This window comes from Gossypium hirsutum, chromosome A04 (genome assembly GCF_007990345.1).
Source record: "Gossypium hirsutum isolate 1008001.06 chromosome A04, Gossypium_hirsutum_v2.1, whole genome shotgun sequence".
NCBI classification, from domain to species: domain Eukaryota; kingdom Viridiplantae; phylum Streptophyta; class Magnoliopsida; order Malvales; family Malvaceae; genus Gossypium; species Gossypium hirsutum.
Window position 1 is genome coordinate 69,068,721 of NC_053427.1, and position 54,711 is coordinate 69,123,431.

The 54,711-nt window shown below is 36.2% G+C and overlaps 2 non-coding genes and 1 pseudogene across 2 annotated transcripts; 1 reads left to right on the forward strand and 2 right to left on the reverse strand.

The window, feature by feature from the left end:
* Window positions 1–19,727: 19,727 nt before the first annotated feature.
* On the reverse strand, window positions 19,728–19,834 carry LOC121228717 (small nucleolar RNA R71). Its single transcript, XR_005926292.1, has one exon. It is a non-coding gene; the product is annotated as a small nucleolar RNA R71 (small nucleolar RNA).
* Window positions 19,835–20,755: 921 nt separating this feature from the next.
* Window positions 20,756–21,574, forward strand: LOC121228078 (uncharacterized; annotated as a pseudogene).
* Window positions 21,575–35,276: 13,702 nt separating this feature from the next.
* Window positions 35,277–35,383, reverse strand: LOC121228722 (small nucleolar RNA R71). Its single transcript, XR_005926297.1, has one exon. It is a non-coding gene; the product is annotated as a small nucleolar RNA R71 (small nucleolar RNA).
* Between the last annotated feature and the right edge of the window lie 19,328 nt (window positions 35,384–54,711).

The following is a 54,711-nucleotide window of genomic DNA, read 5'->3' on the forward strand; positions in this document are numbered from 1 at the left end:
TGGTAAGTCTAATTTCATATCACATGGACTTCTTAAGCTTAATTGTTTACTTTTTTTCTGTGTCTTATAGTGTTTCAGAAGCTTACTCGGATTGGAAGTTTTCGGAGATCGCATCACACTATCAAGCGTCATTTTTGTACTTATGACATTATATTTCGAGTTAAATGGCATGTATAAGTCTTTTTGGCTAATGGTAGCCTTTATGTTTTATTGTGTATTTAGCCAATTGATTTGGCTTGATTTTGGTATATTTTGTTATATAATTATGTAAATGGCCTTATTGTATTTGATGTATGGTTGTCATGTAATGCCTTGTTTGTGAATTGGTATTAGGGTACCAAATGGTTGAAGTTGAAATGTGATATGCATGTTAAATTTAGCACAAGATCTCATAGGTGAGGTTAACCATTTAGGTATACTTTAGAAGTATATTTGGTAAGTTTTAAAGTGATCATTTGAATGTGTTTATGGGTATCATGTTGTATGTGTGGGAATACATGTTATAAACTTGATATTAGTTGGTTTTGAGTGCCTATTTATGCCATGGTTATATGCAAATTGATGTGTATAGGTTGGTACCAATATGGGTGAGGAATATGACTTGAAAAATGATCTATTTTTGTCCACACAGGCAGAGACACGGACGTGTGTCTTAGCCGTGTATGACACACGGCCAGGTGATACGGCCGTGTATCCCCTGATACTTTTATAGAATTCAAGTTAGTAGTTTCAAACGGCCTAGCACACGGGCTTGTGGCTTGGTCGTGTGTCACAAGTCAGTACACCCTTCAGTTTTCACACGGCCTAGCAGATGGCCTGACACATAAGCGTGTGAGGTCATTTCAAAGGGTACACGACCTATCACACAAGCGTGCAGTCTGGTCGTGTGACCCAAGTCAGTGAGTTAGACGGGGTAGGACACAGGCTGAGACAGGGTCGTGTGTCCTCATTTCAAATGTCCACACGGCCTAAAACACAGGCGTGTCACTTGGCCATGTGAGACACACGACTTAGCCACACAGGCATGTGTCCCCTAAACTTTGAAAATTTTCCATGTTTTTCTAAAAATTTCTTAAGTACTCGGTTTAGTCTCAAACCACTCTTAATGTGTATTTTGGGCCTCGAGGGCTCGTTTTATGGATTATATGATTGAATTTGAATGGTTTTTGTTTACATTGAGAAATGAACATGAATTGTATGATTGTATGAGTTATAAGTCTGGTAATGCTCCATAACCCTGTTTCGATTTCGGATACGAGTTAGGGGTGTTACAGATGTGTGGTGTACCACATGTACCTCATGTTGACATAGTAAACACCACGTGTAACACCCCTATCCCACATCCGTTGCCGGTATAGAGTTTTGAAGCATTACCGATCAAACAGACATAATTTCAAAACATTTCATATCATATAATATTCAAGTCAAAACCAATCAAACACATCCAAAACATGTCATAACAATTATCCTAGGTGCCTAACCAATGTACCCTCATAGGTACCACAATTATATCAATAAAATATATCAATAGAATGACATTCAAATCCAACTTGTAAACATGCCAAATTTAATCTATTTTACCTAAATCATGTTCATTTTAGCATTAACTTAAAATATGCCATAATATGACCTCAAACATAAACACGTATTATATGTATATAACCAACCACTATTAAACTTATAATCCCATTTACTTTACAATCAAACTACAAAATAATTATTATTTAGACACCTTAGGTACATGCTGACACAAGAAAGGATAAAACATCACCACGTTTGAGTTCGGGACTGTTATTGGATGCTGAATCCGCGATCAAAATTTATTACCTAACCCACGCACGTAAAAAAAAATCGTACGTTGAGTAAAACTCAGTGGTATTTCTATAATCAGAATATTTAAAGATAAAACAATTTAATATGTATAATAAAATTTTAAGCACAATTGAACATTTTAAAACCATACAATATTCAATTTTCAATTACTTGCTATAGAAATAGCTTTTCACAATTTAAATAACATTTCATTTATGCAATTGCTTTATCCATACCATAATCAATTTACTATTTCACTTCATTTCTCATTTCATTCCATTTCAGTATCAATTATAAGGCTTTATTATTCATTTATCCCTATTAACACGACTCGGGCTCGGAGGATACACGGATCTAACCAAAACACACCAGTTTGGCACCCACTGCCTCATCGGATAATTCAAAGTAATAATTTGACACCCAATGTCTCATCGACTAAACCGAAGTAAATTGGCACCCAGTGCCTCATCAAATTAATTCAAAGTAGTAAATTGACACCCAGTGTCTCATCAACTCGAAGTCGAAGAAATCCCTGAACTCTTCCAATCCTATAGCATGTCATCTATATCTAACTTAGCCCGATACAGTTAATAGGGTTCCAATTCACTTTTCAAATACAACCAATAGTCATTTCAATTCAAATAATCAATATATATATACCAATTCAATCGATATAATTTCAATAAATTCACCACATACTAAATCAATCCATTTCAATTGCAAAACACAATAATTCTCACCTCAACACTTACCATAAACATTAAATTGAATTATAACAATTAACAACTAAATTCGAATTATAGAAATACAAATCGGAAATTCCGAGCTATTCCTCGTCGACTTTATCTTTTCCCTTTTTAATCGAGGGTTCCGGTACGACGTTAGCTACGAAATTAAAACAATTAAAATTCATCAATACAACACAATTCAATCTCATATTTAATATTTTAATTTTTTACTTAATATTTACTTAAATTCCAATTTAGTCCCTAAACCGAGACTAACTTTATTTCTTTACAATTAATCTTATATTTTCATACAAATTCCTTTAAACTAAATTGAACTCCCTAATTTCACTTAAATACCTAAATTTTGAATTTTCACAATTTAGTCCTTATTACTCAAAATTTACAATTTATTCTACAATTCAATCCTTTTTCATTTCTAACTTAAAAATCTATCAATTTAATCCCTAATACTAAAATTATTCAACATAATCAACACTTAAAAACTCAAAAATTGCTAAAATTTTGACATGGGTCGGGTAGTATTTAATATCGAGATTCTAAAAACATAAAAATTACAAAAAAAGAGACTAAATTAACTAACCGATTGAGCTTTGAACAATTGAAAACCCTAAGCCTTCGTCTCTTTCGTTCTTTCTTTCTTTCTTTCTTTCTTTCTTTTTTTCTTTCTTTCCCTTTCTGTTTTGTTTTTGCTTTTGTTTCTTTCTATTTCTATTTCTTTCTTTCTTTATTATGATATAATATAATATAATATATATAATATAATATAATAATATATATTCTTAACACTAAAGTTTTAATATTATAATATTATAATATATATTTTTTAACTTTAAAATTTTATAATAATATACTTATGCTGCCTCATTTATGAGAAATGATATAATTGTTTCTTTAGTCCTTTTAATTTTTTTAATTTATAGTTTAACTTTCACCCTTTATACAATTTAGTCCTTTTACCTAATTACTCTTAATTCATGCAAATTCACCTAACCAAAATCTAATTAACCACACAACTATTGAGTCTAATTTACGAAAACAGAGTCTCGAAAATACATTTTTTGACACTAGTGACTATCGGGTTATTACACCATGTTAGCAAATATTAAGAAATCTTAAAAATAAATAAAATTTTCTAACAATTATTTTAAAAACCATGCCTAGGATGAATATGGAAATTTATTTAGAACTTATAGAAAATTATTTAGAAATTATAAGAAATTATAAAAAAGTATTACAAATTATTAAAAATAACGTTTAGATTGAACGTGAACAAATGGTTGTTAAGATTCAATTAAGTTTGGACAACCATTTGTTTAGGTTCATTCTCAAGTGATTTATTAAATAATTATAAAACAACATATAGAATTGTAAAAAAAATTAAAAATGTTAAGAAATTATAAATAATTATTAAAATTATCAAAATTAATAATAAAAAGTTATTATGTAAGGTTGTTATTGCATATATTTGTGTATATATATATTTGAATTATCAAAAATTATTAAAAACTATAAGAAATTAATAAAATGACTTATTCACTTGATTAACTACAAATATCAACTCGGTTAAGAAGATACATATGTATGTGTGTGTATATATATGTATTTGAATTATTTAAATATGCTTGTGTGTATAGTTTTAATAATTTTAATAATTTTTAAATAATATCCTTTAATTTATAATTATTTAAGAAACCACCCTAGAAGGATTGAATAACCATTTATCTAGGTTCAATTGTTTTTTTAAAAATAATTTTCACTAATTTATAATAATTCTTAATAATTTTTAAATATTTTTATAATTTTTTATGATTATTTGAAAATTCTGTCCTAAATGAACATAGACAAATGGTTGCCTAAGTTTTCCATATTCAAATGAACTTGGACAACCATTTGTTTAAGTTCATCTTGAATTTGTTTTTTAAATAATTATAAAAATTATTTATTTATTTATACGATTTTTTTAATATTACAATGTTACCATGAGGCACACATTGCATGCCACATGTCATTGTCTAGTTTCTCTATCAGCCATGTCAACACTTAATAGTAGAAATGGAGGTAAAAATAATATGGAGGCCCTTGTACTAGTTGTTATATTGCATTTTGCTCCATCTACTAAAAAAGGGCAAATTAGTCATTGTACATTAGATCAAAGAGCAAACTGGTCATTTCTGTTAAAAATTTCATCCAATTCTATTGTAAAAAATTGGCATGACTGACAAAATAACCAAATAGTGACATGTGGAGTGCTACATGTACCTCATGGTAACGTACATAGACCAGTTTTTAACAATCGAAGTGGATGGAATTTTTAATAGAAGGACCAATTTACTTTTAATCTAATGCTTAGCGACTGATTTACCTTTTTTTCGAGTAAAAGAGGGCAAAATGCAATCTTGTTCCTAGCATAAAGGTCTCCATGGTTCTTTTACCTAGAAATGGATAGAATTTTTAATAGAATGACCAATTTTCTATTTGATCTAAAATGCATAGACTAATTTGTCCACTTTTTTGTAACACCCTAAAAGTTTTGAAACTACATTTGGTACTATTCCGAGATTATGCCCAGTGAATTTTGAGGAAATTCATAAATGAATCAAATAGAAAGGATTCATAAAGAATTAAATTTCCATTAGAGCTGGAAACCAATTTAAAAATTGTGAATGTGAAAATGTGGATAAGGGACCAAATCGTAATATTCAAAGTTAGAGAACTAAAATACAATTCACCCAAATTGAGGATATATGAGTTAATGATGATTTCCTTACACGAGAATGATTGGGAATATGTATAGCCATGATGAAGATCACTTTTGGGTCTAAATTGGAAAAAGATGGGAAAGTATAAGGGCTAAATCGTAATTTTTCATTTTATTGAGAAAGGTCATAAAACAAATTTTAGTTAGTGTGAATAATAAATTATTACGAGTGATAAGTGTGAATTATGGGAAATTCGATGTATTAAGTGTTGGGATCTAGTACCCTCAGTGTAGTAATATGGTCTAAGTACTTGTAATTTTTGGAACAATGTAGTTACTAAAACTTCATCATTATCATTAAATATCTTTCATATAAAGTCCTCAAATAGTTTTTGCATGCAAAAAAAAATTAAATATTAGATCATTAATTATATAATGTTTAACTAACACTAAGTTGTATTATGCAGTTGGATCATAATGCAAGAAGAAAATTTGTATTAATAGATAATCTAAATGGTCCATAGTCTAATCAAAATTGAGCAAGTCGATTAAAAGACTACCATGTTGTCTATTAAGTCTAAATAGGGATATACCTTGTCTTGAGTATCAGAGCAGATGACTCCTAAAAGATAGAGGTATAAGTGTGACTATCTGGACTAAGAATACATCGGACTAGACCCAAGAAGAATAAATCCTAAATTTGTTTATGAATATGTTCACTTGAAACGTTCATAGTGTGACTTATCTTGGGATACAAACTATGTGTGTATGAATCGTTTACTTTGATATATTAAAAGCTTCAGTTCAATTGGTAATAGAGCCAAAACCTAGTAGTTGGGCATACAACTTCTGTATGACATAGCTTCACTTATAATAATGGAATTCATAGCCTAATAAAGAGTAAATGATATTCTCTAATTGTCATTTACATGATAGACGTAAAAGTAACATGGCTTCAGGTTATTTGTTTAAAAACAAATGATTTAACTACTATGTGTTAGTAATTGACTTTTTAATGAAAGATATAATGGTTACCATGAGATAAAATAAGATCATATTGGGAGAATGAGTTTTATCCTAAAGAGATTAAGGATAGATATCCTATGAGGGTAACATACATATGATAAGGTCATTGGATGAGAACTTGGAATGTAGCTTTCATAATGTTATATAATGAGGAGAGCTCAGTCATGGTACTTTAGTGGAATAACTCCATAACTAAATAATGTTGTAATTAATAGACGAAGAGTCAGAACTTAATTAGAAATTATTTGAACCCTTACTATATATGTTCAATCATTCTCTCTATTAGCTCGATACAATTTATGATATGCATTCGAATCATTGACATGAAATTGTGAAAACAACAAATTAGAGAAATAACTCACATGTATAGCTATCTACAGTGAATGAATTTTCTCGCTATGAGCAAGAGATGACTTAGTAATTAAATTAATATATTCATATTATTATTATATAATTAAAGTTTTAAGTGAAAATTAACTTTAGTTATGTCATCATAGTTTAATGAGAACAAGTTAATTAAATATATTTACTCATAAATTCTATTATAGTAAAGTTATCATGACTTTAACAGAATTAGAATTTAGTTGAGAAAATAATTTAATTAATTAGGTAAATAAATAATATTTTACGCCTGCAAAAAAAAATTATTGGGTTGGAAAAATTATATGAGTTGGTTTAGAGATTGGATAGCACATATAATTGAATTCGATACATGAAAAGGGTCGATATACCCAAATTTATTCTATAGGAAAAATGTTTATAGGAAGGGGTAGCAACCTAGTTCTTAGATAATATCCAAATTTATTCCATACATAAAATATCTTATATAAACAATATTTTTACCATAAAATTCTTGAGAATTGATCAAAGTGCCATTTTAAGGTCAAATTACTTTTTTGCCCTTTTATGCCTCAACGCACAATTTCTTCATAAAAAATGATTATCAATCAACCCAATTTCCATAACTCTCATTTAATACTCAATTAAAATCATCGGGTATTGAGAATTATACTTTCACCCCTTTTTTTTGGTAAAATTGGTAATTTTTCAAATTTGTCCCTGTATTATCAAATCTTTCTAATTTGGTCCTAAAAATGATTTTTAACACGCTAACATGTGATCCAAATTATTCTTATCCAAATTAGTCATTGATAGCTCATGTTTCCCATTTTGTTCATATTTACACTTTAGTCCTTGAATGTTTCAAAATCTACGATTCGGTCCTTTCATCTCATTTTCACTTCTAAAATTCTTTTCATAAATCCCTATATCTAAAATTAATTTATTTTCATAAGAATTCATTTAATTGAATCATTTTCCAATTTTCTCAAAAAATTACTATATCCAATATTGGAATATTGCCATTGTATTTAATTAGAAATTTTGAGATATTACAACTCCCCTAGGAAAAATTTGTCCTTAAAATTTCTCTTAGAAAGTTACCAACTCTCTTGATGTACTGATTCTCTTTCCTTAACTTTCTTTCAACTTAGGGCATTAATTCTTAATTCGTTTAATATCACCATGGTTTCATTTTAGACTAAAATTAACTCGCGTCAGACTTTAACTGAACCAACAATGGTTTATCATCCATCTTTCTCAAGGTATTGACTTGTGGTAAATCTCAAGAATCCTTGGCGAATGGAAATGAGTTCCACTGTAGATCTTATGTTATGAACAATTGTGCATGGAAAAAGAATAATAATGCAGGAGGAGAACGTAGTTGATAGATTTAGAGAAAGGAAAAATATTCCAAGGTTTTTACATTCCTTTTCATAATTGATGACACCATTATTTATAGTCTATTAACCATTCAGAACAAGAAAAAACCCATTAGCACTTTAGGTAGTCTCCTTTCTAGAATTCCTCTGCGTTCAGCTGCTGGTGCAATGCTACTGTAACACCCCTTACCCGTGTCCAAAACCGGGATAGGATACGAGGCATTATTAACTTATTGATAAGCGTACAAACTTTCCCGAGTCATAAAAATGCGAACAAATTAAAAACCTTTCAAAATTTCACCTTTACAACTCTAATGTGGGTCTACAAGGCCCAAAATATACTTAGAAACCAATTCAGTATCAATCCAGATCTCTTAAAGAGCTTTGGAAATTTTCACTAAAGACAGGGGCACACGTTCGTGTGGAAGGTGACACGCCCGTGTGATCGGCTTGACATGGCCGTGTTGGTGACCCGTGTGGCTCACACGGCCTGGTGTCTATCGGGACACACCCGTGTCCCTAGCCTGTGTGAAATTTAATTTTTAGCTCAAGGTGCAGTGGTTTTCACACGGCTTGGCACACGCCCGTCTGCCTGGCCCGTGTTTTCGTACACGGCCTCTACACGCGCCATGTCCAAAAACTGGGGCACTCTGTTTCTAACGTCATCATAACCAAAAAGTCACACGACCGAAGCACACGCCCTTGGGGCTGGCCGTGTGTGACACACGCCTGTGTATCTGCCACTGTAGACAATATAAGACTATTTTCCAAACCTCATTGCCACCCTTGTTCACCTATCTTCATGCTATAACCAACCAGTACCAAAACAAGCAAAATTTCCATAATCAATTCGAGCACAATAGACATTCATGCATCCATGATGATGCATCTTCTATAAACTCAAAAAGGAATGTTAGCAATCATTCAAGGCTTAATACAAAGTGTGAGATTTACCCCAAGCCAATTCATTTGGTAAATGCTCAAGACACAAAATGATAAAGTCTAGAACCTACACATGCCATAATTCAAAAATATAAATCCAACTATACCGAGTGTTTCGGATGATAGTATGATCGATATCTCTGACGTCCGATGATCCTTAGGCTAAATAGGCAGCACTATAAGAAAAATGGAAAGGAAGAGGGAGTAAGCATAAAAGCTTAGTAAGTTGCATATAAATGAATATACAACAACAATTTCATCAATGATCAACATATTCATGACCCAGATATAGGCATAGATGTAACTTACTCATTACCAACCATACAATTCACATATTATAATATGTATATTGAGCTCATATCACATACATACCAATTAGGTACCTGTAACACTCACAACACGGTTATACTTTCCTCATTAACTCAAAACATAACGTCCACTGTTGAACCATTCGGAGTATCACCAGATATTCATTAAACCCCGAATATGGGTAAGGTGCCGATGCCATGTTCCAGACATGGTCTTACAATGGCTCATATCTCAAGCCGATGCCATGTTCCAGACATGGTCTTACATTGACTATCATCTCGTAGCCGATGCACACGACTAATCGGTTTGCTTGGCTTTCCCCTAGTCAAGATTTGGATTTGACAACTCTTGATCTATAATAGTAAAATGCACTCATTTCGTCACTAATCATAATTAGACAGTCAAAAATTCACATCCTTGGTAAAATGACCATTTTGCCCCTAGACCTTGGCAAAATGACCATTTTGCCCATAGGCTCGAAAATTGATTTTTATAAAATTTCTTCGCATCTTAAGCCTAGCCAAACCCTTTTTACTCTTATAGCAACTTCAAAATCTCACCCTTTCACATATTTATCCCTTAGTTCACAACTTATGCAAAATAGTCCCTTTGGGTGTTTTTATGCTAACACTTCTCACAAAAGTTGTTTAGGACTCTTCTAAGACTCATATTCTTCCATAAAATTTTAGAAAATAACATGAACATTCACATAGTGAAACCCTTTACTTACTACCATTTTGCAAAATAGTCCTCTCATTTGAAAGCCCATGACACAAGCATGCCAAAAATGTAAAAATCATTAAGAAAATCATCAAGATCACTTGCATTATGAGAGGAATAAGTTTCTGCAAATTTTTAGTTTTTAAACCTCCATATTTGCTGATATTTTTGGTGGAGAGAAGAGATGGAGAAGAAGAAAAATGCTAGAAAGGCTTTAGGCATTATTTTATCACCAAATCATGACATCACTTACCTAAACTTTGACTATTTGTTTAAAATTCATCTCATGGCCGGCCAAGCTACTCCCTAAGGGTATATTTTCCCTTTAAAGACCCTAAATTTAATTCTTCTAGCTAATTGACACATTTGGGCACTAGTTTGCAACTTTTTCCTTTTATGTGATTTAGTCCTTTTTCGCAATTGAGCAAGCCATCGCTAAAATTAATTCACCAAATTTTCCATACACTAATATTAAAATGCTATGACCATAAAATAATAATAAAATAATTTATTCAAATTTAGATTTGTGGTCTCGAGACCACTATTTAAACTAAGCCCTAAGACGGGCTGTTACATTTCTCCCCTCTTAGGGATTTTTATCCCTGAAATCTTACCAGTAAATAGATTTAGGTACTGGTCTCTCATAGTCTCCTCGGTTTCCCATGTGGCTTCCTCGACTCCATGTATATGCCACAAAACCTTCACGAGTGCTATACTATTATTTCTCAACTTTTGGATTTCTCGAGCCAAAATCTTGACCGATTCTTCTCCATGGTCATGTCCGGATGAATCTCAACCTCTGTTGGCTCAATCACATTCGAAGGGTCTAGTCTATATCGACGTAACATGGACACATGAAACACATCGTGAATTTTTTCTAACTCTAGTGGCGAAACCAAACGGTAGGCAATCGGTCCTACTCTCTCGATAACCTCATAAGGTCCTATGAAACGATGACTCAACTTGCCTCTTTTACCAAATTTGAGGACTTTCCTCAACGGAAAAACTTTCAAAAATACCTTATCACTGACTTGAAACTCAATTTCCTTTCGTTTTGAGTCCACAAAGGATTTTTGTCTATCTGAGGTGGCCTTCAAGCAGTCACGAATTACTTTAACTTTCTCTTCGGTCTCTCTGACTAAATCAACCATATGGATCTGTTTTTCTCTCAACTCAGTCCAATACAAAGGCATTCGACACCTTCGCCCATACAGAGCCTCAAAAGGTGCCATCTTCTAACTTGTTTGATAACTGTTATTATAAGCGAATTCAACCAATGGCAAGTATTTTTCCCAACTTCCCTGAAATTTGAGAATACAACACCTCAACATTTCTTCTAAAATCTGAATCACTCTTTCCGACTGACCGTCGATTTGCGGGTGAAATGCCGTGCTAAAGCTCAACTTGGTTCCCAAAGCCTCTTGTAACTTTTTCCAAAATCTCGAGGTAAACCTCGAGTCTCTATCTGAAACAATCAACCATGGTACTCCGTGAAGCCTCACAATCTTGAAAATATATAACTCGGCTAGCCTCTCAAAGGAGTAGTCGATACGTACTGGTATGAAATGAGCTGAATTTGTTAGCTGATCAACAACAACCTATACTGCATCTTTCTTTTTCAGGGTTACCGACAAACCTGTCACAAAATCCATAGTGATACAATCCTGTTTCTACTCAGGGACCATAATAGGCTGAAGTAGACTCGAAGGTACTTGATGTTCAGCCTTTACTTGCTGACATATAAGGCACTTGGAGACAAACTCAGAAATGTCTCTTTTCATACCCGACCACCAATACATTTTCTTAAGGTCATTGTACAGTTTCACACTACCCGGGTGGACGAACAAACAACCACTATGTGCTTGTCTCAAAATTCATTGAATAAGCTCATCGTTATTGGGTACACAAACTCTATCTTTAAACATTATACATCTATTGGCATTAATGCAAAAATCTGACTCAACACCTAACTCGCACTGAGTTTCTTGGCTTGCAACTCACTGTCGTTCTTCTGAGCTTTACAAATCTCTTGTAGGAACATTGGTTTAGCCCTCAACTCTGTTAAAACTGAACCGTCATCCGATAAAGCCAAATGGGCTTTCATAGCTCTCAATACAAAGAAGGATTTTCTACTCAAAGCATTGGCAATCACGTTCGCCTTTCCCGGATGGTAATCTATCATCAGTTCGTAATCCTATATTAGCTCTAACCATCGATGTTGCCGCAAATTTAACTCTTTTTGAGTCATCAAGTACTTTAAGCTCTTATGATCTGTGAATACTCGACATTTCTCTCTATACAAATGGTGTCTCCAAATCTTCAGCGCGAACACAATGGTGGCCAATTACCAAATCATGCGTCGAGTAGTTTTTCTCATGTGGCTTTAGTTGTCTAGAGGCATAGGCTATAACCTTCCCTTCTTGTATGAGCACACACCCCAAACCATTTAAGGAGGCGTCACTATAAATCACAAACTCCTTACCCGACTCCGATTGCACTAATACTGGGGCTTTAGTCAACAAAGTCTTTAATTTCTCGAAACTCTGCTAACACTTTTTTGTCCAAACAAACTTGACATCTTTTTGCAGCAGTCTCGTCATCGGGGTAACTATCATGGAAAATCCATTTACAAACCGTATATAGTATCCGGCCAAACCCAAAAAGCTTTGAACTTTCGTCACATTCCTTGGTGATTTCCACTCAACAATAGCCAAGATCTTATTTGGGTCAACTCAGATCCCGTCACCCGACACAATGTGTCTTAGGAATTTGACCTCCTTAAGCCAAAATTCACTCTTACTGAATTTGGCATATAACTGCTTGTCTCTCAAGGTTTGCAACACAACTCTAAGATGCTATGCGTGCTCGCTCTCGTCATGTGAATAAATTAATATGTCATCGATAAAGATGATGACGAACTTATCTAGATACGGCCTGAAAATGCGATTCATCAAATCTATAAACACCGCCGGGGCATTAGTCAGACCAAAGGGCATGACAAGGAACTCATAATGCCCGTATCTTGTCTGAAATGCAGTCTTCGGCACATCTTGCTCTTTAACCCTTAACTAGTAGTATCCCAACCTCAGGCCAGTCTTGGAAAATACTGTGGCTCCCTTTAATTGATCGAAGAAATCATCGATCCTTGGTAAATGATATTTGTTCTTTACTGTTATCTTGTTGAGTTGTCTATAGTCGATGCATAACCTCATCGACCCATCTTTATTCTTTACAAAAAGTACTGGAGCACCCCACGAGGAAAAACTCAGTCTTGTGAAGCCCTTGTCTGTAAGCTTTTGCAACTGTGCCTTTAACTCTTTTAACTCTATTAGAGCCATCCTATACGGAGCAATCGAGAAAGGTGTCGTTCCAGGGACTAACTCAATTCCAAACTTAACTTCTCTTACTGGGGGTAATCCAGGTAATTCCTCTGGAAATACATCTGTAAACTCACAAACCACAGGTACTAATTCTATCTTCAACTCAGGCACTTAAGAATTTAATACAAAAGCTAGGTAAGCCTCAGATCCTTTTCTCAAATACTTCTCAACAGTCAACGACGATATTACTATTGGCAGATTATCTAAATCACTTGGTCCAACCCGGAGAACACTTTTGTCTTCACATTTCAACTCTATTATCTTTTTCCCACAGTCCACTACAACACTGTGAGCAGTCAACCACTCCATCCCAAGGACTACATCAAACTCATTAAACGGCAATAACATCAAGTTAGCTGGAAAACAATGGCCTCTAATTTTCGAAAGGCAATTTCTACATACTTGGTAAACTAATACATGCTTGCCTATAGGGTTAGACACTTTTATCACAAACCCAGTGGACTCTACTATCGTGTTTATACGGGATATCGAATCCATACAAATATAAGAGTCGGTAGATCCCGGGTCAATTATGGTAACAACAGTTATATCGTGGATAGAAAAAGTACCCGTGATTATATCAGGAGACTCTGCCTCTTCTCGGGCACGTATGCTGTCCTTGCTGGTGCCCTACCCTCAGACCTCGCTGCAGCGTCTCTTAGAGTGCCTCTACTGCTAGCCCCACTTCTGGGGTTCTTTTGGGGTCTACCCCTCAACTGAGCACTACTAACCTTCACTTCTTGCTTTCTTTCTCTCTTTCCCATATCAGGATAATCACAAATAAAGTGGTCTAGTGACCCATACTTGAAGCAGCCCCTCTTATTTCCTCAACACTCGCTGAAATGATGTCTCACACATTGCAGACACTCCGGCCGGTTTGGCTGAGCATTGCCAACACTAGCAACCGAAGTGGTATGGGCTCTAGATGTCGAATTTTGCTGATTCTTGTTTTTCTTTGAATACCCCACCGAGGCATTCGATCGAGTAGAGAATTCCTTTGATCTCTTGGATGAGGACTGATGTGATTTGCCCATCTGCCTCTTCTTCGAATCCCGTGACTCAAAAGCCGCTTTCCTCCTCTCTTTAATTAGCTCTTCTGCCTTACAGGCTCTCTCCACAAGTGCTACGAACTCCCGTAACTCTAAAATGCCAACGAACACTCGAATGTCCTCATTAAGGCCGTCCTCAAACCTCTTACACATCATGGCTTCGATAGACACGCATTCCCGAGTGTACTTGCTGAGTCTCATGAACTCACGCTCATACTTTGTTACTGTCATTCAGTATTGTTTCAATTCTAAAAATTCCTTCCTCTTTTGATCCATAAACCTCTGAATGATATACTTTTTCCGGAACTCTTCTTGGAAGAATTCCCAAGTTACTCTCTCTCTCTCAGTACAACAGACACGAGAGTATTCCACCATTGGTAGGCTGAATCTCGCAGGAGTGACACTACACACTATAGCTCAACAAATACTCTAATGGTATTTTCTAACCAAAACTCAGCTGTCTCAGGGTCATCATCTATATTAGCTCGAAATTCCTCGGCCCCATGCTTCCGAATTTTGTCTACTAGAGGTTTCTCCCTCCTAATCATTTTCGCACCTTGCGGGGCTACAGGGGCATACTGAGGAATTGAGGGAGGTAGGGGAGGTGGAGTGTTCAGATTTGCACGAACAAACTCCGTGAACCAAGCGTCCATCATTTGGAGGTAGGCTTCTCTAGCCCCTCCACCTTGGCCCATGGTAATGGACTCATTCTCTACTAGCGCGGTCCCTTCAGCGGGAGCCGACATGTTATTTTTCATGTCATCCACTGTGGTTCTATCAGGATCCATTCACTATACATAAAAACATAATTTATAATCATGAGAAATCATCACACTATCAATATAAAATTATAGCATGTATAGCTAGACTCGTACTCTATCTAGGTTAGTCCTAGAACGGACTAAACCATAACTCTAGTACCACGAAATGTAACACCCCTTACCCGTGTCCAACACCGGGACAGGATACGAGAAATTACTAACTTATTAATAAGCGTACAAACTTTCTCGAGTCGTAAAAATGCGAACAAATTAAAAACCTTTCAAAATTTCACCTTTACAACTCTAATATGGGTCTACAAGGCCCAAAATATACTTAGAAACCAATTCAGGATCAATCCGGATCTCTTAAAGAGCTTTGGAAGTTTTCACTAAAGACAGGGGCACACGCCTGTATAGGAGGTGACACACCTGTGTGATCGGCTTGACATGGCCGTATTGGTGACCCGTGTGGCTCACACGGCCTGGTGTCTATCGGGACACGCCCGTGTCCCTAGCCCGTACGGAATTTAATTTTTATTTCAAGGTGCAGTGGTTTTCACACGGCTTGGCACATGCCCGTGTGCCTGACACATGTCTTCCCACACGGCCTCGACACGCCCGTGTCCAAAAACTGGGGCATTTTGTTTCTGACATCATCATAACCAAAAAGTCACATGGCCGAAGCACACACCCTTGGGGCTGGCCGTGTGTGACACACACCCGTGTGTCTACCCGTGTGGACAATATAAGACTATTTTCCAAACCTCATTGCCACCCTTGTTCACCTATCTTCATGCTATAACCAACCAATACCAAAACAAGCAAAATTTCCATAATCAATTCGACCACAATAGACGTTCATGCAACCATGATGATGCATCTTCTATAAACTCAAAAGGGAATGTTAGCCATCATTCAAGGCTTAATACAAAGTGTGAGATTTACCCCAAGCCAATTCATTTGGTAAATGCTCAAGACACAAAATGATCAAGTCTAGACCCTACACATGCCATAATTCAAAAATATAAATCCAACTATACCAAGTGTTTCAGATGATAATGTGATCGATATCTCTGACGTCTAATGATCCTTAGACTAAATAGGCGGCACTGTAAGAAAAATGGAAAGGAAAAGGGAGTAAGCATAAAAGCTAAGTAAGTTGCATATAAATAAATATTCAACAACAATTTCATCAATGATCAACATATTCATGACCCAAATGTAGGCATAGATGTAACTTACTCATTACCAACCATACAAGTCACATATTATAATATGTATATTGAGCTCATATCTCATACGTGCCAATTAGGTACCTGTACCACTCACAACACGATTATACTTTCCTCATTAACTCAAAACATAACATCCACTGTTGAACCATTCTGAGTATCACTAGATATTCATTAAACCCCGAATATGGGTAGGGTGCCGATGCCATGTCCCAGACATGGTCTTACACTGGCTCATATCTCAAGTCAATGCCATGTTCCAAACATGGTCTTACACTGTCTCTATCGGAAATATATAACTCGGCTAGTCTCTCAAGGGAGTAGTCGGTACGTACTGGTATGAAATGAGCCGAATTTGTTAGCCGATCAACAACAACCCATACTGCATCTTTCTTTTTCAGGGTTACTGTCAAAATCGTCACAAAATCCATAGTGATACAATCCCATTTCCACTCAGGGACATAATAGGCTGAAGTAGACTCGAAAGTACTTGATGTTCAGCCTTTACTTGCTGACATGTAAGGCACTTGGAGACAGACTCAAAAAGGTCTCTTTTCATACACGACCACCAATACATTTTCTTAAGGTCGTTGTACATTTTCACACTACCCGGGTGGATGGACAAACAACCACTATGTGCTTGTCTCAGAATCTGTTGAATAAGCTCATCGTTCTTGGGTACACAAACTCTATCTTTAAACATTATATATCCATCGGCATTAATGCGAAAATCTGACTCAACACCCAACTCGCATTGAGTTTTCTCAGCTTGCAACTCACTGTCGTTCTTTTGAGCTTCACAAATCTCTTGTAGGAACATTGGTTTAGCCCTCAACTCTGTTAAAACTGAACCGCCATCCGATAAAGCCAAATGGGCGTTCATAGCTCTCAATACAAATAAGGATTTTCTACTCAAAGCATCGGCAACCACGTTCGCCTTTCCCAGATGGTAATCTATCATTAGTTCGTAATCCTATATCAGCTCTAACCATCGACGTTGCCGCAAATTAAACTCCTTTTGAGTCATCAATTACTTTAAGCTCTTATGGTCTGTGAATACCCGACATTTCTTTCCATACAAATGGTGTCTCCAAATCTTCAAAGCGAACACAGTGGCAGCCAACTCCAAATCGTGCGTCGGGTAGTTTTTCTCATGTGGCTTTAGTTGTCTCGAGGCATAGGCTATAACCTTGCCTTCTTGCATGAGCACACACCCCAAACCATTTAAGAAAGTGATAAACCATAAATTATACATATTTTTACCCCATGTTTAATGCATTTTATGGATGATTTTCCATTAGAATTGGTGAATTTGATGTTCCTAATGCTTTAATTTCATGTTTTATACTTAGGAAAGTATGGGAGAGCGAAAGGAACGAGAAACGGGCCAAAAATAGAGAAAATGGGACAAAGTACGAACTTAACACGGCCTGGACTTCCTCACACGGGCATACCACACGGCCGTGTCATTCTGGAAGAATCGAAGCACGACTGACACGGGTATAGCACACGCCCGTGCCATTCTAACAGGCTCGAACATGGCCTGAAGTAATCGTACACGGGCGTGTCCCTATCGAGCCCAAGTTAAGTCTAATTCAGAAAATGCCACTTTTGAGGGCTGCTAGGCATTCCAAAGCCTATAAATACACCCTGGAAGAGGAGAAAAAGAGACATAGAAGAGGGAGTAAGAAATTACTCCAAGAAACCCGATTGATTCATCTCAGAAGCCGAATTCATCATCAAGATTAAAGATCTCTCCTCAATTCCCCTTTAGGAGTTTTGGGTTTTCTTTATGTTTTGTATTCTTTATTTTTCTGAGATGTTTTCTTATTTAGTTATGAACTAAATCCCCTAAATACCTAAGGGGAATGAAACCTAAGACGAATCTTGTTATTATTTTCTGAATCGTATGATAAATATTTAACTTGTTCTTAATTATGTGTTCTTAATTCTTATTTTGATATCCCAAGATACTGATTCAAGATAAGCTCTTATTCAGAGAAGGAATAGACCCTGTCTAAGAGTACATTTATCATAATTAAGTGGATTTGATTGCGCGCCTAGACATAGGGTGACAAGATTTTGCCGGATTAGGGTGAAACCTAATAAGAGGATCCTTAGATCGAGTTAATGCAACCCTAGAGTGTTAATTAGAGAAAAGTCTCGGTTATTCAATCTAGGGATTAGACGTTATTAGTCTTGAATAGGGATAATAACATAACTTAGGGATCTCTACGGAACAAGTTGAATGAATAAATCATCCGATTCAGAGCTAGAATAACAAGTAAAGTCTAGGTGGATTTTTCCTTAGGTATTGTCTTCATTCAATAGATTTTCCCAAAAGCAATTTCCCAATTCTATTCTTTGTGAGTTCTTAGTTTAGATAATTAGTTAATTAAAACAAAACCCCATTATTCTTAGGCTAGATAATAAAAAGATATCCACTACTAGTACTTTTAGTTCATTTGGGTTCGACAATCTAGTCTTACTAAAACTATACTACTGTTCGATAGGTACACTTGCCTACATCGCGATAATAGTTAGTTCAAGAACGATTAATTATAAATATTTAAAACCTATCACGAAACAACGCGATCAAGTTTTTGGCGCCGTTGCCGGGGAACTAAGATATTAGGAATGCTCAATTTTTATTACTTTAGCCATTTATTTTTCTTGCAATTTAATTTAATTTTATTATTATTATTATTATTTATTAACCTACTCTTTCTTTCTCTTGGCAGGCTTTCATAGTTTATGACTAGAAAAAAACCCATCTAGGCCATTACTTTTTGACGAAGAAATAGATCGCACAGTTTGTAGAAACCAAAGAGATATAAGGTGAAGCTTAAGATACACAGAGAACGAGCAAGAAGATGATACTTAACCCCCAACCGAAGAGATGGCTAAAAACCAAGGCAATCAGCTACCTTCTGCAATTGCAGTTAATCAAAATCCTGCTTCATGCACTATGTATGATTATGCTAAACCCTCTTTAACAGGAACTGAATCGAGCATAGTTAGACCTGCTGTAGCTACAAATACTTTTGAATTAAAACCTAACACTATTCAAATGATACAGCAATTTGTTTAGTTTGATGGTTTACAAGATGAGGATCCCAACGCTCATTTAGCCAACTTTTTAGAACTATGCGATACATTTAAAATCAATAGCGTTTCTGATGATGCCATTCATCTTCAGTTGTTTCCTTTTTCATTGAGGAACAAAGATAAATAGTGGTTGAACTCATTACCACGAGGGTCAATTACTACTTGGGAACAAATGACCGAAAAATTTTTACTAAAATATTTTTCGTCGGCTAAAACGGCTAAATTACGTAATAATATCTCTTCTTTTGTGTAGATGGATTTAGAAACACTCTACGATGCATGGGAGAGATACAAGGACCTTCTGAGAATGTACCCTCACCATGGGTTACCATTTTGGCTCCAAGTACAAACATTTCGCAATGGTCTGAATCCTTCAACTCAGCAAATGGTTGACACAGCGGCGGGCGGAACCATCAACAATAAAACACTAGAAGATGCCTATGAGTTTATAGAGGAGATGTCACTGAATAACTATCAGTGGCAAGTCATGAGGACAAAGCCAACGAAAACAGCCGACGTTTATAACGTCGATTCGGTCACCATGCTCTCTAATCAGGTAGAACTCTTAAATAAAAAGATTGATGGTTTTCTTAATTCTTCACAGGTTTACCCAGTAATGCAGTGCGAAGCAAGTAGCGGTGGAACAAACCATTTGGAATACCAACCTTGTGGCCACAACATGGATAACGAGCAATTAAATTACATGGGTAATAATCCTCGACCTCAAAACAATCCATATAGTAACACTTATAATGTAGGTTGGAGGAACCACCCCAATTTCTCGTGGGCGGTCAAGGAAATCAAAGACCACAACATCCTCCGGGCTACCAACAACCACCCTACCAACAGGAAAAGAAGCTAAATCTTGAAGAGATGCTCTCAAAGTTTATATCAGTGTCAGAAACCTTTCAGAACACCGAGACAGCACTTAAGAATCAGTAAGCATTGATCCAAGAGCTCGAAACTCAAATAAGCAAGCTATCCAAACTGATCTCGGAAAAACCACTAGGAAATTTACTTAGTAACACCAAATCAAGAGAGCATGTCAAAGCAATTACACTAAGGAGTGGGAAAGTGTTAGCGAAATCTGAAAAGAGGTTAGTACAAGAAGCCGTGGAAAGCAAAAAGAGGGAAGAAAAACCCAAAAATAGTAACAAACCAGTGCCGGAGGAATATAAACCACCAGTTCCATATCCAGCAAAATTAAAAAAAGATCGCATTGATGCACAATTCGGTAAGTTTCTTGAACTTTTTAAGTAATTACATATCAACTTACCTTTTGTTAAAGCCATCTCGCAGATGCCTACCTACGCAAAATTTTTGAAGGAGCTTCTAACAAATAAAAGGAAGTTCGAGGACTTATCTACAGTAGAACTCTACGAGGAGTGCTCAACCATACTCCAAAAAAAGGTGTCAACCAAACTGAAAGATCTAGGAAGTTTTACTATCCCTTTCTTAATTGGTAGTATGAATGTTGAAAAAGCACTAGCTGATTTAGGCGCTAGCATTAATTTGATGCCATATAAAATGTTCAAACAACTTGGTCTTGGGGAACCTAAACCTACTAGGATGAGTATTCAATTAGCCAATAGATCTGTTAAATATCCTAGGGGTATTACAGAAAAAGTACTCGTAAAAGTAGATAAATTTATATTCCCTGTTGATTTTGTTGTGCTTGACATGGATGAAGATGTGGAAGTACCCTTAATTTTAGGGCGCCCATTCTTAGCCACTGCTAGAGCTGTGATCGACGTGGGTGACGGTAAATTGGTACTTAGAGTAGGTGATGAGGAGATTATCTTTAAAATTTACGATGCTATGAGATTCTCTAGGGAACAGGATGATTCATGTTATTTTATTGACTCTATTGATCATACTACTCAAGACTCTTTTGAGGAAATTGTACAAGAGGAGACGACGGAACCGTTTCCAGCTCAAGACGAAGAGACAGGTGAGGAACCTAATGACCATTCGTCAAGACAAGTAGAATATGAGGGTATTAAGATAAACGATGAACTTAAACAAAAACTCTCTATTGAGGAGCCTCCCAAACTGGAACTTAAATAATTACCAATCCACCTAGAATACGCATTCCTTGGAAATAATTCTACATTACCAGTTATTATTGCTTCTAATTTGCAACCCAAGGAGAAAGAGGAATTAATCCAAGCATTAAAAGAACATAAAAAGCCATAGCTTGGAAAATTTCTGACATTAAAGGAATCAGCCCTTCTTTTTGCACCCACAAAATTTTGATGGAAGATGAATACAAACCGTGTGTGCAAGCTCAAAGACGTCTGAACCCCAACATGAAGGAAGTTGTAAAAGCCGAGGTAATTAAACTTCTAGATGCTAGAATTATTTATCCTATTTTTGACAGTTCTTGGGTAAGTCTAGTACAGGTTGTCCCCAAGAAAGGAGGCATGACGGTTGTGACCAACGAGAAGAATGAATTAATCCCAACAAGAACAGTCACAGGGTAGAGAGTTTGCATTGACTAAAGGAAACTAAATGATGCCACAAGAAAAGATCATTTCCCCTTGCCATTCATTGACCAAATGTTGGAAAGATTATCTGGACACATGTATTACTTCTTCCTAGACGGACTCTTTGGTTACTTCCAAATCCCAATAGCTCTTGAAGATCAAGAAAAGATGACATTCACATGCCCATATGGTACGTTCGCTTATAGTAGAATGCCTTTTGGATTATGTAATGCTCCTCCCACTTTTCAGCGTTGTATGATGTCCATATTCGACGAACTCGTGGAAGATATCATGGAAGTCTTCATGGATGATTTTTCGGTATTCGATAACTCTTTCCATCTCTGCCTTAAAATTTTAAAACGAGTTTTAATAAGATGTGAGGAAACAAACCTTATGCTTAACTGGGAGAAATGTCACTTCATGGTTCAAGAAGGTATTGTATTAGGGCATAAAATTTCTAGTAAAGGGATTGAGGTGGATAAATCTAAAATAGAAACAATCAAAAAATTACCACCCCCTAGTTCGGTTAAGGCTATTAGGAGCTTTTTAGGACATACTGGTTTTTATAGAAGATTTATTAAAGATTTTTCTAAAATAGCTAAGCCTTTGACTAATTTGCTAGAAAAAGATATACCTTTTAACTTCGATCAGGAATGTTTAGAAGCATTTAATACTTTATAGGATAAATTAATTAATGCTCCAATCATAATTGCACCTGATTGGAACTTTCCATTTGAACTAATATGTGATGCAAGTGACTTTGCAGTAGGTGCAGTATTGGGACAGCAAAGAGACAAGCATTTTCAACCTATCTATTACGCCAGCAAAACCTTAACGGCTGCACAAGAAAACTATACTACTATAGAAAAAGAGTTGCTAGCTGTGGTTTTTACATTTGATAAATTTCGATCATATCTCATATTGTCTAAAGTTGTTGTTTACACTGACCATTCTGCCCTTCGCTACCTTTTAACTAAAACCGATGCAAAACCTAGACTCATTCGATGGATTCTCCTATTGCAGGAATTCGACTTGGAGATTCAGGATAAGAAAGGAGCTGAAAATCTCGCGGCTGATCATTTGTCCAGGCTCGAGAAATCTAATACTAGAGAACTTGATGACGTTGAAATAAATGATTCGTTCCTTGAAGAACAATTTTTCGCTATATCTAACTCCGAGGTACCTTGGTTTGCAGACATCGCGAATTTTTTAGCTGCTAACATTATCCCAAAAGGGTTAACACACCATCAAAAGAAGCGATTCTTTAATGATGTGAAAAACTAATTTTGGGACGATCCATTTCTGTTTCACAGATGTGCAGATCAAGTCATCAGAAGATGCGTTACAGGATCAGAAATATCAAAAATATTGGAATATTGCCACTCAGGGCCAACCGCAAGACACTATAGTGGAACCAAGACTGCACACATTGAATCAGGTTTTTATTGGCCTTCATTATTCAAAGATGTTATCAGGTATGTTACTTCATGTGACAAATGCCAACGAACAGGTAACATATCTAAACGCGATGAAATGCTTCAAAACTATATGCTTTCATGTGAAATATTTGACGTTTGGGGTATCGATTTCATGGGCCCATTCCTCAGTTCATTTGGAAATAAATACATCTTAGTAGCAGTTGACAACATGTCCAAATGGGTAGAAGCCCAAGCTCTACCTACTAATGATGCTAGAGTGGTAGTACGTTTCCTTAAAAAACTCTTCTTGAGATTCAGAACACCTAGAGCAATTATCAGTGACAGGGGCACTCATTTTTGTAATACCCAATTTGAAAAACCCTTAAGAAATACGGAGTTCATCATAGAACAGCTACCCTATACCATCCTCAAACTAATGGACAAGTTGAAGTAGCAAACCAAGAACTCAAACGGATCCTTGAAAAAATAGTAGAATCAAATAGAAAAGACTAGGCAACAAAAGTAGACGATGCATTATGGGCTTACAGAACTGCTTTTAAGACTCCCATAGGGACATCACCTTACAGACTTGTTTATGGAAAAAGTTGTCATCTACCATTCGAACTAGAGCATAAAGCTTTTTCGGCTATTAAATTTCTAAACCTTGATCCCAAACTTTTAGGAAAAAACAGGTTAATACAGCTGAACTAGCTTGATGAATGGCAAGCCAATGCATACGAAAATTCACACCTATACAAGGAAGCAACAAAGCGGTGCCATGACGTTCGTTTAAAGCAACGAAAACAATTTAAAGTTGGAGATCTCGTCTTACTATACAACTCAAGACTCAAATTGTTTCCCGAAACACTAAAATCACGATGGTCAGGACCCTTCGTAATTCAATCTATTTTTCTATATGGCATAATAGAGGTAAGTCACCCATCATACAGTACTTTCAAAGTAAATGGACACCGTCTCAAACTTTATAATGGTGAGAATTTTAAAGTCCATGGAGAGGAGCTACGACTCCACAAACCGCCCTGAATAAACCAACAAGGTAACAGTTGAGCTTAGACTATAAAAAAGCGCTTCTCGGGAGGCAACCCGAATACTAACTATTTTAGATTGTTTACATTTCAAGTTTTAAACATTTAGGTCACTAACAGAGTACTTAAAGCACAGGTTCCCAACTCCACACGGCCTAGCACACGGCCGTGCTTAAGGCCGTGTGACCAACACGGGTAGAAACACGACCATGCGATATGGGAGTGCAGAAACAGGGTAGAAGATTTCCCCAAACATAGGCTGTGATAAAACTACACGGTTGTGCGACATGACCGTGGTCGAATCTGATCCTTGAATGATTACCTTGTTCTCTTGAAAATCTCTCATATCATATTTAGGATAAATTTTAATTGATTTATGATTTTCATTGGTATATCTTGAATTAAAACATAGGCATTTATGCATTGATTGTTTAAACTTTAAGACATTAGAGAATCAAGCATGATAAGTTGGATTTTAAGAATTTAAAATTATAGATTGTTTCCCCAAGTTTAGGTATTACTTTGAATTGGAATTCACAAGTCTTAACATCAAAAAACCATAATTTTTTGTGAGATTTTTGAGTCTTTTGAGCATCTATTAATCCTTTCATGCTCACTTTTATTATTGCTTTGAGTGCGTCAGTATTGAATTGTTATTCTAGAACATGCTTGATTATGCATGTTGAGACCACACCATTTGATTTGATATGTCAAAATGATTAAGGCACTTAGGATTAACCCACTCATGCCATGAAAAGCCTACCTCCATGACTAACCCCTAGTAAACCCCCTTGAGCCTAACAAGACATTTCTTGTATTACCCTTAATATTGACCCTTAACCCATTATTGTTGAAATCCCCTAAATTAATTTGATCCCTATTTTTGTCGAGATTTGAGTTGAAGAAATTGCTTAGCTATGTCTTGTTTGTAATAAGTTAGCCTGTGTATTTAACTTGTTCTTAAAAAAGAAAAAGAAAAAAAACTATGTATATATATTAGTAATTCCATATTCTGAGAAGAACCTCTGTTGTACACAAGTGAATATTAACTCTTTTTTTAGTTAGGCAATTTTTCAATTCAATCTCGATTCTAACCCTTTCTTTCAGCTTGTGACCATACCCCCCTAACCAAGCCTCACTACAACCCTCTAAAGACCTTTTGATTGATGTATCATCTTAAATTATAGTGGTGAAATTTGATTTTCATGCAAGCCTATGGTAATCACTTTTCATTATTGACTATTGAGTGCTTTATTTATTGTCCTTAAACACCTCGAGTGATTTGAGTGAATCTTTAGTGAGGATGTGAAACTCTGTGATATTCTGAATCAAAGGTAATTACTTAGATGCGGATAGACACCTATGATTGCATGATTAAATACTCAACTTGGAATGTTTGAAACTTTTATATTCTTTTAGTTGAATTCTCAATGTATGATTACCTATGGATTATTTTGAGATATTATCGATAAGAATTATAAGTTGAGGAGAATTTATTTTGATTATGAGTTGAGGATTTTGCTTGAGGATAAGCAAATACTTAAGTGTGGGGGTATTTGATAAACCGTAAATTATACATATTTTTACCCCATGTTTAATGCATTTTATGGATGATTTTCCATTAGAATTGGTGAATTCGATGCTCCTAATGCTTTAATTTCATGTTTTATACTTAGGAAAGCATAAGAGAGCGAAAGGAACAAGAAACGGGCCAAAAAAAAGAGAAAATGGGCTAAAGTACAAACTTAACACGGCCTGGACTTCCTCACACAGGCAGACCATACGACCGTGTCATTCTGGCAGAATCGAAGCACGACTCACACAGGTTTAACAAGTGTCTGTGCCATTGTAACAGCCTCGAACACGGCCTGAAGTAATCGCACACAGGCATGTCACACGCGCGTGTCCCTGCCGAGCCCAAGTTAAGTCTAATTTGAAAAATGCCACTTTTGAGGGCTTCTAGGCATTCCAAAACCTATAAATACACCCTGGAAGAGGAGAAAAAGAGACACAGAGAATAGGGAGTAAGGAATTACTCCAAGGAAGTCGATTGATTCATCTCAAAAGTCAGATTCATCATCAAGACTGAATATCTCTCCTCAATTCCCCTTCACGAGTTTTGGGTTTTCTTTATGTTTTGTATTCTTTATTTTTCTGAGATGTTTTCTTATTTAGTTATGAACTAAACCCCTGAATACCTAAAGGGAATGAAACCTATGACGAATCTTGTTATTATTTTCTGAATCATATGACAAATTTTTAACTTGTTCTTAATTATATGTTCTTAATTCTTGTTTTGATATCCCAGGATACTGATTCAAGATAAGCTCTTATTCAGAGGAGGAATAGACCTTGTCTAAGAGTACATTTATCATAATTAAACGGAGTTGATTGCGCGCCTAGACATAGGGTGACAAGATTTTTTGGATAGGGTGAAACCCAATAAGAGGATCCATAGATCGAGTTAATGCAACCCTAGAGTGTTAATTAGAGAAAAGTTTCGGTTATTCAATCTAGGGATTAGACGTTATTAGTCTTAAATAGGGATAATAACATAACTTAGGGATTTCTAAGGAACAAGTTGAATGAGTAAATCGTCCGATTCGGAGCCAAAATAACAAGTAAAGTCTAGGTGGATTTTTCCTTAGGTATTGTCTTCATTCAATCGATTTTCCCAAAAGCAATTTCCCAATTCTATTCTCTGTGAGTTCTTAATTTAGATAATTAGTTAATTAAAACAAAATCCCATTATTCTTAGGCTAGATAATAAAAAGACAGTCATTACTAGTACTTTTAGTTCCTTTGGGTTCGACAATCCAGTCTTGCTAAAACTATGCTACTGTTTGATAGGTACACTTGCCTACATCGCGATAATAGTTAGTTCAAGAACGATTAATTATAAATATTTAAAACCGATCACGAAACCACGCGATCAGAAGGCATCACTATAAATCACGAACTCCTTACCCGACTACGATTGCACTAACACTGAGGCTTCAGTCAACAAAATTTTTAATTTCTCAAAACTCTGCTGACACTTTCTGTCCAAAAAAACTTGACATCTTTTTGCAGCTATCTTATCATCGGGGTAGATATCATGGAAAATTCGTTTAAAAACTGTATATAGTATCCTGCCAAACCCAAATAGCTTCGAACTTCCGTCACATTCCTCGGCGATTTCCACTCAACAATAGCCGAGATCTTATTTGGGTCAACTCGGATCCTGTCACCCGACTCAATATGTCCTAGGAATCCGACCTCCTTAAGCCAAAATTCACTCTTATTGAATTTGGTGTATAACTGCTTTCTCCCAAGGTTTGCAACATAACTCTCAGATGCTATGCATGCTCATTCTCATCATGTGAATAAATCAGTATGTCATCGGTAGAGACGACGACAAACTTATCCAGATACGGCCTGAAAATGTGATTCATCAAATCCATAAACACTGCTGGGGCATTAGTCAGACCAAAGGGCATAACAAGGAACTCATAATGTCCGTATCTTGTCGAAATGCAGTCTTCGACACATCTTGCTCTTTAACCCTTAACTAGTAGTATCCCGACCTCAGGTCAATCTTGGAAAATACCGTGGCTCCCTTTAACTGATCGAACAAATCATCGATCCTTAGTAAAGGATATTTGTTCTTTACTGTTATCTTGTTGAGTTGTCTATAGTCGATGTATAACCTCATCAATCCACCTTTCTTCTTCACAAAAAGTACTGGAGCACCCCACAGGGAAAAACTCGATCTTGTGAAGCCCTTGTCTGCAAGCTCTTACAACTGTGCCTTTAACTCTTTTAACTCTGTTGGAGCCATCCTATACGGAGCAATCGAGATAGGTGTCGTTCCAGGGACTAACTCAATTTCAAACCCAACTTCTCTTACTAGGGGTAATCCAGGTAATTCTTCAAGAAATACATCTGTAAACTCACAAACCACTGGTACTGATTCTATCTTCAACTCATATACTTGAGTATTTAACACAAAAGCTAGGTAAGCCTCAGATCCTTTTCTCAAATACTTCTCAACAGTCAACGACGATATTACTATTGGCAGATTATCTGACTCACTTGGTAACGCGGAGAACACTTTTGTCTTCACATTTCAACTCTATTATCTTTTTCCCACAGTCCACTACAACACTATGAGCAGTCAACCAATTCATCCCCAGGATTATATCAAACTCATTAAACGGAAATAACATCAAGTTAGCCAAAAAACAATAGCCTCTAATTTTTAATGGGCAATTTCTACACACTTGGTCAACTAATACATGCCTGCCAAAAGGGTTAGACACTTTTATCACAAACCTAGTGGACTCTACTATCATATTTATACGGGATATCAAATCCATACAAATATAAGAGTGGGTAGATCTCGGGTCAATTAAGGCAACAACAGTTATATCGTGGATAGAAAAAATACCCGTGATCACATCAGGAGACTATGCCTCTTCCCGAGCACGTATAGTGTAGGTCCTTGTTGGCGCCCTGCCCTCAAACCTCACTGCAGCGTCTCTTGGCACGCCTCTACTGCTAGCCCCACTTCTGGGGTTCTTTTGGGGTCTACCCCTCAACAAAGCACTACTTGCCTTCAATTCTTGCTTCCTTTCTCTCTCTCCCATCTCAGGACAATCATGAATGAAGTGGTCTAGTGACCCACACTTGAATCAGCCCCTCTCGTTTCCTCGACACTCGTTGAAATGATATCTCATGCATTACGGACACTCCGGCCGGTTTGGCCGAGCACTGCCAACACTAGTAACCGAAGTGGTCTGGGCTCTAGATGTCAAATTCTGCTAATTCTTTTTTTCTTCGAATACCCCACCGAGGCATTCGATTGAGTAGAGAATTCCTTTGATCTCTTGGATGAGGACTGATGTGATTTCCCCATCTGCCTCTTCTTCGAATCCCGTGACTCAAAAGCCGTTTTCCTCCTCTCTTTAATCAGCTCTTCTGCCTTATAGGCTCTCTCCACAAGTGCTACAAACTACCGTAACTCTAAAATGCCAATGAACACTCGAATGTCCTCATTAAGGCCGTCTTCAAACCTCTTACACATCATGGCTTCGGTAGACACGCACTCCCGAGCATACTTACTAAGTATCACGAACTCACGCTCATACTCTGTTACTGTCATTCGACGTTGTTTCAATTCTAAAAATTCCTTCCTCTTTTGATCTATAAACCTTTGATGATATACTTTTTCCAGAACTCTCCCTAGAAGAATTCCCAAGTTACTCTCTCTCTCTCTCTCTCGGTACAACAGACACGAGAGTATTCCACCATTGGTAGGCTGAATCTCGTAGGAGTGACACTACACACTTTATGCACTCTTCAGGCGTGCACGATAGCTCATCAAATACTCTAATGGTATTTTCTAACCAAAACTCTGCCCTCTTAGGGTCATCATCTATATTAGATCGAAATTCCTCGGCCCCATGCTTCCGAATTTTGTTTACTGAAGGTTTCTCCCACCTAATCATGTCCGCTCTTTCCGGGGCTACAGGGGCATACTGAGGAATTTGGGGAGGTAAGGGAGGTGGAGTGTTCAGATTTGCACGAAAAAAATCCGTGTACCAAGCGTCCATCATTTAGAGGTAGGCTTCTCTAGCCCCTCCACCTTGGCCTATGGTAATGGGCTCACTCTCCACTGGCACGGTCCTTTCAGCGAGAGCCGACGCGTTATTTTCCATGTCATCCGCTGTGGTTCTATCAGGATCCATTCACTATACATAAAAACATAATTTATAATCGTCTGAAATCATCACACTATCAATATAAAATTATGGCATGTATAGCTAGACTCATACTCTGGCTAGGTTAGTCCTAGAACCGACTAAACCATAGCTCTAATAGCACTAAATGTAACACCCCTTACCCGTTTCCTACACCGGGACAGGATACGAGGCATTACTAATTTATTGATAAGTGTACAAACTTTCTCGAGTCATAAAAATGCGAACAAATTAAAAACCTTTTAAAATTTCACCTTTACAACTCTAATGTAGGTTTACAAGGCTCGAAATATACTTAGAAACAAATTCGGGATCAATCTGAATCTCTTAAAGAGCTTTGGAAATTTTCAATAAAGACAGGGGCACACACCCGTGTGGGAGGTGACACGCCCATGTGATCGGCTTGACATGGCCATGTTGGTGACCCATGTAGCTCACACGGCCTGGTGTCTATCGGGACACGCCCGAGTCCCTAGCCCGTGCAGAATTTAATTTTTAGTTCAAGGTGCAGTGGTTTTCACACGGATTGGCACACGCCCGTGTGCCTGGTCCGAGTCTTCCCACAGGGCCTCGACACGCTCGTGTCCAAAAACTGGGGCATTCTATTTCTAACGTCATCATAACCAAAAAGTTACACGGTCGAAGCACACGCCCTTGGGGCTGGCCGTGTGTGACACACGCCCGTGTGTCTACCCGTGTGGACAATATAAGACTATTTTCCAAACCTCATTGCCACCCTTGTTCACCTATCTTCATGCTATAACCAACCAATACCAAAGCAAGCAAAATTTCCATAATCAATTCGGCCACAATAGACGTTTATGCAACCATGATGATGCATCTTCTATAAACTCAAAAAGGAATGTTAGCCATCATCCAAGGCTTAATACAAAGTGTGAGATTTACCCCAAGCCAATTCATTTGGTAAATGCTCAAGACACAAAATGATAAAGTCTAGACCCTACACATGCCATAATTCAAAAATATAAATCCAACTATACCAAGTGTTTCGGATGATAGTGTGATCGATATCTCTGACGTCCAATGATCCTTAGGCTAAATAGGCATCACTATAAGAAAAATGGAAAGGAAGAGGGAGTAAGCATAAAAGCTTAGTAAGTTGCATATAAATGAATATTCAACAACAATTTCATCAATGATCAACATATTCATGACCCAGATGTAGGCATAGATGTAACTTACTTATTACCAACCATACAAGTCACATATTATAATATATATATTGAGCTCATATCTTATACGTACCAATTAGGTACCTGTACCATCCACAACACGGTTATACTTTCCTCATTAACTCAAAACATAACATCCACCGTTGAACCATTTGGAGTATCACCGGATATTACTTAAACCTCGAATATAGGTAGGGTGCCGATGCCATGTCCCAGACATGGTCTTACACTGGCTCATATCTCAAGTCGATGCCATGTTCCAGACATGGTCTTACACTGAATATCATCTCATACCCGATGCATGTCCCAAACATGTCTTACATTGGCTTACATCTTGAGGCCGATGCATGTCCCAGACATGTCTTACACTAGCACACACAAGTGGCCCAATATTACGACATGAATGTCCAGTCTACTTCCTAAGGTTCCAATGGAAATTCTATTATCTCAATTATCATTATCAATCAATTCATTCTATATCGATTCAATGACAATTCAAACACATATATCAACAACATAGTTGCATTGTTTACATACAACTTACCTCGGATTACAAAATGCACATGACTAGTCGGTTTGCTTGGCTTTCTCTCGGTCAAGGTTCGGATTTGAAAACTCTTGATCTATAATAGTAAAATGCACTCATTTAGTCACTAATCACAATTAGGAAATAAAAAATTCACATCCTTGGTAAAATGACCATTTTTCCCCTAGGCTCGAAAATCAATTTTTATCAAATTTCATGGTATTTTAAGCCTAGCTGAACCCTTTTTACTCCTATAGCAACTTCAAAATGTCACTATTTCACATATTTATCCCTTAGTGCACAACTTATGCAAAATAGTCCTTTTGGGTGTTTTTATGCTAAAACCTCTCACAAAAGTTGTTTAGGACTCTTCTAAGACTCATATTCTTCCATAAAATTTTAGAAAATAACATGAATATTCACATAGTGAAACCCTAGACTTATTACCATTTTGCAAAATAGTCCTCTCATTTGAAAGCCCATGACACAAGTATGCCAAAAATGTAAAAAATCAAGAAAATCATCAAGATCACTTACATTATGAGAGGAATAAGTTGCTGAAAATTTTTATTTTTCAAACCTCCATATTTGTTGATATTTTTGGTGGAGAGAAGAGATGGAGAAGAAGAAAAATGCTAGATAGGCCTTAGGCATTATTTTATCACCAAATCATGACATCACTTACCTAAACTTTGACTATTTGTTTAAAATTCATCTCATGGCCAGCCAGGCAAATCCATAAGGGTCTATTTGCCTTTTAAATACCCTCAATTTAAGTCTTCTAGCTAATTGACACATTTGGGCACTAGTTTGCAACTTTTTCCTTTTATGCGATTTAGTCATTTTTCGCAATTGAGCAAGCCATCGCTAAAAGTAATTCACCAAATTTTCCATACACTAATATTAACATGCTATGACCCCAAAATAAAAATAAAATAATTTAGTTAACTCCAAATTTGTGGTCCCGAGACCATTATTCTGACTAGGCCCTAAGTCGTGCTGTTATAGCTACTCACTGGTGGGTCTTGGTTCTCCAGCTCATTGGTTTTGACGTGGATCCTTCGTGTTTTTGCTCGTCCATAACATCACCCCCTCCAAGTGTGGGAACATCAACCTCAAGGTTTGGCATTGCATTGATGGACTGAGGTTTCTCTAGATCGATCAACAATAGAAGTGGAGTAATCTGCTGAAGTGGTTGTCCCTTACATGGTTTCAACTGAGACATATGAAATACGGGATGAATTCGTGTGGAATCTGGTAGGTCCAACCTGTAAGCTAGGTTCCTGATAAACCATAAATTATATATATTTTTACCCCATGTTTAATGCATTTTATGGATGATTTTCCATTAGAATTGGTGAATTCAATGCTCCTAATGCTTTAGTTTCATGTTTTATACTTAGGAAAGAATAGGAGAGCGAAAGGAACAAGAAACGGGCCAAAAATAGAGAAAATGGGCCAAAGTACGAACTTAACACGGGCTAGACTTCCTCACACAGGCAGACCACACGGCCGTGTCATTCTGGTAGAATCGAAGCACAACTCACACATGTATAGCACATGCCCGTGCCATTCTAACAGGCTCGAACATGGCCTGAAGTAATCGCACACGGGCGTGTCACACGGACGTGTCCTTGCCGAGCCCAAGTTAAGTCCAATTTCGAAAAGGCCACTTTTGAGGGCTTCTAGGCATTCCAAAGCCTATAAATACACCCTGAAAGAGGAGAAAAAGAGACACAGAGAATAGGGAGTAAGGAATTACTCCAAGGAAGCCAATTGATTCATCTCAAAAGTCGGATTCATCATCAAGACTGAAGATATCTCCTCAATTCCCCTTCACGAGTTTTGGGTTTTCTTTATGTTTTGTATTCTTTATTTTTTTTGAGATGTTTTCTTATTTAGTTATGAACTAAATCCCCTAAATACCTAAGGGGAATGAAACCTAAGATGAATCTTATTATTATTTTCTAAATCGTATGATAAATATTTAACTTGTTCTTAATTATGTGTTCTTAATTCTTGTTTTGATATCCTAGGATATTGACTCAAGATAAGCTCTTATTCAGAGGAGGAATAGACCCTGTCTAAGAGTACATTTATCATAATTAAGCGGAGTTGATTGCACGCCTAGACATAGGGTGACAAGATTTTGCCGGATTAGGGTGAGACCTAATAAGGGGATCCATAGATAGAGTTAATGCAACCCTAGAGTGTTAATTAGAGAAAAGTCGTAGTTATTTAATCTAGGGATTAGACGTTATTAGTCTTGAATAGGGATAATAACATAACTTAGGGATCTCACAGAACAAGTTGAATGAATAAATCGTCCGATTCAGAGCTAGAATAACAAGTAAAGTCTAGGTGGATTTTTCCTTAGGTATTGTCTTCATTCAATCGATTTTCCCAAAAGCAATTCCCCAATTCTATTCTCTGTGAGTTCTTATTTTAGATAATTAGTTAATTAAAACAAAACCCCATTATTCTTAGGCTAGATAATAAAAAAGACAGTCATTACTAGTACTTTTAGTTCCTTTGGGTTCGACAATCCGGTCTTGCTAAAACTATACTACTGTTCGATAGGTACACTTGCCTACATCGTGATAATAGTTAGTTCAAGAATGATTAATTATAAATATTTAAAACCTATCATGAAACCACACGATCAAGTTTTTGGCGCCGTTGCCAGGGAACTAAGATATTAGGAACACTCAATTTTTATTACTTTAGCCATTTATTTTTCTTTCAATTTAATTTTATATTATTATTATTATTATTTATTAACCTACTTTTTCTTTCTCTTGGCAGGTTTTCATAGTTTATGACTAGAAGAAACCGGTCAAGGCCACTACTTTTTGACAAAAAAATCGATCGCACAGTTCGTAGAAAGCAAAGAGAAATAAGGCGAAGCTTAAGATACAAAGAGAACGAGCAAGAAGGCGATACTCAACCAATCAGCTACCTCCTGTAATTGAGGTTAATCAAAACCCTGCTCCACGCACTATGTATGATTATGCTAAACCCTCTTTAACAGGAACTGAATCGAGCATGTAAGACCTGCTGTAGCTGCAAATACTTTTGAATTAAAACCTAATACTATTCAAATGATACAACAATTTTTTTAGTTTGATGGTTTGCAGGATGAGGATCCCAACGCTCATTTAACCAACTTTTTAAAACTATGCGATACATTTAAAATCAATGGCGTTTCTGATGATTCCATTCGTATTCGGTTTTTTCCCTTTTCATTGAGGAACAAAGCTAAACAGTGGTTGAACTCGTTACCACGAGGGTCAATTACTACTTGGGAACAAATGACAAAAAAATTTTTGCTAAAATATTTTCCGCTGGCTAAAATGGCTAAATTACGTAATGATATCTCTTCTTTTATGCAGATGGATTTAGAAACACTCTACGATGCATGAGAGAGATACAAAGACCTTCTGAGAAGGTGCCTTCACCATGGGTTATCGCTTTGGCTCCAAGTACAAACATTTCACAATGGTCTGAATCCTTCGACTCGGCAAATGGTTGACACAGCGGTGGGCGGAACCATCAACAATAAAACACCAGAAGATACCTATGAGTTTATAGAGAAGATGTCACTGAATAACTATCAGTGGCAAGTCATGAGGACAAAGCTAACAAAAACAGCCGGCGTTTATAACATCGATTCGGCCACCATGCTCTCTAATCAGGTATAACTCTGAAATAAAAAGATTGATGGTTTTCTTAATTCTTCACAAGTTTACCCAGTAATGCAGTGCGAAGCAAGTAGCAGTGGAACAAACCATTCGGAATACCAGCCTTATGGCCACAACATGGATAACGAGCAATTAAGTTACATGGGTAATAATCCTCGACCTCAAAACAATCCATATAGTAACACTTATAATGCAGGTTGGAGGAACCACCCTAATTTTTCGTGGGGCGGTCCAGGAAATCAAAGACCACAACATCCTCCGGGCTACCAACAACTACCCTACCAATAAGAAAAAAATCCAAATCTTGAAGAAATGCTCTCAAATTTCATATCAGTATCAGAAACCCGTTTTCAGAACACCGAGACAGCACTTAAGAATCAACAAGTGTCGATCCAAAGGCTCGAGACTCAGATAGGCCAGCTTTTCAAACTAATCTCTGAACGATAGTTTGCCAAGTAATACCGAACCTAACCCAAGGGAACAACTCAACGCAATTAATATTCAAGATGACGAAGGAGTCGTTGAGCCTGAACCAGAACCGAGGCAAGAAACTGTGCTAAGCAAGGGGCAAGGTCAGGTAGATCAAAATACAAACAAACCAGTGACTGTCGAATATAAACCTCGTGTGCTATACCCCAACGCAACAAGAAAAGACCACTCAGATGAACAATTTGGTAAATTCCTTAAACTCTTAAAAAAATTACATATTAACTTACCGTTTATTGAAGCTCTATCGCAGATGCCAAACGCAATGAAATTTTGACAGGAGCTTTTAGCAAATAAGCAGAAGTTGGACGAGGCGTCGCATGTGGAGCTGAACGCAGTTTGCTCAGCCATTCTCCAAAATAAACTACCCAACAAACTAAAAGACCCAGGGAGCTTTACTATTTCTTGCTTAATTGGTAGTTTAGACGTTAATTATGCATTGGCTAATCTAGGGGCTAGTATCAATGTCATGCCTTACAAAATGTTTAAGCAACTAGGTCTCAGGAAACCCAAACAGACTAGGATGAGCATTCAATTAACAGATAAAACTATAAGATTCCCTAGGGGTATTATTGAAGATATGCTAGTTAAAATTAATAAATTTATATTTCCCGTTGACTTTGTTGTTCTAGACATAGAAGAGGATAGCAACACTCCCTTAATTCTAGGAAGGCCCTTTTTAGCAACTGCTAAAACCATCATTGATGTTGGCACAGATGAACTTACACTCCGGTGGGAGACGAAACAATCACCTTTCAAGCTCTCAATTCTGGCAACACATCAGGAATTGAAGGTGATCATTTAAACCATTCTACTAAAACTAATAATATGGTGCGACCTACTTTGCAGAAAATGAGTCTGAAGGAAGCACACGAGTCATTCTCAAGCACTAGTAGAGGACCTGTTCATGAAGATCGAAGACTACAAATCGAGAAACTCGATGAATGGCGGACACACAAACCAAGAACACCCGACAAACTGAAACTACATCAAAACAAGCCCGATACCTTTCCAAATCAACTTAAGGTTGGTGATAAGGTCTTATTAAATTCTGCAGATCCTTACATCGTCACTACCACACAGAATCAGGAAATTCCTCTTACTGTACTCAGTATTTTTCCATTTGGTACGGTGGAGGTGAGTCATCCCAAGTTTGGCACTTTTAAGGTAAACAACACCCATTTAAAACCTTATTTTGATGAGATTGATAGCAGGAATGAGGAGAATAAACTCCTCAAACCACCATGATTATTCAAACGGAAGGGTAAGTCGAGCTTAGACTATAAATAAGCACTTCTCAGGAGGCAACCCGAGCACTAACAATATTAATTTCTTTAACTTTTGGTATTTAACTCCTAACGTACTAATAGAAATCTTGAATACAGGGGTTTCCACAGAGACACGGCCAAGCACACGGGCGTGCTTAAGGCCGTGTGAAAATAGGGCAAAAGATTTCTCCAACATGGGCTATGATTAAACGCCACGGTCGTGTGATATGGCCGTGGTCGAGCCTGCCAAAACAGTACGGGTGTGCGACACGCCCGTGTCTAACACCCGTGATCGAACCTACCCTCCCCAGTATCGTCTCGCCCAATCTACCGAGGAGGAGGCCTACGAGGACATTACTGATGATGCCCTTCACAGCACGAAGACCCACCGACTCAGCCACTACCACCCTTTCGTCCAGTTTATGCGGCGGCTTCATATGCTGATATCTTTGAGCGCCTCACCCGATCCGAGCAGCAATGTTTTCAAAGATTTGACAACATTGATGCTACTCTATAGCAGATTTGTCAGCACCTCCACATCCCATCGCCAGTCCCACCTCGCGAACCATCCAGCGATGAAGATGTTTAGAAATATTTATTTCTTATTTTATGTTTTTAATTTTTATTGAAACTACTTTTTATTTTTATTAAATTTTAGAAATTTTATTTTTAATTATTAAATCTGGTTTTCCTTTATGAGTAATTATTATTCCTAATATCCACTAAAAAGTTCTTGATTTTATCACAGTTATATAGAGCTCTTAAGCTCATCATCACATAGGAACTAAAACTCCACCGGGAAAGGTTCTCCATGACTGCCATGTCCTGCTCGACCACGACCATAGCTACTACTAGATATAATATTCTTTTGATGCAGGACTTATAGCCTACTGAACCTCTACGGCCCCCAGAGTATCCTCCTCCACTCTCGAACCGATTCCTCTCTAGAACTCCAGTTCGAGGATTTCATCATATAGGAAGTTTCACCTCTCTCCCTATCTTATTTTTATACTCTAATATCTATCTTTGTACATTGAGGTCAATGTACATCTTAAGTGTGGGGGGGCACTCATTTCATTATCAGAAAATCCCTGAATAATTACCTTGTTCTCTTGAAAAGCTCTCATATCATATTTAGGATAAATTTTAATTGATTTATGATTTTGATTGATATATCATGAGTTAAAACATAGGCATTTATGCATTGATTGTTTAAACTTTAAGACATTAGGGAATCAAGCATGATGAGTTGATTTTTAAGAATTTAAAATTATAGATTGTTGCCCCAAGTCTAGGTATTACTTTGAATTGGAATTCACGAGTCTACACATCAAAAAAAAAGCCATAATTTTTGTGAGATTTTTGAGCCTTTTGAGCATCTATTAATCCTTTCATGCTCACTTTTATTACTACTTTGAGTGCGTCAGTATTGAACTGTTATTCTAGAACTTGCTTGATTATGCATGTTGAGACCACACCATTTGATTTGATATATCAAAATGATTAAGGCACTTAGGATTAACCCACTCATGCCATGAAAAGTCTACCTCCACGATTAACCCCTATAAACCCCATTGAGCATAAGAAGCCATTTCTTGTATTGCCCTTAATATTGACCCTTAACCCATTATTTTTGAAATCCCCTAAATTAATTTGATCCCTATTTTTGTCGAGATTTGAGTTGAAGAAATTGCTTAGCTATGTCTTGTTTGTAATAAGTTAGCCTATGTATTTAACTTGTTCTTAAAAAAAAGGAAAAAAAAACTATGTATATATATTAGTAATTCCATATTCTGAGAAGAAGCTCTGTTGTACGCAAGTGAAGATTAACTCTTTTTCTAGTTAGGAAATTTTTTAATTCAATCTCGATTCTAACCCTTTCTTTCAGCTTGTGACCACACCCCCCTAACCAAGCCTCATTACAACCCTCTAAAGACCTTTTGATTGATGTATCATCTTAAATTATAGTGGTGGAGATTTGATTTTCATGCAAGCCTATGGTAATGACTTGTCATTATTGACTATTAAGTGCTTCACTTATTGTCCTTAAACACCTCGAGTGATTTGAATGAATCTTTAGTGAGGATGTGAAACTCTGTGATATTCTGAATCAAAGGTAATTACTTAGATGCGGAGAGACACCTATATTTGCATGATTAAATACTCAACTTGGAATGTTTGAAACTTTTATATTCTTTTAGTTGAATTCTCAATGTATGATTACCTATGGATTATTTTGAGATATTATCGATAAGAATTATAAGTTGAGGAGAATTTATTTTGATTATGAGTTGAGGATTTTGCTTGGGGACAAGCAAATGCTTAAGTGTGGGGGTATTTGATAAACCGTAAATTATACATATTTTTACCGCATGTTTAATGCATTTTATGGATGATTTTTCATTAGAATTGGTGAATTCGATGCTCCTAATGCTTTAATTTCATGTTTTATACTTAGGAAAGCATAGGAGAGCGAAAGGGACAAGAAACGGGCTAAAAATAGAGAAAATGGGCCAAAGTTCGAACTTAGCACAGCCTAGACTTCCTCACACGGGCAGACCACATGGCCGTGTCATTCTGGCAGAATCGAAGTACGACTCACACAAGTGTAGCACACGCCCGTACCATTCTAACAGGCTCGAACACGACCTGAAGTAATCGCACACGGGTGTGTCGTGTCCCTACCGAGCCCAGGTTAAGTCCAATTCAGAAAAGGCCACTTTTGAGGGCTTCTAGGCATTCCAAAGCCTATAAATACACCCTGGAAGAGGAGAAAAAAAGACACAGAGAATAGGGAGTAAGGAATTACTCCAAAGAAGCTGATTGATTCATCTCAAAAGCCGGATTCATCATCAAGACTGAGGATCTCTCCTCAATTCCCCTTCACGAGTTTTGGGTTTTCTTTATGTTTTGTATTCTTTATTTTTTTGAGATGTTTTCTTATTTAGTTATGAACTAAATCCCTTAAATACCTAAGGGGAATGAAACCTAAGACGAATCTTGTTATTATTTTCTGAATCGTATGATAAATATTTAACTTGTTCTTAATTATGTGTTCTTAATTCTTGTTTTGATTTCCCAGGATACTGATTCAAGATAAGCTCTTATTCAGAGGAGGAATAGACCCTATCTAAGAGTATATTTATCATAATTAAGCGGAGTTGATTGCAAGCCTAGACATAGGGTGACAAGATTTTGCCGGATTAGGGTGAAACCTAATAAGGGGATCCATAGATCGAGTTAATGCAACCCTAGAGTGTTAATTAGAGAAAAGTCTCAGTTATTCAATCTAGGGATTAGACGTTATTAGTCTTGGATAATAACATAACTTAGGAATCTCTACGGAACAAGTTGAATGAATAAATCATCTGATTCGGAGCCAGAATAAAAAGTAAAGTCTAGGTGGATTTTTCCTTAGGTATTGTCTTCATTCAATCGATTTTCCCAAAAGCAATTTCCCAATTCTATTCTCTGTGAGTTCTTAGTTTATATAATTAGTTAATTAAAACAAAACCCCACTATTCTTAGGCTAGATAATAAAAAGATAGTCATTACTAGTACTTTTAGTTCCTTTAGGTTCGACAATCCGGTCTTGCTAAAACTATACTACTGTTTGATAATTACACTTGCCTGCATCGCGATAATAGTTAGTTCAAGAATGATTAATTATAAATATTTAAAACCTATCACGAAACCACGCGATCAGTTCCCACTCGTTTGAGTACACGATAGGGACCAAAGAATTGAGGACTGAGCTTGTGTTGCTTCTTCAAACGCAGTGACAATTGTCGATACGGCTGCAACCGTAAAAAGGCCCAATCTCCCTCTTTTAATTCCAGCTCTCGGCGATGTCTATCAGTTTTTATTTTTATCCTATTTTGTGCTTTGAATAGATTCTGCCTCAACTCTCTTAACAGAAGATCACGTTCCTTCAAGTCATGGTCGAACTGGGTATTTGAGGAACCACCATCCGTATAACTTACTATTGTCGAGGGTTCACAGCCATACAAAGCCTTGAACGGTGTCATGCCTGCCGAATTTTGATAAGCAGTGTTATACCAATACTCGGCCCACGCAAGGTAACTTTCCCACTTTCCCAGATCATCTCCTGCCATGCAACAAAGATACATCTCCAAACATCGATTTAGGGCCTCTGTTTGGCCTCCGTCTATGGATGGTATGCAGAACTAATACACAACTCAGTTCCCTGAAGTCGAGCTAGCTCAATCCATAATTCACTGACAAAAATTGGATCTCAGTCACTAACAATGAAACGGGATATCCCATGAAGTTTCACCATGCCTTTCACTATTATTTTGGCCATGGATTTGCTATCAAAGTGTCTCGGCAAAGAAAATAAGTGGTCGTACTTCGTGAGATGATCGACAACTACCATGATGGATTCCTTTCCATTCGACTTCGGTAGCCCCATGATGAAATCCATGGATATATCTTCAAACACTTGTTAGGGAATAGGAAGGGGTTGGAGTAAACCGGTCAGGGCTAAACTGTCACTTTTCATTCTTTGACACACTTGACAATTGCAGACAAAAGAACCCACTTCGTTGCGCATCCCCTTCCAATAATTATTTACTAATAGTGGATTCAATGTACATGAGTTCCTTGCATGACCTCCCATGATTGAACTATGAAATTCCCTAACTAGCACTACGCGTAAAGCAGCTTCAATAGGCACCATGATTCTGCCCTTGTACAATAGTAGCCCTTTCTGCACCGTGTACTCAAAGTGTTCATCATGTCCATCACTATCCATTGCTAGGTGAACATCATCAAGGATACCAAACAAGGGTCGGGAAAAAGCCATCAAACTAGCATTGACCTCCCTTGATAAAGCATCTGCCATTACATTAAATTGTCTGGGTCGGTAGCGTATTTCAAAATCGTACCCGATCAGTTTGGAGAGCCATTTCTGCTATTCCAGAGTTTGGATGGTTTGCTAGGTCAATTCTCGCAATGATTTCTGGTCTGTTATGATCATAAAATGTCTACCTAATAGATACTGTCTCTATTTGCCAATGGCTTGAGTAATCGCATACATTTCTCTATGCTAAGTAGAGGCCCCTTGCATTCTCGACTTAATTTCTAACTGTAATAAGCCAAGGTCGATTCTCTTGTGTCAAAACTGCTCCTATCCCCACTCCAGAGGCATCGGTTTCCACTACGAACTCCTTAGAAAAATCAGGCAAGGACAACATTGGAGTCAAACATAGCTTAGTTTTAAGCAACTCGAGAGCTTCTTGTGCCTTGGTAATCCATTCAAAGTTTTCCCCTTTCTGTAGAAAATCTGTTAAAGGAGCAGCCAAGGTTACAAAAGTTTTGATGAACCGCCGATAGTACCCAGCGAGGTGGAGGAATCCTCGTTGCTCTTTCACATTGGTCGGTGTAGGCCAAGCTTGTATCGCAGCCACTTTACTTGGGTCCATAGCTAAACCCTCCTTAGAAACTACATGGCGTAAATATTCAATCGATGTCTGCCCAAACATGCATTTAGATTTCTTAGGTACAAAACCATTCTCCTGTAGTACTTCTAAAATCCTCTTTACGTGTTCCAAATGGGTAGGCCAGTCACGACTAAAGACAAGGATGTCGTCAAGGAAAATGAGGACGAACTTACATAAAAATGGCCAAAAAATGTCATTCTTGGTGGCTTAGAATGTGGACAGTGCATTCGTTAATCTGAATGGCATAACACAAAACTCGTAGTGGCCGTCATGAATGCGAAAGGCCATTTTGTACACATCGTCCGGCTACACCCGAATCTGATGATAACATGCCAACAAATCCAACTTTGAAAAAAAAATGTGAACCACCTAGTTCATCGAATAACTCATCGGCAGTGGGAATTGGGAACTTATCTTTGATTATGATGAAGTTCAATGTTCGGTTATCAACACAAAATCTCCACGTTCCATCTTTTTTTTTACTAAGAGCACCGGAGATGAGAATGGACTATTACTCTTTTGAATCAATTGATTCTCACGCATTTGCTGAACCTGGCGTTCAATCTCCCCCTTTTGACAACGAGGGTATCGATAAGGTCGCATGTTTATTGGTTTAGCATTTGGAGATAAGGGGATGAAGTGGTTAGTCTCTCTCGGTGGTGGTAAACTTCTAATAGACTCAAAGACCCCCGCAAATTTCTGAAGTAATTGCTCCATATTCGCTTGCTCCACCTCTTCACTCTGTCCTGTGGTACTCCCCATCTGTAATTGGTAGAAACAAGCCACAAAAACAGTATCCCTCATTCGCTACAAAGTTTGAATCTGCACCGGAAGAGGTCCCATATCGATGTCCCCTTACCAACGATGGAGAGTGTCATGGAGACAAAATTCCAATGTAAGGTTGGAAAAATCCATAGTGACCGGCCCCAAAGTAGTATACCATGCCATACCCAAAACCATTTTAGTGCCCTCAAGAGGTAAAAGATAAAAATCTGTAGCCAAAATAGTGTTCTAAACCCAAACCTATAATTTTTTTATACATCCTTCCTTTCGCAACTTCTCCCTGTTCCCTACCAATACCCGAAATTCAGTGTTGCAGTAACATGGAGGCCTAAGTGACGAGCCACTCTCGATTGCACAAAGTTATGAGTGCTTTCATCGTCGATTAAAATCCTCACGAAGTGGCCTTGAATAGCCCTGGTGATGCACAAGGTATTTGGAGTATTGCAGCCTGCTAGAGCATTAAGGGACACCAAAGAGTGTTCCCCGATCGTCCAAGTTTCTTTCATCACTCTCAAGATTTTCACTAGCCTCGGCTGGTTGATTATCATCGAAGGCATCATCCAACAGGGAAAACTGCGGTTCTTTACAGCGATGGCCTGCAACAAACTTGGCATCACAGTAGTAACATAACCCTTTGGCACATCAAGCCTGAGCCTCTGCGGCTGAGAGTTTGTGTGGTTGGGGAAAAGCAAGATTAGGAGCTTTTGATAATTGATCGATGGGTGGTGGTCGGCGAGGCATATTGTATGGACTAGTAGGAGATATGGGTGGACTGGGTAGAAAGGGTGCTGTCTTGGGCCCAACACTACGACCAATTAGCTGTTTCATATCATTCGATCTGGCCTCATGAAAATGGGCTAAGGTTATTGCCTCACTCATGGAGACTACACGAAATAAAACCTCATTTTTTATATCAGATTGGAGACCCGAAATAAAACACTGAGTTAAAAAAACCTCAAAAAGATTGGTCGTACGCAGAACCAAATCCTCAAAACGAGTCTGGTATTCTGCCACCGTTGCTGTCTGAGTAAGTTTTGTGAGTTGACCTTCCGACGACTCAATTTCTATCACAGCAAATCGTTTGCGGATAGCTTCAATCAGGTGATCCCAACCAGCTAATTGTCATTGATGCTGCATCCACCGAAACCACTTCTTGGCAACCCCATCCATGCAAAATGACGCCATCGTCACCCGATAGTGATCCTCAGTATCGTAAAAGTCAAAGAAGTCCTGGGCTGACGCGATCTATTCCTCTAGGTCTTGGTCGGTGAAGACGGGAAGCTCGATTGAAACTAATTTTGGAGAAAAAGGAAACCCATCATTGAAATCAACCTTAAGTTTCCCTTTTCCCTAAATCGCTTTGGTATCACTCGATCCGTCCTGAACAACTGTTGACTGAACCGGTTGGCCCAACTGCACTGTGAGCACGGATAATTGGCGTAGAATGTCCTGAAGAGCTTGCTTATTTTCTGTCGTAGTGGCTTGAAGCGTTGTCAACGATTTTTCATGGCGAGAGGAAATCTCTTGGAGGGTTTTGATTGCCTCTTTGTTGTTCATCATAGCTCATTTGCCTCTTAATGAAAGCACCAATTTGTTATGAACAATTGTGCGTGGAAAAAGAATAATAATGAAGGAGGAGAAGGTAGTTGATAGATTTAGAGAAAGGAAAAATATTCCAAGGTTTTTACATGCCTTTTCATAATTGATGACACCATTATTTATAGTCTATTAACCATTCAGAACAAGACAAAATTCGTTAGCATTTTAGGAGGTCTCCTCTCTCAAATTCCTCTGCGTTCAGCGGCTGGTGCAATGCTACTTACTGGTGGGTCCTGGTTCTCCAGATCATTGGTGTTGACGTGGATTCCTTCATCTTTTTGCTTGTCCATAACATCTTAACTGGTTAAAAGTTATAACATATAAACTTTTAAAGGAATCCTTTTCATACTTATCACTTCTAAAATCTTTAGAATAGATCAAACTCACTTATCCTTCACTACTTTGAACCTCCATAACCTTGTCCTGATAATGCCCAAGACTTTACATGAGTATTTAAATCCAAAGGCTCCAATTAATTCCTACCCATATTCCCTTTTGTATTTCCCATTTTTCATTAATGAACTCCAAAGGTCAAGAATAAATCCTAACACTTGATCCAATGTTTCTCATTTAACGTATGCTTTCACGTATTGCTCTTTTCTCTCTTATTATTAAATTCACAATAATAGCACTTGGCTTATTACTCTTTAAGACCTTCAACATCTTACTCTTTTATAGATTGGGAAATTAATCGCCTACCCAATTGCAACTTAGTTCATACCCAAATATATATACTATACTTTATCACTTCTACTACCTTAATATTTGACATCAAACAATAAAATTTGTAAAATATAAAAACACAAACAATAAAATTATTGGCGTGGATTTCTTTGGCGAATGAAAGAACATGCACCAAGTGTTTAGTAAATTGGAAGATTTGACCATTTGTATATGTGAAGATGAAGATTCAATTAGACTTTAGGAAACATCTTGAATATTTTGACTAAATCAAACTAATAAAATTATTTTGGTTGTTGGTTTTGAAAATTTATTGCTATTTTGGTTGTTGTTTTTAATTTTTTTTAAATCTCAAGGATATTAGGTTGTAATTTTTTAACATAAAAAATCAACCCATGATCATGTCACGTCAGCTTCATTACCTTTTTAGTTAAAAATCAAGCAATTTAACTTGAAAGGGAAAATTTGCTAAAAAAAGAAGATAATTTGTGAAAAAGATGTAAACGTTAAGGATATTCTTTATTCTTTACAACATGTTTAGATTAGATTTAAAAAGAAAAAAAAAAGCTAAGTAAAATAAATGAGTAATGATTCTTCTTTCCCTTATTTGGATAATATATATTTTTATCAAGTACTTCCTCTTGTTTTAAACAAATTTATTCCTCTGAATATTTTGAAAACCCCCCCAAAAAAAATCTATTGTTTTATAACATGAATATTTTGCTGTATCATGAGTTTAAAAAGAATATTACTATTTTTCATAAGTTTTAATTGGAATAAGTTCTACTATAATAAATTATTACATAAAAGGTTGAAATTGAAATTTTAATTTAAAATTATATATATAATTTGACTAACAAAAAAAAATGCTAGAATTATTTTCCTTAATAGTTTTAAATATCCAAATATATAATAAATATACACTTACCTTTTCGACTTTGATTTTCTTTTTTCTTCTACTTTCCTTTCCTTTAATAAAATTTACCCAACCGTAGTGATAATCATTCAAACAGAAAGTCCATCAATATTCTACTAACAAGCTACTCAATTGTTGGTTTTGACCCATAGTGATGTTATTGTGTTGATACTACAGTGAAAGGAGGTTTTCAAAGAAGGTTGGTGGTGGAAATAAGTGATTGCTTCCTCCTGTCATTTTTTTTTCTTTAAATCCACAAAAATTGAGTTGTCATGTTGTTTTTGTTCGTCTCATTCGTGTCCAAAAGGAATGATCAAGATCACAAGCAATAAATTATAGCTTTTGTTGCTTTCATTGAAATCAAAGCAAAGGTCTTAAAAACATATGAAAACAAAATATTTTTCTCCCTTCCACTTACAAACTAATCTTAGTATCTATCCTGAAATAGATGAAAGAAAAGAAAGGTTTTATTATAATGCAAGACATATAAATCTTAGTGCCAGCTAATAATTGGAATTCCACTAAGAAGATCAACGAGAAACTAGACAATAGTTGATAACCTTTTAAGTTCTCAAAACCTGGAGACAATATTAGGGGATCTACAATAGTAACAATATAAAGATACATCCTGTTGCTTTAAAGTTCTTTAGCTAAAACTTGATTCAATGTACATATGGTAACTAAAATAATGTTGGTGGACAGTTTTATTTCATTTTATAAGAAACAAGCAATATGGTCCCCAAAATGGTGTTATTTCTGGGACCCTATCAAACAAATTGTAATGCTTTATAACCGACCCGATTGTCAGATTTCAGGTTATAGAGCACTATCAACAGTTCAACGTAACTTTCACAAGTTTAAAATAGAAAATAAAATATTCTAATAAATCCATCAATTATTTATTATTAATACCAAAAATTGAATAATAAGTCAAAATTAACTTTCAAATAATTTGATAAATTGCCATGAAGAGTAGTTCAGTTATAATTCCTGACTAACTAATTTACATACAGACCTCTAGAAAATTTACAATATATGTTAGCAGAACAAAAACTAAGGTTCATAATTGGTTACAATAATTCAATCCTTGAGGCGTAGCATCAAAGGATGCCCCACTATATGCATGATAAACAATAATTCTTAGAACACTTGTCTAGGAGAATTTTGGCTCGGTCCTTCCGCTACTCCTCAAATTTGCCTTCATACCTACAAAGCATAATAAACTCGAGTAAGTTCTATTGAATTTAGTGAGTGATCCATACCTACTATCTATTGCTACGTTATTATGCTTGCGCTTCATAAATCTGAAATCCTGATTGACTTCATTTGGGCTAAAACAGTATTGTGCAACCACTGGTGTAGACTTGTCATTCATTACATATTCAGTGACCTTCTATATTTTATATGAGGATTCTCTTCTGGCACTTCTATTCGTGCAATCATATGAACGTACAATCGTATAAGCTAATACATAATTACGGATACTTTTTTGACAAATTGTTTCCACCTCTTTCACATGAAAGGTGTGCCACATAATCTCTTGGCTCATAGTAGTTATTTCCATAATTTCTTGGGAGATAGTATATGCGAATACCTTTTTGTAAAGCAACATATGCGGGTACTTACATATATTTTTAAATAGGGGAGGCATACTTGGTGGATTCAAAACAAAATAACTTCATCACAAATTAGAATCCAAATATGTAAACAATTCTACTTCAATCACAAGATTGAATCTCATGTCTATTTTGGACACAATGCCTTAATAGCATATATGGAAGATCGTCATAACTCGAATCCGCCTCATAATAACCGTTGGACCATGCATAGAGGCTTACTCATAATAACAATTCGCCAATTTCGGACTCATAAAAGCGGACCCTTTCGTTGCGGAGTCATATTTGTCAGATAATCCTGAAAGACTTCTACATACTTTATAGTTCAAGAGAACTTTCCACATATAAGATAGTCTTGACAAACTTCCCACATATAAGATAGTCCTAGCGGACTTCCACATAGACGATAGTCCTGACGAACTTCTCGCATAAAAGATAGTCTTAGCGGACTTCCACATTTACGATAGTCCTAACATACTTCCTATATATAAGATAGTCCTAGCAGACTTCCACATTTATGATAGCCCTGACAGGCTTCCACATATAAGATAGTCTTGGAAGACTTCCACATTTATGATCTTTCATTCACAAATATGACTTTAAGCCTTACACTGCCCATTAGAGGCTTTCATATACCGGTGCGCACCTTTCTCTGTACAATTTAAAACTCTATTCCTAGCTCAGTCCAATCGAACCTCCCTCAAAGCCACAATTTTAAATAACTAACTTGCGCATCACAAAAATTTACTCTTCCAACAAATACTATTTATCATCTGACATATCTCACGCCCATCATTTCGTCCACGCAACATATTCATTTTTACTCACAGCAATATAATTTCATATCATTAGGCAAGATGCATCACGCCTAACATTTCATCTAACATGATCAGACTCACAACCAAATATATTTCCACGTCAACACTACATACACACACAAAACTTCAATATCTCGCCTTAGTGTACTCACCGGTTGCAAAGCTTAGCGCATACAACAAACTTCATGAAGAACATACTTCATGATGCATAAATACTTAGCCACAGGATGAATCACCATTTGTAAAAGACTAATTCAAACATATTCAGTACACTAATAACATAGGAAACATCCATTTAAGATCTCACCTAAAAGCTAACGCCAACTCATTTGTGATGTCTTTTCTTTGCTATTTGCCAATAGTAGCAGCAACTTAATCATCAAAATATAAGACCAAGTTTAGAAAATCCAACAAAGATAATTCATCATCATAAAAACCATAATTTCCTTGCATGAATAGGCCATTTAGATGATTATCTGCCACCTTCAACAACATAGGACATAATCAATAGTTTAACTAAAATTCTTATCTTTCTTCCCCCTTTTTTTTTAATCTATTAATATAGAGAGGTTAGAAAGTTTACTAGTTTACAAGATTTTCAATTTCTAAGTCTCAAACCTCTATTTCTGTCTCCGTGCACAAACGCTCCTTAAGCCTTCTCTCTTCCATGAAAAACTAGAGAAGGATGAAGAATAAACAAAAAAATAAAAGAATAATCCCGAAAAATAACACCTCTCCTATATATAGTCCTCTGGTACCCCTTTCACCAACCCCAATTCAATGGCCACCTAGAATAATATTAATCACCGTGTCTCCGATTAAGATATTATCTAGTTCATAAGCAATCGAACTAAGGTTGAAATCTAACCTTACTCAATTAGCCCGCAAAATACTCTTATTTATAAAAAGAACCCATCAGAATGGAAAGCAAGTCTCCCATATGACTTAAGATTTTTAACAATTCTGGGTGTGACACTAAATTCCCTAAATAAGAAGGTTATGCAAATTTGATTTCTATGTGTATGAGGTTATGAATGTAGCTTTCTTTAAATGAAAATGACAATGAAACTGACTTGAAAATGAACTTATGATTTTCGAATTAAATTAAGTAAAATAGAAATAAATTATTTGGTCATGATAAATCTATTGAATATAAAAATATTAAATATATTTTCTTAGGCTAGATGATGGATTCAATGCTCGGGACCTTGAGATATACCTAAACTTGTGTACGAGAAAGAAAACTGTACACTGAACGATAAAGCTCAGTGGTATTACCATGTTTCAAGTAAAAATAATATATGTTTCAATCAATTGCATACAATCAATTTGATATTCTAATACCAATTATCAAAATTTATCATATGGCTCAATTTACATTTCATCATTTCTAATTCATCAACCAACTCATTATTTCATTACATAACATAATATGATTCAACCCCAATTTAAAGTCAATTTCATATTTACACTATTTTCAATTTTATTCAATTTATTCTTCTATTTCAATAATCAATATCAATCATAACAATTCAATTCAAATAATCATATTCAACTCACCTCAGTATCATATTATGCAAAACAATATAAATATGTAACAATTATAATGATTCGAATCATAGAAATACAAACTGAAGACTCGAGTTACTTGTCATCAACTCTCGCCTATCCTTTCACTCTCGACGAACCTGTATAATATCCCGAATTTGGGCCTAATCGGAATAGTGGTTTCGTGACCACAAATTCGAGATAAAAATAATTATTTTATAATTATTTTGTGGTCTATGATATGATTGCATGATTGTGTGAAAATTTCGTGAAGAAATTCTATGCATAAAGTGCTTAATTTGAAGTTAGGGACTAAATTGAATAAGTTACAAAACTTGCATTCTAGAAGTTTCTAGTATGAAATTGTTTCGAAATATTAATTAGGAGGTTTTAAATAGAATTTTACCAATTTCTAAGTTTATGGACAAAATTTTGGATATGGATGGAATTTTTGAAAGTTTAGTAAGGAAGGGTATTTTGGTCATTTTGATATTAAATGAAATGAAATGGGAAAAATGACAAAAAAATGATCTTCTCCATAAGTTGCTACTGAATTTTGCTCTCCACCATAGCTAGGGTTTCAACACTTTTAAGCCTTGATTGTAAGTGATTTCAAGTCTCGTTTTTAATGATTTTTATGTTTTTGAAATCCCAGTAGCTCGATTTAGCTTATGCTAGCAATAATTCAACCTAGGGTTCATAATTGGAAAAATACCCATAGTTGAAATTTTTGTATTCTGGTGTTTTATGATAGAATATGAGGTTTTAAATTATGTTAGACAACTTGTGCTACTCGGTTTTAAGTGAAAACGAGAAAAAGGGCTTAATCGGTAAAAATACCTAATAGTCATAAGTACATGTTAGAGTGAGAATTTGATGTTGCCATAGAAGGGAAAAATGATCAGCATGTCATAAAACATAAGAAAATAGGATGAAGTTTAATTTCCGAACCTTGGGGCAAAAGTGCAAATATGCAAAAGTTTAGGGGTCAAAATGAAAATTTGTAAAAATATGATTTTTGGACCAGTATGAATAGTGTGACTAATTATTAGGCTAAATTAGATATTATAGATGAAGGAAATAGAGATTCGGGCTTAAATCGGGAAAATACAAGGTTATGGACTAAAATGGTAAATTGTCGTTTTTGGATCGAGGTAAGTTCGTGTGTTAATAATAATGCAATACCATGCATGAATTGTAATTCTCTATTGATATGGCATAAATTGTATGATTTAATATGTTTAAGTGAAGTTGATGGATGGTATGTATGATATGGAAAAAAAAATGTAATGCTTGTTGTGTCATGTGAAATTGAATGGAAAATTTTTGTTACATGAATTGAGTGTTAAATTACTATTATCTGGGTTGTATGAATTGCTGCACGGTCGTACCTGATGAGATTTTGACAAGTTTGTACGTAAATAATTTATCGATTCTTTTTATTTTATTATATTTTGCTATCATATGTAATGTGGCTACCTATAGATTGACTATTTGTTGTAAATTGAAAATTGAAAAAAAGACTATGAATAAATTTGTAACATGTTGGAAAGTGAGGAATTTCCCGGTTGAGCCTTCAGAATAAAAACAATACGAATGATCTATTGTGAGGTCGCATGTGTAGTACTAAGTGCATGCTACTATGCGTACCCGATAACTTCGATCACATGTGTCGTACTAAGTGCAGTCTACTACGTGTATCAGATGGTTAGGTCATGTGTGTAGTACTAAGTGCAGGCTACAACGTGTACCGGATAATTGGTCGCATGTGTAGTACTATGTGCAGGCTATTATGCGTACCAGATAACCTTGTCTACAAGTGTGAAAGTATGTGCAAGCAACTAAGTATCAGTTATTATTCCGAAGAGTTCAACAGGAAAATCGATTAAGTAAAAATACATGTGAACATGATTATATGATGAATAAGTGTAGGTATATGTTTATGAAAAATTTGAGCAATGTGCTCGATATTTGGGTGAACTTCGATAAGACAAAATGGATTAAGTGAAATTATGTAAGAGTGAATTTTAGTAGTAAAATAGTGTTGGACAGCAGCAGTTGCGTGGCTTTGAAAATTCACCAAAAATTGTGTAAGTTGAATTAAATTTCAAAAAATTATGGAATTAAATATTAATGAGTCTATTTTCATATAAAAGAAACAGAAGGAGCAAAAGAGTTATATATTATGTGATATTATAATTTTTGTGAGACAGTGGTAGAATGAATTTGAGATCCCCTATTCTGACTTGGAAAAATTGTTAAAAATTGTAAAAAAATAATTATGAATTATAATTTACATGAATAGAATCTTGAATGAGTCTACTTTCAGGAGGAATGGACGGTAACATCATCCGAGTCCCGAAATATGAGATAAATAATTTTTAGTGAAGAGAGGTCAGAACTGTTGGACAGCAAAACAGAGGAAACTTTAATGAATAAACTGTACTAATTGGCTAAACCAAAAATTCTGGAAATTTTATGGGAGAAAGATATATGAATCTAGTTTCAAGGAAAATTAACGAAACTAAATTTGGAGTTTTTTAGCTTCATATATGAATGATTTAGTAACTGTAACTCGATAACACAGCTTAACCTGAACATGTGTAATTGTACAATTATAGTGTTTTATCTTGAAAAGTGTGGTAGTAATTGCTTATTATTTTCATATGAACTTTCTAAGCGTAAAGCTTACCCATCCTCTCTACTTCTTTAGTATTGGCAGGTCGGCTCGGGGTTGGAGATCGTCGGAGGCAAAATCACACTATCAAACTATCATTTTTGGGAGAATTAATTCAAATATTAGAAATATCAAGTGAGTGGCATGTATAGGAAGCTGGTTTGTGATATGTATTTTTATTATGATTTTGACTATACGTATCAGTCTGCATTGAATTATCGTATATGATCATGAGATGTGATCCTTATCCATTATGGTTTATAAGTTTAATTAATCGTGCCATGTCCTATGTTTTGATGTAATGATATATTAACTTTTTTTGTTATGCATGTGTTTGCAAAGTTTTAAATTAAATGAAATTTTATGGCCCAGTTTTCGTCTATGTGTATTATTAAGTCTGGTAATGCCTCGTACTCTATTCTGGCCTTGGATACGGGTAAGGGGTGTTACATTTAGTGGTATCAAAGCTATGGTTTAGTCGGTTCTCGGACTAACCTAGCATGTGTAAAAGTCCAGCTATACATGCCACTGATCCGTGATAGTGTGATGTCTCCCGATGCGTATGAGCATCGTCTTGTTTAGGCAGAGGTACTCTCCAACCAAGCTGCACTGACCATGTTCAATGTGATGCGAAGGTGTTTGAATAAAATTATGATTATGATGAGTCTCGATTCAGAAAAGTATGAATAAAAGTTTATGATATATATATAAGTGATAACACGTGAGATGAAAGGTCATGTTGTGATAAATATCCATACTTGCTTGATGCTCATATGATGTAGTGTATTTGACTTACTTGATAAGATGAACGGGATAAATAGAAATTCGTAGAGGTATGAGTAAAAGTTCCTAATATCATGATATGAATGAAAATGTTATTACCTTGATTGAACGTTGAATGTTGATGAATGTCAATGATATTTTTTTTATGAGATAAATGATTATAATGAAATGAATTTATCTATGTTAAATTGTCTGGACTGAATTATATGATTGTAATGATATGTATATGATGATGCACGAAATGAAAGTTGCGATTGTGATGCAAATATCTATGTCTGTTTAACCCTTATATGATGTCATGAGTATGATTTGTTCGAGTAGATGACTGGATAAGTCAAGCTATCCAGAAAACATAGGATGCATGCATAATCATACTTGACTAAATGAGATAACTGGAAAGTGGGCATTAAACCAATATGAATGTTAGTTACTCGAAATGAATGGCATGATTGAGAT